We start from the raw sequence: 72,089 nt of genomic DNA on the forward strand, positions 1-72,089 counted from the left end.
CGACCGACTGTGCTCATATCACCAAGGCCTGTGAACAGTGACTGCATTCATCGTGAGGGAAAGGTGGAAAGAGGACTGTTCAAACATACTCTTTACTCTCTGTGCTCCTGAGAGGAGAAGGGAAGTAGCAGACTTTCTTTTGCTTTGTACTAAAGAGAGACCAAGAAGGAGGAAGGTGATAAATGAGGAAGATGTCAGCTTTGGGCAAGGCAGTGCCCTAGAAGCTGTGAGGGTTAAAAAGATAAATGAGATACTTAGAGCCTACGGGAGTAAGACACAGACACAAATAGTCAGCGATGATAAAGAAAAACATACAGTGGGGCCTTGACTTACGAGTTTAATTAGTTCCGAGACCGAGCTCGTTAAGGAGCTCGTTAACTAGCTCGTTAACTCAAATTACTTTATCAACTCAATGCAAAAAAATCGGCTGAGAGACAGCTGGCATCTCAAAAAACTCTGTTAGTCGGGACACTCGTAAGTCAAGGCCCCACTGTACATGGAGGGATGTGGGAGTTCAGGGGAGGATGAGATTTTTAGCCCTGGTGGTCAGGTGAGGCTGCGTGGAGAAGGTGGCATCACACTGTGAGCTTCCAAGTACAAGAAGCCAAGCAAAGGTTAGTCCTTCCTTCAGTCTGACTTCCCCTTCCTGTTCCTGGCCTACCTTTCCTTCTCTTCATCGCCCAACTTCTCAGATAATCAAGATGTTTTGTCTTCATTTCTTTATTATTTACTAAATCTTAAACCGATGATCCTGGCTTAGGCCCTTTAATTAAGACGACTAATTGTCCTCCAATATCTGTTCTCTCTGTGTGTTTTTAGGAAGAGTCCTCACTTTTGAGCCAGGCACGTGGCCACATGGAATAAAGCCTCCATTTGCCAGCTTCCCTTGCAGCAGGGAACAGACGTAAGCTCGGGCCAATGGAATATGACCAGAAGTGATATATGCAACCTCTAGGTTATGCCCTTAGAGTCAAAGGGTATCACACTCCTGTTCTCCACTTCCTGCCAATAGGAATGTGGTTGTGGTATTGGTGAGCCATCTTGGTCCCTAGGGATGGAAAGGGAATAAATAAGATGGAAGAGGCTGGTCCCCTGGCACTGGGAGCTGCCATAGTGGTTCTAGAATACGTAATGCTCATCATTATATGAGAGTGTCAGGAGAAACTGAAAGAATTTGAAATGAGCAATTAAAAGATGTATGGGTGTCCTGAGGATCTCATGCAGTCAGATTATCTCTACCATTCATTGCTTTTGAACTATTTTACACTCTATATAGTGTAGGTAACTGACAGGTGAAAATGATTATTTCTTTTCCACACACAAACAAATTCTGTCCAGTGGAATTATGTACATTCATTTGTAAGTTCATTCTAGCATTCCTGATTGACCTACACAAGTGTGACACTTTGAATTCTCCATTGAACTGGAAGCAACATCTTACTGATTCATTCATTAGTTAATGAGTTAAAATCGTTATATTGGTATGAGAGTTGAGATTATTAAAAAATTATTCTTTTACAAGGGGGATAATCTTTTATCTTATTTTTAAACATCTTTAAAAAAACAGTTTATTGATTTTTAGAGAGAGAGAAAGGGAGAAGGAGAGAGAGAGAGAGAGAGAAACATCAATGTGAGAGCACAACATCGATTGGCCACCCCCCTACCAGCGATCGAGCCTGCAACCCGGGTATGTGCCCTGACTCAATCGAACTGGTAACCTTTCAGTGCACAGGATGATGCCCAGCCAACTGAGCCACTGGCCAGGGCTCTTTTATCTGGTTTAAACCTCTGCTGCTTTGGGTCTTTGTTAGAATGATCAAACCTCTGTCCTAACTCATAGCTCCTACTACTGTATTTCCTTAACAGTCAATATTGACTTTGTTTTCTCTTTTCTTTTGTGTTTATTTAATGAGGATCCAGCACTGACTCTGAGTCACCAAATCCAAATATCTCTGCTGAGTCAACATTCATCCTCAATGAGAGACAAAGTAGAACTATTTTTTCCAACTGTGGTGACAACCGATCAACGAGTCATGAAATCAGTTGAGTGGGTCACAGCGAGTATTGATGGGAAATATCAAAGTACATCACCCGTAGGAAAGCTACCTTGTGAAGCGCTGGATTAAAATACATTGTAAGTTCATGTATGAGTTTCCTAGGGCTGCTGTAACAAGTTACCACCAACCAGGTGGCTTGAAAACAACAGAAATGTATTCTCTCACGGTTCTGGTCCTGGAAGTCTGAAAGGAGGTGTTTGGGGCTGTGCCCTCTCAGAAAGCTCTGAGAGGGAGGCCTTCTCAGACTCGTCCAGCTCCTGGAGGCGTGTGATGGTCCTTAGCTTCTACTAGTATAACTTCATCTCTGCTTCCACCTCACATAGCCTTTTCGGGATGTCCTTTTTATCTCTTAGAAGGATACACTGATTGGATTTAGGGCCCACCATAACTCAGTATGATCTCATCTCAATCCTTACCTAAATTACACCTGCAAAGGCCCTATATCCAAATAAACTCATATTCTAAGGTTCATGGTGAACATAAATTTTAGGGCCTCTCTATGAATAAATATATATTCTTTTTTTTATTATTGACAGTATTACAGGGGTTCCCCAATCCCCCTCCCGCCCCCCAGCTTCTTCCCCTCCTCAGGCCTTCACCACACTATTGTCTGTGTCCACTGGTTATGCATATATACATATAAGTTCTTTGGTTAATCTCTTCCCATCTCCCCCTCCCCCACCTCCCTCCCTCCTGATATATGTCAATTTGTTCCTTGCCTTCATGCCTTTGGACCTATTTTGTTTGTCAGTTTATTGTGTTCATTAGATTCCACTTATAAGTGATTCATGTGATATTTATCTTTCTCTGACTGGCTTATTTCACTTAGCATAATGGTCTCCACGTCCATCCATGCTGTTGCAAAGGGTAAGAGATCCTTCTTTTTACAGCTGTAAAGTATTCCATTGTGTAAATGTACCACAGCTTTTTTATCCATTCATCTACTGATGGGCACTTGGGCTGTTTTCAGATCATAGCTATTGTAAATTGTGCTGCTATGAACATAGGGGTGCATACATTCTTTCTGATCGGTGTTTCTTGATCAGTATGTAGACTCTTTTTCTTATCATGGGAAGAAGTCTCAAAGTTCAAAGCACAGGACTAGAAGACCCCACTAAGTCTTCCACTCTGATTCCAGAAAAATACTTAACATTGTTGGCCAACCCCTCCCTTTTTGGAGTGATAATAGTCATAATTAATTTAATAATAGTAATAATAATAATTGATAATAGCAATCATAGCAGTAATTAATAGTAACAGTAGTAAATCATTTCAATCTCATAATACCTTAGAAGGTGGGCTTTAATAACATCCCTGTTTTCATGGCTACCATCAGCTAGAAAGCTCAGGAGCTAGGATTCAATTCCAAGCCCATGTTTTCTCACCACATCATGTTTCTTTGGGACTTTCATCCCCCTCGGCTTCATAGTATTGCATTGACCTGAGTGTCTCTAACCTGGATTCATTTTCTGGCTCATATCTTTCTCTGTCTATCTCCTAATATTGTCACTCCATCAATGTCTGGCTATGGCCTGCTCCCCCCAATCTCATTTGCTTCCTTGCCATCTACTGACAGGCATTGCAAAGCTCTAACCCCATCTGCAGGCAGCACGGAAGGAGCCAGCAGACAGCAAAGCCTGAAGGGAGATGAAAGAGGGAACGACTGATCAAATGAGGTTCCAGAGAGATGACCAAGTGCCAGGCGGAGGAGCTCCCGTGGCAGATGAGACAGACACTGCTTCCTCTGAGACATGGGGCCATTTAAAATATATGTATTTTTCTCAATTTCAGAGAGGAAGGGAGAGGGGAGAGAGACAGAAACATCAGTGATGAGAGAGAATCATCAATCAGCTGCCTCCTGCATGCCCCTACTGGGGATCAAGCCCATAACCCGGGCATGTGCCCTCACCAGGAATGGAACCATGACCTCCTGGTTCATAGGTCGATGCGCAACCACTGAGCCACACTGGCTGGGCCATGTGTTCATTTTACCAGAGCAGCAGAAAACAGGGAGCTCCTGTCATTGGAAAAGGTCCTCCAGTTTCTGGCCTGAGCCTTGATGTGAACGGCAAGGCTTTGCCACGTGCGGAAGGTGCCCCATTTTACGGATAAGGCCAATCCAGCCCGGAAAAATAGGAAGTAGTGCAGAGCGTTCAGTTGCATTGTTTACGAAAGAAACATGGGAAAGCAGAAAGAAAAATCCAGCGCCCAGAAGCCTTCCTCTGCCACCTCATTGGCTGGGGTGATGACTCCCAGGGGGACATGTCAGGAATCCAAGACAGCCGTGTTCCCAGCCCGAGGGGCAGCCATAGCCACAGCCACAGCCACAGGAGCCCTGGGGGATGACAAACCGCTCTCTCCTCCGGATGACGGATGGGCTACCCTCTGGCAAATGAGGAAGATGGGAGCTTCCACTGCTTGCTTCTGCCAACCGGGCCCTTTTCTATAAGCATGCACTGCTGAGGGGGCAATAAAACCATCAGAATGTGGCTCTGGCTTCTTTCCATCTTATTAGGCTCCAGGTAATTATCCAGGTAATTCAGGAAAAATAAACGGCTTTGCCTGAATTACTCAGATAATTACCTCCATGTTCCAATTCAGTCCGGCGGTGGAGGGCCAGCTGTAAAGGTCTCACGGGCCTCAAATAGCCTGATAACTGAAAACAGGCGGGTCATTTAGGAGACGGGGTGAAACAGTGGAAGGGGTTGAGCTCAAATAATTAGGAAACCTGGGAGTTTCCGACCAAGCATTGCAAGCGACCTGCTTACTGGTCAGCTGCTTCCTGCACTGAGCCAAAGGCCGTTTTGAGGATGGTAAACTAGAAATTGCTAGCCAGCATGCTTTAATCAATTATTATTAATAATGCATTTTTTGGTGGTTTCATCAACAACTGATGTGAACTTGTTCTGGCCTAAAACTGGATGGAATAGAATGCTTTATGCAAAGGCCTGAGAGTCCAGGGCAATGCTTCTCATTTCGCCACCCATTAGACTCATCTCGGGAGCTTTAAAAAAACAGGATTTCCCAGGCCCCACCCCAGACCAATTAAATTGGAATCTCGGGGGATGGGGCCCTCGACATGGGTATTTTTTTTTAAAGTTTTCCAGAGATTCTAACGGGCAGCACCACTGCATGTCAGATAAAGACTCAAAGGGGAAGGGAGATTTCTGTCACCGGAGGGTCCTGTCTGATGGATAAGCTTTGGACTGACAGGTGATGCTGTCTGTCTGTCCAGCCTGTTCCCCGGAGTTCTAGGCGGAAGGGGCCCAATCGCTGGATCCCAGGGCCCTGGTCTGAAGGGCCAGGGAGGAGCGTGGAGGGCCTGCCTGCTGACCCCCACCACTCCTGTCTAAAAGGCTGAGGGTCCGTGCCCATCTCCACACCAATGTTGTTCGTGTAACTGAAAGACGTGTCCAAGGCCACTCACCCACAGCTAGTTATTGACAGAGATGGGCTAAAAGTATCATTTCTATTTCCTGCTAATTCCTAAAAACGTCCCTTCCCAAAGCTGAGCACCAGCTGCCTCCCCCCGCCCCCATGAGCCACCAGGTCTCTCTAAGGCGCATCCGTGCATCACATCAACATTCAATAAACGTAATGAGACCGTAACTGCTGGAAGACGTGACTTCACCTGGCAGCAAATGTCTCCCAAGGGCAAACCTGCCACATGTTAGGCAGCGCTGGGAACGGGCAAGCTCACTCTTCTGAAGCACATCCTTGGATCCCCTGCCTCACAGCATCTGGATGGTAACTGCTGTCAGCATGCAGCTACCTTCCTGGTTTTGCTTCCAATGGCCCACTGTCAGAGCCTGAGGACAGAATTCCTGTGGTCTAGACGCCAACGCTGCTGCCAGGGCTTACAGATGGGGCTCTCCTTTAAGTCTTGGGGGGACGTGGCTCAGAAATGATGGAGCAATCTCTCAGGAATGGTCAACAATCTCTCCGGATACGGCAGAACATCTGTTTCCTCCGTGCGGCCCCGCGGAACCTCGGCTGCCTTCCCCGGGCACGTGAGGCTCCTGCCGGGGTTTTAGGACATGCACATTCAAAGGACCATTCCTTTTGCCCCGTGACAAGCTCTTCAAAGGGCGAAGGGCTTGGATTTGCAGTGATTTCCCGCAGTTGTTGAAATATGGAAAACACGATCTGCTACAAGACAATGCAGTGCTTATTCCTGGTGGAGGGCTCTCCACGCCCTGGAGAAAAGCAAATAATAGCATGCATCCTCCCTTTCACTTAGAAAATAGTCTAGTCTTTTAAAATTCTCCCTGACTGCAGACAGCCCTGGTACCCTTCAAGGCCCCGTTCCAATGGCATCATCTCCTCTTATAAAGCCATCCAGGGTCCTCCAGCGCCTCCTCCCTGGGGGCAGAATTAACCACACCTTCCATGGCAGCTCAGTCTTTCTACTAACTCAACTCAGCTACATCCTGTAATAGTTTCTTGCTATGTGTTGTGTGCCTGCATCCTTGCCACTCGCCCTGCATTGGACGATGAGCTCCTTGAAGAAAGGGATCATGTAGGTAACATTATTACATTATCCTGTATAATAAAAGGCTAAAAAATAAAAAATAAATAAAAGGCTAATATGCAAATCGACCAAATGGCAGAATGACCGGTGGCTATGACGTGCACTGACCGCCAGGGGGCAGATACTCAATGCAGGAGCTGCCCCTGGTGGTCATTGTGCTCCCACAGGGGGAGTGCTGCTCAGCCAGAAGCCCTGAGCCAGGCTCACAGCTGGCAAGCACAGCGGTGGTGGCAGGAGCCTCTCCCGCCTCTGCGGCAGCACTAGTTTAGGCCCGCTCGTAAGCTGTCAGTTGGACATCCCCCGGGGGCTTCCAGACTGTGAGAGGGCTCAGGCTGGGCTGAGGGACCCCCCTGAGTGCACAAATTTTGTACACAGGGCCTCTAGTAACAAATAACTATCATGTGGGGGATTGAATTTGATCCCTAATTCATCTTTTTGGTTTATTTTGTTAATCCTCACATGAGGGTATTTTTTCCATTGATTTTTTACAGAAAGTGGAAGGGAAGGAGGGAAGTGGGGAGAGAAATATTGATGTGAGAGAGACACATCGATCGCTTGCCTCTCACAGGGATCAGGGGTAGAAGCTGCAATCTAGGTACGTACCTTTACCCAAAATTGAACCTATGACTCTTTCACCAAAGGCTGATGCTTTAACCACGGCACAACACCAGCCTGGGACTACTTCAAAAAATTTTTTTAAACAGTGGGTGTCAGGGATATTTAACACTTTTAGGTACTCCAAGTCCTTGCAGGGAATATTTCCTGAACCTCCTCACCCCTCCCTCCCATTCGTCTTGGCACTATGAAACCTTTCTCCTGAGACAGTCCTAGTTTTCTCCCAGGACCTTCATGTTTTTGGTTATTCCTGACTCTTTTCGTGTCCCTTTTCTGGTTGTTTCCCATTTACTGTTTCACATCTTGGGCATAGCTGGCGCGTCACTGTAGGTAGCTCTCTGATGCTCTTTTCTGCTTCTCTCTGCCCGTGAGTTCATTATTCTCTCTACAGACTGGCTTCCTTCATCTGGTAAGGAAACATGGTCATCAAAACTCCCAAGTTTCACCTCTTGCAACTTTCACCAACAGATGGATGTTTACTGTCTTCATTTTAGTTTGAAAAAAAAATGAGAGAAAGGCTCTGATTGGCTTTGCTTGGATTAGGTGCCAACCTCTGGATCAGTCAACTGTGGCCTGGGATAGGGTCTGTAAGAATATAGAATTTCCTGGGAAAATCACATGCTGGCAACTGGGGGAAGAACTATTTCCAAAAGGGCAAAGAGGGTTGGGTAGTCAGTATCATAGCGGAGTTCCTATGGTAGCCCTGATCTACAGAGTAATGTCAGCCAAATTTTTCTAGTCCTCATTAAAGTAATGATTTTTAAAAGGTGCCTTCCAGTTCAAATTTCTAAAATTAAAGCTATAACCACAGCTTTCTGTCTTTGCTACCAGCTAGTTCACTGGTTAGGCTTCAGGCTTCACTGGAAAAGAAACCTGATTCATGCAAACATCTTCTTCCATTATTCATCTGCCAAGGAGCAGCTGCATCACTGACAGCCCTATGAGAACAGGACAGAGGTGGATACAGGTGGGATAATTTGGACAAGGCTTTTCGTTCCAATGCTTTTTCTTCTTTTGTAAAAAATCCATCACCTCTGCAGATCCAAGGCTCAGATGTTTGTCCAAGCCCGCCCTCTGCTGGTGAGATGGAGCATAGCATGTTCTGTGAAAACAGTTGGTAGAGAGGACGTGCTTTTCATATTTCTTAATCTCTTGGGGCTCCTCCACTCTTTCTCAGGGCTGCATTATATGTACGTGTACGTGTATGTGTACGTGTTCATGTTCATGTTCATGTTCATGTTCATGTTCATGTTCATGTTTATGTTTGTGTTTGTGTATATAGAGAGAATAGGGAGAGAGGGAGGGAAGACAAGAGAGAGGGAGACAAATAGAGGATAAAGGGGGAGAGACATTGATGAATAGTTCTGAGAGTAATCTCGGGGAGGCTTTAAGGAGAAGGAGGTTTTGTGCCAGGACTTCAGTATAAAGGTGATTTTACCACAGAGAAGTTGTGGTGAACAAAGGCCTGGGAACCCACCAGTGCATGTGAAAACATCTCTGCTCTGGGAAGGCAGAAGATTAGACCCTGGATCTTCAGGTGCCACCGCACTGGTGTACCGAGTCTCCAAGGTGCCAATGACTGTGGGTGTCTTGCTCACCCCTGAATGACCAGAACCCAATGCCATGTCTGGCCTATAGAAGGTGCTTGGTAAATGTTGGAGAGCTTATTAATAAATGAATAGATGAATGAATTTGACACAAATGAGCCTAGTAGTGGGGCCATATTGCTTAAATGTGCAGGGAATTCACCAGCAATTATAAGAGCCCAATCTCTTCTTATCTCCTTATCTTCCGTCCTTGCATGCACTGACCCCCAACTTCTGGACCTTACAATTATTCCCACTGACCACAGCTCCCAAATCTGTGGTCACTGCTCCCCAGAGTGATTGTGGTCACTTCATTTACATGTCCTTGGTAATGCGCTTCTCTGGGGTTGGGGTGGGGTGGCAGTAATGTTGGGGTCACTCTATGGGGTTGCACTGCATGGTCAAGCTGGGACTGTAAAACACTTTGCCATTTTTGAGGGAGTGGATCTCACCCCTTTGGGGCCCTGTTTTTAAATATAAGAGAAACATATAGAAAAACATCAGGCTGGTTCTCAAGCATTCTGGCTCATTTTAGATCGAGGAGACAATGAAAGGGGTGAGGAGAGAGGCTTCCCCTCTGTCCCAGCAACGAGGAGCATGACTCCTGAGATCCTCACCCGAAAAATGGAAGAAGCGATGACTGACAACCGATTTCCCAGCCATGACTATGATTATTCAATGCCATGTGGACTTCCTGAGAAGCATGTATGGCTTCAATTCAAAGGACTATTTGTAAACCCTTGGCTTTTCCCATTAGTTCCATGCATGGAAAATAAATGTGCAGTCAGCCATCTTTTTGGCCTGCCCCCCTGTTTCTGCTCAATGCGAGAACACCTTGGATCAAGCAATGGGGAGGAGGAGGTGCCTGAGCTGTCAGCACTGTCCACTCCATGAAGCCCTCAGTGAGACCAAACCCAGAGATCACCCTCTGAGCAGAAACTGCCAACGGGATGAGTGTAGACATGCCCACTGATGACCAGAGAGTGTCTGACTATATCTTGAGATTTGTAGAAGAACTCACCACCTCTCTCCTGCGGTTCCACTTGCCTGTCTTCTGGTGAAGAAGGGCTCCTGTAGCATTCCACAAGGCCCAGGTAGGGAGCCATCCTGCCTCAAATCTTTTGGAGTAAGCATTTCCATCATGACACTCATAGAAGTTGCTTAAACAACATCAGAAGGACAAGGATGATGACCCCTTATTTGTTAACTTACTAGAGGCCTGGTGCATGAAATTCGTGCACTGGGGGTGGGTGGGTCCCCCAGCCCGGCCTGTGCCCTCTCGTAGTCTGGGACCCCTTGCTCCTTACCGCCCACCTGCTAGCTCCTTACTGCTCAGCTCGCTGCTCCTTAGCACTGCTGCGGAGGCGGGAGAGGCTCCCTCCACTGCTGCTGCACTCGCCAGCTGTGAGTTCGGCTTCTGGCTGAGTGGTGCTCCCCCTGTGGGAGTGCACTGACCACCAGGGGGGCAGCTCCTGAATTGAGCGTCTGCCCTCTGGTGGTCAGTGTGCATCATAGCGACCGGTTGTTCTGATCGTCCTGCTGTAATGGTTGCTTAGGCTTTATATAGATGGAGTCTGCATGCACTATTTCTAAGCCACACCATAACCCTAGGAGTTAAGTACTATAGTCATTCCTACAAGAGGGCTCTGAAGCTCAGAGAAGTAGTTAAGTAACTTGCCCAGGACCACATAAATGATGACGTTGGAAATCAAATCTCACATCTGCCTGGCTCCAACACCCGTGGCCTTACCACTGTACCATGATAAGCAGGAGGGCCAGCTTCAAAATAAAAATATCCACTGAGCTCCGGCTACTTCCGTGGTGTAGTAGACATAATCATGCCTCTGCCCCTCCCCCTCCACCAAAGCTGGTGGTGTCCTGATCCCTGGAAGCTGGACTCTTCCCTAGCATGAGAAAAGGGAATTTGCAGATGTAATTACATTAAGGATCTTGAGATGGGATGAGTATCCCAGATTAATGGGTGGGCCCGATGTAATCCCAAGAAGTCACACAATAAAAGAAGGCAATTCGATAATGGGAGGAGAGTCAGAGAGACTGGAAGATGCTATGCTGCTGGCTTTGAAGATGAAAACCAGGGCCATGAGCCAGGGAATGAGGCCACTTCTGGAAGCTGGAAAAGGTAAGGGGTTTTCTCCTGGAGCCTCCACGCATAACACGGCGGCACTCACACCTTGATTAGTCCCTATGACCCATTTTTGGGCTTCTGGCCTCCAAAGCTGTAAGGTAATACATTTGTGTTGTATAAGCCTCTAAGTCTGCGGTCATTTGTTATAGCAACAATCGGAAACTAACACGCCCTGGAAAATATTACTAATTGTCAGATGACAGGAGGTGACTTGAAGGTCACTGCTGGGCAGGAGTCACCATGAGAACCAGCGATTGTGAAAAGCAGAGGCCGATGCTATTGGCCCGAATGGGGCACCACCTGCCATACTTCTCAGACACAGCTGCCTGGCACCTCCCCTGGGCTCTGGCTTCAGCTTTTAGGAAGCGCCCGGTGATGGACTTGGCTCCTTCCTGACCCTGCCTCTCCAGCCAGGAGCAATTCCAGCACTGGCCTTTCCACTCCTCCCTTCCCACCTTTGCCAGGGCCCAGTCAGGCCAGGAACACCAGGCTTTGGAGAAAAATTCCAGTTAAAACAGTCACTTTCACAGGCTGTGCAGTATGCATGATGGCTGCAATCACAGACTGAAGGCCAGATTTTTAATGTTTCGGCCTTGGTGACCTCATCTGTAAAACGAGGCGAGGAACACATGCCTCATGGAGCTGTTGTGGGGAAATTTAGGTGATTTATGCAAACTGCACTGCCCAGTGTGGGGCACCCGGTCAACGCTCCCCAACGACGGCTGCTGCTATTATGATTACACACTTCAAGCGTGACTCATGGACACGAGCTCCAACGTGGTCTCAGGTTTAATATCCACGCGGGTATCTGGAAAGCTCTCGATTCCTCTGCGTCAGGCATTGCACCACAATACAGAATTACCAGGCTAGCGTGCTTTGCAATGCAGAATTAAGTTTGGATTTTAATGTTTCCACCCATAGCTGGTGGCTTTGGCTTTCTTCTTTTCATGTTAATCATTAGAAAGCAAAAATTTTTAAATATTTACGGGTGGTTGTTATTTGGAGTCTATGGAGGGATTTTGTGGACAAGAACAGGGGTCTAAGAAAATCTGGTACATGGAGAATAAAGAGATAAGGACTTTGGGTTGTAGACATATGAGCTGTGTGGACTCGATCGTCACATTCCTCCTCCTTCTGCTTTTCTGCCTCCCTCCGTCTTTATAAGGACTCTTGTCCTTACACCAGGCCCATCAGACAGTCCAGGGTAGTATCCCCACCTAAAAACCTTTAACTTAAGCACATCTACAAAGTCCCTTTCTCCAGGTAAGCCCACAGTCACAGCTTGCAGGAATGAGGAGGAGAAGCCGTTGGGGGCCATTATTCAGCTACCACAGGAGTAAGGGACATGAAGGACAGAGGATGGGCGGGGCTGGACAGAACAGGTGTTGTAGATGGAATCCTTAGGAACAGAGCCTGAGACAGGGATCTGGGCGCACATGATGACTTCTGTCGAGGAGGGTGTGAAGCAGGACGGGAAGTGGACGGCTGAGCAACGCTGTGGTCACACGCTCTCGACTTGGCTTGACCCTCAGACAGAGGCCTCCGAACTTACACTGCTCCACAGACCACAGGTTTGTTCCCCTTGAGGCAAGAGGCCTGCCTCTATTATTTTTAACTTTTTATTCTGAAATTATTTTAAATTAACAGAGAAGTTGCGAAAGTAGTACAGACAACTCCTATAATATCCTTTAATTAGATTCATCAATTTAAAATTTTTCTCTACATTTTAGTATTCTTTGTCTCTTTATCTTCCTCTTCTCTCTCTTTGCACCGCCCCCCTCCCCTCCCCCCAATTTTTTCTGATTTTCGGAAGCATCTGAAAGCAGTTGCTACAGCACGCCCCCCTCAAATTGTATTTCTTACCAAAAGCACAATGCAGTTATCATAATGAGGAAACAACATTTATGTAATACTTTCTACAGTTTATATTCCATTTATATAATATAATCTATACTTTAGACTCCGACTATGTCATTCATCCCAATAATATCATTCATAGCATTTCTCTCCCTCCAGCCCAGGATCTAGTATTGCATTTAATTGTCATGTCTCTTTAGTTCTTTTTAATAAACTAGAGGCCCAATGCATGAAATTCGTGCAAGAGTAGGCCTTCCTTCCCCTGGCTTCCGGCACCAGCTTCCCTCTGACACCCAGGACCCAGGCTTCCCTAGCAGCCCCGGCTTTGTCCAGAAGGTCGTCTGGAAGGACGTCCAGTCTAGTTAGCATATTATACTTTTATTATTATAGACTAGATAAGAAAATTTATCAGCCCCTTTTTGTCTTGATATTGGCATTTTTAAAGGATATAGTCCAATTAATTTACAGAAATGTTTTCTCAAGTCTGGATTCATAATATTCGTCCTTTTATGGCTTATTGCTTAGGTCAAGTGTTCTTCCTGGGTGTCCTACCTGGGGGCACACATCCCTGGCTGTTCCTGGCTGGTGAGGGTAATGTTGAGAACCTGGTCACAGTGTTGTCTGGTTTCCTCACTATAACATTGACATTTTCCCCCTTGCGACCAGTTAGCAACCTTTGGGAGACACTTTGTAATCATGCAATTATCTTGTGTCTCATAAAACTTACTCCTAGATTTAGAATCTATTGGTGATTGATTCTTGCTTGAACTATATTTATTATTATGTTTGTAAAATGGTGACTTTTTCCCCAACTCCACCTCCCTCCTTCTCTGTGGGTCATTGGCACTTAGCTTATATAATAAGAAAGAGCTCTCCTTCCTTCCCTGTTTATTAACTGGTTGGTTTGTTTATTATCTATTTATTATCAGCATGAACTCATGGATTCTTATTGAGTCAATAAATTATAAGCCTTTACTATCCTTAGTTCTTATGATCTTCAGAGTGCACCAGGTTTGGCAGTTTGAGGATGATAATAAATAAAGAGTGTGCAGTCATATAACTCCTGTGTCTTTTTGGTCTGTCCCATCATTATTACTCTGAACACATTCTTACTTTCTGGCACAACGAGATGCTCCAGGCTATCTTGTCCCTTCCCTACTGTTGCCTTTTCTTCCTACATATGCATGGCTTAGTGTTTAGCAACAGCTTCAAGAGGCTCTTATGCAAATTTCTGGTGTCTTTTCCTGTGATTTTTCTTTTCTTTTCTTGTAAACAAACAAACCAACACAATACATGTTTGCTTAATTTTTCTTATTTCTTAAACAAAACATAGCATATTATCTATACTCTTTTGCCCTTTGCTTTAAAATTTTTTTTATTATTGATTTTAGAGAGAGGAAGAGAGAGACATCAATTTGTTGTCCCACTTATTGATGCATTCATTGGTTGATTCTTGTATGTACCCTGACTGGGGATTGAACCTGTAACCTTGGTGTATTGGATGATGCTCTAACCAACTGAGCTACGCAGCAAAAGCCCCTTTGCTTTTTCTCACTTAGCAATGAACTGTGGAAATGGTGCCTTCTCAGCTTAGAGAAGTCATTGATGACTCTACACACCATCCAATGGGTACTTTGTCCCACAATCAGCCACCTCAGCTCCCATGATCTATCTCCTCAACGTGGCCAGATGGCCCTGCTCTGTTGGGTCCCCATCAGGTGCAGGGCCTGGAGAGTCCCTCCAAGCAGGCTCCCCTCAGCTGTCTCCCTTTCTCAGAGGTCAGATTCCTGTGCTGCTCAGTACCCAGCGTCCCCAAGCAGTTGTTTCACACATCAAGTCCAGGTTTCTAGTTGCTCCTGGTGAGAGGGCGAGTCCATCCCAGTTACTCTATCATGGGAGCACGCCCAGGAATAAATCTGCATATAGAACAGAATGGCTTCATTTTGCTCAAACAAGTGGGGTTCCTTCTTCCAAATGAGCTCTTTTTAGCATGGCCAGAATTCTGGGAAATTTTTTTCTAAATTTTCATTGATTTTTAAAGAGCGTGGAAGAGAGAGGGAAAGACAGAAATATTGATGTGAGAGAAACACATCAATTGGTTGCCTCCTGCACATGCCCTGACCAGGGCCCGGGAGGAGCCTACAACTAAGGTACGTGCCCTTGACCAGAATCGAACCTGGGACCCTTCGGTCTGCAGGCAGACACTCTATCCACTGAGTCGAACTGGCTAGGGCAGCCCTGCTTAGCTTTTGAGGTCTTCTGTTCTGAGATGGTTTCTTTATACAACGCATAGCACATTTAAAGCATCCTGCCTTTTAAAACTTGTTTCAACCTTATAACAAGCTCATGGGGCAGATACTGCTGTTGCACTCATTTTACAGGTGCGGGAACGGAGGCACGGGGAGGTTGGTGATTTGCCTAAGATCATCCAGCCTGAAAGTTGATAATTTGCCTGAGATCTTACAACCTGAAAGTGGCACACCCAGGTAGCTTCCCCCCAGAATTCGTGCTCTCCACCCCTCTCTGCACCATCTCTCAACCTTATATGCATAGTGGTAGGCCTGGGCTCTGGAAGGAAGTGGGCCTGCTTTTCAATCTTAATTTTGTTGCTTAGCAGTGATGCGACCTTGGGCAAATAACTTAGGCTCACTCAGCAAGTTTTAAGGCCTGCATTTATAAATTAAGGATCATAATAGCATCTAACTTAGAGTGCTGTAGAGCAATTTAAATTATATATTAAATTACATATAAAATCATACCATTGTACAATGATCTATGCCTGTATGTGTCATTAATTAGCAAATGCTTGGCAACGATGTGCTCATAATAAAGTGCAGCTCTTGTTATCACAACATCACAGATCAAATCTGACTCTCAGTGTAGTTACAACCCCACACCCCGAGGCAGACACAAAGGCCCCAGTTGAGGTATTGCTTCTCTTCATGCCAGCATCTGCCTCATTGTCTGGCATATGATATGGACACTCTGTAACAATACTTGGGGGAAATAGTGATGAACAGATGGACGAGTGAGTGAGATGCTGACCACACAGTAAGGGGACTGAGAGCTTTCTCATGGCTGACATCCTTGGCCCTCTGTCTGGGGACCTGCGGGAGGGGGAACCTCACGCTCTCAGAAGACGGGCAGGCGGGACCGTGAGACCTCGAGCTTTGACAATGCACTCATTGTCTTTCACAGCGGAAGGACTGGCCCGAGCTCTCATTTACTCTGTTTGTTTGGAAGTCCTCCAAGCAGTGACCACGCAGGAGCCTCAGCCAGCGTCTGGGTTTGCTTTCTCCTAATGGGACACAATCGCTGCCCCGGACTTCGTTTGCTAGCTTTAGTCCTCGACAGCTTCAAAGGCGCGAGGGAAGTTCTAGCTCTGTTTTCCTTCCGAGGGCTTCCCGGGTCCCTGCCATGGTACTTGAAGGCCGCTTCTCATCTATAGGGTTGACCACTTCTTGCTTTTCACTGCACACGAACTTGCTAGAGGTCTGGCACGGCTGGGTCAGAAGCCTCTATTTGCCTGCCCGGGCTGTGTGAACTTGAGGGAGTTACCTCAATACGCTGAGCCTTTGCCCTGTCATCTGTCAAATGGGGGTGTTAAGATTAAGTGCTATGCATGTGACCTGCTTAAAACAATGCCTGGCTGTTTAGGCAAGGTTCTCCAGACATATAGAGCCAATAGGACATAGAGAGAGAAAAAGATTTATTATGAGGGATTGACTCTCATCATAGTGATATGGAATTTTTGGACTGGAACCCGGATTCTTTGTCCGCCAGAATCAAAGAATGAATCCATGGACAGAAAGTGGTATAGCAAAGGTGGAGATTTACTGAAGAACAAGTACAGACTCCCACATGGGGAGAGGGAAAGAGTCCCATAGAATAGACTCCAAAGTAGGGAGGAGGAAAGGGTCCCACTGAGTTCCTTTTCCCTGTGGCTTATAAAGGCTGCAGATCCTGGTGCATTGATATCCCCTTTGATTGGTCACTATTTTCTTGGAGTGGTTACTATAGTAACTCCTGGGCTCAAAGGTTGAACCTGACATGGGACATGGAAGGTTCGCCCCCCTCCTTCCTTATTGTTTTCCTATTCCCTTTGGGCTTTCTTCCTCTCCATCTGGATGAAGGGCTTCCTTCCCTTTATTCTGTAAATACAGACCTTTTGCTGTTCCCACCTTCCTCATTCTATGAAAATGTACCTGTTGCAGCTTTCCAGCTCCCCCATTCCATGGAAATATACCTTCTGCTGCTCTGCGGCCCTGTGCTTCCTCCATGGTCCCCCTAATTTCCAAGATTTCTAGTATTTCCTAAACCTGTCCTATTTCACCCCTAAAATTACTGTTTCAATAGTGTGTCTGAGAAGTCCCATGATCTGCTGTCTGCAAGCTGGAGGCCCCAAGATCCAGGAGCGCTGACGTCTGAGGGCAGGAGAAGGCAAGGTCCCAGCTGAAGCAGAGAACTGTCACCCTCTGCTGCCCTTCTGTGCTATGAAGAACTTCGATGAATTGGCTGATGCCCACACCTTTGGTGAGGGACATCTTGCTGGGTCTACCAATCTAAACGCTGATCTCTTTGCTCTTTCCACGACAGCCCGGCAGCCCTGCACTCAGTCGGGGAGATGAAACAGCCTCCCAGACACACCCAGAAGCAATGTTTTGCAAGCTCTCTGGGCATCCCTTAACCCTGTCGCGTTGACACTTAAAATGAACCATATATTGGCCACAGGTGATGTTAAAGGTGAGTTGCCCTATGTCGCACTCCTTTAAGCAGGCTGAGTCAACAAGGATTTTTCAGTCTAAATGATAACTCTGAGATGATTGTCTCCTTACAGAGCATGTTGCCTAAAATGGCCTGTCCTGTCTCTCCCAGAAAAGCCCCTGCCGCAGGCAAATCCTGCCTTGTTAGGGCCGAGTGACCTGCCTGCTTTTACTGCCCTGACTGGGAATTTCTGGCCATCACTCCTCAAACTCTGGACATCCCCACCCACTGTCCTCATCAACAAGTCATATCAGGACTTGCTGAGTCTGCTCTCCGGCAGTTGTGGAGATGGAAGGCTCTGGGAGACACTCCCTGGACACAAAGAGGTATTCACCATGTCCTCAGCCAGCAAGAGGGTGTCCACGTTCTTACATTATCATAATTATTGTTATTAGCACTATAGTAACAAACAGGTCCACCCCTAAACCCAAATAGTTCAGAGCACTTTTACAAGAAACAAGGGAATTCTCTAACAAAATGAGGAAACTAACGTTGCTATAATGCTATCAATTACAGGCCTTATTCACATTTTACCGATGGCCCTGACAATGTCCGTTATGACTCCCCTGCTTCCCCCACGGGGAGGCGCCAGTCCAGGGTTATGCACCACATTAGTTGTTACTTCTTTCATCTCCTTTAATCTGGAGTTTGCACAGAGCTGATGCTCAGTTCCTTTGTTCTTTCCACTAGAGCCTGGCTGCCTTGTGCTCAGTCAGGGAGAAGGAACTCAGGACATCAATCTTCCTGGGCAGCACCCTCCCCGGTACTGCTCTGGGCCGCTAGTCAGGTGCTGGACTCACGCCAGTGCCTGGGAGGTGTCTGCATGGCCAGGGCATCCTGTACCAGAGCTAAGAAAAGTAAATGATGTCTTTGCCTTACCTAGTTGAGAACAAAGCCCTACCTTAGCAGCTCATTTCTTTAGTTTTGGCCAAAAATATGCTGCCTCTGAGGGCTGCACAGTGCCAAAGTCAAACTTTTCAAAATGGTTCTCTCCCTCCCTCCCTGTTTTCCTCCCTCCTCCCTCCCTCCCTCTCTCATGGTCTCTCTCTCTCTCTCTCTCTCTCTCTCTCTCTCTCTCTCTCTCTCTCTCCTGTCCCTCCTTCTCCCTCCCTCCCTTATTCCCTTCCTCTCTCCTTTCTTTCAATTCTCTGAGCTCAAAGGTCATCTTATAGAGATCTTTCCTGAAGGGTAAACCCGTGGTTCTCCAACCTGAGAAGCCACAGCCAGGCTGGCTCACCAGGCAGGGTTCCCTCTCAATGCAGAACCCAGGCTCTCACTTTGGGTCGCTGCTACAAACACATTAAATGCACATAGCAAGCGTGTACGTTTTTAGATGTCTTTTTATAATTCTGCTTTTGCAATTATTTGTTTATATTACTTATTTCCTCTAGGTTCTGGGAAATCTTTGTGCATTCTCTGGAAATCCTGTGACATGAGGCAATCTACCCTTAAATCGTCTTCAAACATAATGAAAATGTCAGCAAATAATAAAGGAAAAGGTTAATGAATCTGATTTAGAAAACTCAGTCTATTACGTTTTAGAGATATTTAGATTTGTAGTCTTCTTGGTTTTGTAAATTCTCTACCGTATTTTAGAACATTGCGTTTTGTGTCTGTTGTTGTTTCCCGGGGTTCAAAGGTTTGCACAGTTCCCGAAAAAAGTGGGGCCTGGCACTGTACCCGTGGGGCCTAGCACGACCCAGGCCACATTGAGTGCCACCTGTGTGAGCACTAGCTGTGTCCCCCCGGATGAGTCACTCAGCACCTCTCGGCTTCAATGTTCTCATCTCAAACTGGGATAAAAATACCACAAAGAAATGATTTCCATGAGATAACACACGTGCCTGGGAAGTATTAGGCCAGTAGTATATAGCAGCTATTATGAGTCATTACTGAAAGTCTAGGCAACACGGAGTTATATTGTGCCTTATATGAGGTCAAGTACGTGAAAACGTTCAACAAACTACAATGTTCCCAGGGAAAATATTGTGGGTTTTCAATATCCTCACACAGATGTGACTATGCCACTTCCCTGATCAGACAGCTGCAGGGAGTCCCTGCTTTCCTCAATCAGCCCAAGCAGGCCTAAGGGGCTGATTGATGGTCTTTTGCAGGCTGGCCACACCCCCATAGGGTGAGGGTCCCCGCTGTGGGGCATGGCCGGCCTGGGCGAGGGGCTGAGGGCCTTTTGGGGGTGGTTTGCAGGCCAGCCAAGGCCCCGGCTTTGTCCGGAAGGCCATCCGGAAGGTCCCCGGAAGGTCTCCCGGTCTAATTAGCATATTACTCTTTTATTAGTATAGATGACCTACGATTTGATCTAGTGCTTTCCAGCCTCCAGTCTTGTCTCTCTCTGATCAGTGCTCTACAGTGACATTTCCAAAAAAAAAAAAAACAGGATCACGTCTGTCGCCTGCTTAAGGCTCGTTCGTGTAGAGTCCTGGCTCTCACCCTGCTCCATGAGGCCCAGATGTTCTGGCCATGCCTGCCCGAGGCCCCACCTAACATCACCGCCCACCCACCTGCTGCTCTGTACTTCCATTAAAATTCTCCACGTTCCTTAAATACATGACACTCTCCTCACCTCTGGAGTTTCACATTGGCTGTTTATGCTGTTTGCTCTGCTCGGAGCACTCCCTGTGGGCCCGGCCACCCCCTTCATCTGGACCTCAGCCTTGAGGTCCCACCCTCACCCCTACATTAGAGTAAAGCTAAAATTTAACATTACTGCACTCATCAGACATACTGAGACTGTGTGTGAGAGGTTGGTCTCTGATGGTGAATGATGTGGAGCAGGACACTTGCCCTTTTGTGTCCCATGTTGTATCTTTGGGACCCGGAATGGGGCAGCCTATATTCATCCATCCATCCACCCAGCGATCCAGGTAACAAAATATTTATTGAGCTCCTGCTACATAGTGCTAAATAGTGACTAATGGTGCCAATCCACCTTGGAGATTGGAGATGGGGGAGCGGGGGAGGTATTCTGCACCGTAAAATGTTTACTTAGCATCGAAATATGTGACTTTCTTTTAATATAGTTTGCCTTATAAATCGCATGATTTGTCTAAACTTTGTAAAAGTTTTATGAAGGAAGAACCCACGCCCTGAATAAGGTTTGTCCCAACCCCGCTGTGGGACCGGGTGTAGGGTAGAGGCTAAAGCACAGTGTCGCCGTGGGAGGGCTGGGTTCAGCTCCATGTCCAACCAGCGGGCTGAGCAGCCTGGAGCAAGCAATTTAACCTCTTTAGCCCCCAGTTCTTTCACCAGTAAAATGTGTCTAATGGCGACTGCGTTATTGGCCTCACGGGGTTTTTGAGGGATTCATGAGATCATGAATATGTGTTTTATGAACTGTGAAGAGCAATATGTGGTTGTAAGAAAATACGATTATGAAGGTGATGACCAGGGCCATTCTGGGAGGGGAGCAAAGAGGTGTCAAATTGTAAAGCACTCTATAAATCCAGATTCCAGATTAAGAAAAATGACAAACAGACAGGCTGGAAGAAGCATTTTAGGGAATAAAGCCGTGTTCGGCAAACCGCGGCTCTTGAGCCACATGCAGCTCTTTGGCCCCTTCAGTGTGGCCACGAAGTTTTAATCGCACTGTACGTGCGCGCCCACACGTGGTATTTTGTGGAAGAGCCACACTCAAGGGGCCGCAGTTTGCCGACCACTGGAATAAAGAGTGATAGGCACATAGCACCCTCCTCCGTTTCAGTAAACACCCAGATGACCTGGACGTGAGAAGACAAGTCCAGGACATCATTTATGATTTAACAGCCTTCCTGTCATCTCCTAAAGCAAATATTTATACTTCAGAGTCAGTGACGCCACCGAGTTACTCCCTGGAGGAATTTGGGTCACCCTTCATGGAGACCGAAGAGAGACCTGCGCTTTTTCCTGTTTTGGAAATTCGCTGATCCTGCCGGTCTCTTTGCGGAGTTGTTCTGTTCGTGCAGATATGGAGCCATAACTCGGTCCCATTTGCCCGTGCCCACGGAGGGAAGCAATGGCTCCCACTATCCCACACGGTCAAGGCTCAGAAAGATGGGCTCACGAGGTTGGCAGTACTTTGTAATACAGAGCAGCTCAAGGAGCCACAGCAATCGAATCAACACCCTGGCAAGACTGGTAAGCGTCTGTCTAGTTCACTGCTCATCCTGGGCACCCACTCAGATTCGATGTGGGAGGTGAGAGGAGAGATAGGTAGAAGAAGGTGTTCATTAAATCACAACAGAGTGAATAATCTAGGCACCTCTAAACCAGGGTCAGGTAGCCACACGTGGTCCTTTGCCATTGTTCACTGGGTATTGTGGGCTGAGGAACTCCAGAGAAAAGAGCGAGTTCCATCACCGTTTCAGAGCTCAAAGGCCCTGCCCCACTTTCCCAATCCCCCCCTCCCTTCTCCTGAGCAGGGGGCCCTCTGTTACCTTCCACCTGTCTTCCCAAAGCCCCCTGCTTTGAATTCTCCATCTAATCTTCCTGAGCGAGCTTTGCTCCACTACAATGAGTCACAGAGGGTGGAAGCATGAACAGATGCGATCATCACTAAGCACACTCTTTTGCAATGATTTAGTTATGAACTGACCTCCTTTGCCCTCCTGTGAGCTCCGTGAGGACACCGCATCATCTTCTCTATCCGGGACCTTTGCTTCTAGCTAGGTTCTGGAACCGAGTAAGTACTCAGGAGGTGGTTGCTGAGTTGAATCAGAAATCATTGAGCCCGTCCCTCTCGCGGAAGTGCAGAAAGTGAGGTGCAGGGTGGGAGTGGAGCCCAGGTCTCCTGTCTCAGTCCCGGGCTCAGATCACTCACTCGGGAGGTATTGTGCAGGAAAGGAAGAACAGAGTTCAAGTCCTGGCTTCCCTACTAACTAGCAATGTTGCCTTGGGTTAGTTAATTAGTTAACTTCTCAGACCTTCAGTTCTGTAAAATAGGATTAACTATACCTATTTTTCAGGGTGTTTTCACAGATTTGAAATACTATATTAAAAGAGATAGGCACTGAGTTAATTGTAGGTGTAACCATTATTACTATTACCCTTTCCCTCCACATTTGTGTGCAGTTTCTAGGGATGCCCTCCTGGCTCTTCTAGAGCAGCAATTTGTCCCATCTGCTGAAAGGGTCTCCCGCACCATCAGCCTGGTCAGATCCAGACCCAAGATGATCCAGCCCAAGGTGCTCGACTCCTGGAGGCAGAAGATGAGAGGATCCTGTGGCCAGCACAGACCCTAAATTTACACTCCCTGACTCACCTTTGTGGTCTCAGCCTCGTTCTGGCCAATGACCTAAGTTTTCATCCCAGTCCCAACATCTTGGAACTACGAGGTAGAAGGAAATGGATTTCATGTATTCCCACCTGCCCCACACTGCAGAGATCCTTGACACTAAGTCCTAAATTTCCTACAAAATACTTCTACTGACAGAGCACCCCAGCCCACCCACTCTCTGCTTCCGGAGGCAGCCCATTCCCTTCCTGTTCAGCACCAATTAAAACTAGGGTCTTCCTTTCATTGAGTGAAAACATCGCCCTTATAAGTCCATCCATTGGTCCTGGTTCTGCTTTCTATAACCACATAGAACATGGTAGTCCCCCTTCAACAGGACACATAAGTCCCTAAAAGATGGTAGTCATTTCTCCCCTAAGTTATCTGTTTGGGATGAGAAATTGCCATGCAAGCTTTACAAGAGCACACTTCTTTCGGTTTCATTTAAATAAGTGCCTTGCATATCATAGTTGCTCAATAAATATTTTCTGAATGAATGGACCCCTATAATGTGCTGGACAATTCACTGGTCACTATATCTATTATTACTAACTAGAGGCCCGGTGCACGAATTTGTGCACATTGAAAGGAAATTAATTAGAAGAAATATTTTAATATCACTATTTGCCCTTTCTCTATAATAGAAGTGTCAACCAAATTCACGATCGACAATGACAGATGGAAACATATGCGTGTGATTGGCTCCAGTGAAAGCTTTATATATATAGATAAACTTGCTTAATTAGACCTGCTTTCTGATGTAGCTAAACTTTTTCCAGCCCAATGAAGCACCCCAACTTCTCTTTTGGGTAATTGTTGGCAACACAGCAGTAAATATCAACACAAAGCAGATTATGATTGTAGATCATGCAGGGAGAACAAAGGGTAAAATATTTAACTGCAGCAGTGTTTGACTATACTCTGCGCAGTGAGAAAACCTGAAGTCATTTTCAAGGTCCACCATTCCTTACTTCTTTTCAGTCGGGTCAAGTTTCTAAACTTTCTAAATCTCCATTTTCTGGCTAATGAAAAGAAAATCAGACTCTACTGAGTCTCCTATCTACCTACTCCAGGACTTCTGTGAGGATCAAGTGAGATGAGGTACATGAAAATGTTTCACAGACATTTGGTTAAACTGTGAAATGTTTGCACCTGGCTATAAAGCAAGTCGTGTTCCTGGGCTGAAGAAACTCCAAGGATGCTAGTCACTAGGGAGAGGAAGCCAGGTGTTGCTACATGATGTCATTACCCAGCGCCTACAGCCACTGGTCTGGTCTATGGACCGCATTTTGTGCCATGGGGTCTTGGCAGTGTCAGCTGCAATTTGGTGGGCTGTCACTCTGGAGTGGTGGCAAGGCCTGTGTCCCACTTGGAGGAAGCTGAGTGTTGCTTTGTGGGTGCCAGGTCCCCAGTGCTGTTTCTCTGTAAATGTCCACTGCAGGTCACGGCAGCTCTTGCGTTGAGTGTCTGCCCCCTGGTGGTCAATGCACATCATAGCGACCAGTCAGACAGTCGGACACTTAGTATATTAGCCTTTTATATATATAGATTCTCACAACAACATGCTGGAAAGAAATCACTAGTCCCATTGTATAGACATTATTTTGCATTTAAATAAGGATCCTTTCTTTATTCATCTTCATTTCACCGGTGATATCAATTGTTTGTTTATTTATTTATTTATTTATTTATTTATTATTAATCCTCATCCAAAGATATTTTTCCATTGATTTTTAGAGGGGGAGGGGAGACATAGAGAGAGAAACATCGATATGAGAGAGACACATCAATTGGTTGCCTCCCGCATACATCCTGACCAGGGCCAGGGATCAAGTCTGCAACAAGGCATGTGCCCTTGGCCAGAATCGAACCAGGGACCCTTCACTCTGCAGGCTGACGCTCTATCCACTGAAACAAACCAGCTAGAGCTCAGTCCTCCTTTTAAAATTCAGATAAAAGCAAGTGTTTGTTTGTTAATCTTTTAATAAAACTATTTTACTTAAAACAATTTTATTGGTACTTTTACTTTTCGAATTGAGCCAAATATTGGCTTTTTGTTTATTAAGAAAGGTTGTTTGGAGTAATGATGTGTGTTGCACTGAGTTCCTTGGTTCTGGTCTAAGGGGCAGGGAGCCCAGCATTCTGCAAGGGCCAGGTCCATGCGCTGGCTGGGCCTTTCCCGGGCTTTCTGCCGAACCTCAGAGGTTTCCCCCCTATTTGAATAATGCTCAAGTGGCTGGGCCAGCAAGTCACAGCCCCAGCTGCCCACAAGGAGCCAAGAAGCCTGGGCTGACTGAGGCCTCTGAGCAGTGGCTTGTTTATGTGGGTGAGAGTATGGGCTCCCACACAGCAGCATCCAACAGGCCTCACTGGCATTTTCATGGCACAGAGTCGCCTGTAAGTCATCGCTGTGTCCCTAGATTACCTGGCACCATTCCAGTGGGATATTGACAAAGGAAAGTGAGAGGTGAACAAGCAACAACATGGTTCCAGACAGAGGACAAAGGGGAAAAGCAAGCACACAAACTTAAAGGAAAGACTTCATGGCCATCGTCCAGAACGTGTCTTGATCACCACTGAATGTCTGGGTCGATTTGCACATGGTTCACTTTTCACTTGAAGATGCTGTGTTTGAAAAACAAATAACCAAACCAACCACGAGTTACCTTTGAGAACTCGAGAAATAGTCATAACTTAAATATACCAGGAGGGGGCGATGCAAGCATGTGCAAAGGTCAGCACAGTTAGCAAAGGCAAGTTCACTTGGGGAGAGATTTTTTTTTACAGTATACTTTTCAAAACTTGAAGAAATCTGAGATCATTTAGTCTGAATCTGCAGGCCAAGGTATTTGAAACCGTCGTTTAATTTGGGGAGTTATTTTTTGACTGAGAGAGAAAAAGGCTCCCTAAATGGTCAAAGACACTTATCAAAATAAGCTTTGTTCAGAATTATGTTATCATGACAAACAACAAAATTAGAACGACAGTGTATCTTATACACTTAGGTCCCTTCCGCAAGGCATTTGAGAAACATCCGAACGTTGGCCACTTTTAAATAGATTTTAATTAAGGGCATACATTTCATATGAAAAGAGTGTGAAGAAAATTGAGCGCTCATTCGCATAGAAAGGAACAGAGTCCTGCATGATCTGTGTTATACTTGTACCGAGGTTACAAGTTCTCAGGTATGTCATGCATCTTTGCAGTTACGCGCACATATTTGCCCTAGTGCATCTTCTTTCCATATGCTAACCAGTTGCTCACAGGGATTAAATCGAAGCTTCATCAAGGATCAAACAGCTCTTGCTCTGTCCTGCATACCCTGCTGTCCCCTCCCCCAACCAGGACATGTGGTTAGTAACTCTGTGGTCCCCTGATCCCTTGCTATAAGTAGAACCGGAGCAAGTAGAACTCTGGAGGCAGACTGCTAGGATAGGAATCCCAATTTAGCGGTGTTTTCTTGTGTGTTTTTTTTCCAAGTTGCTTAACTTCTATGTGCCTCAATTTCCCCATCTCTAAAATGGGGATAAAAATCAATGCCTACTTCATAGGTTTGTAGTGAGAAGTAAGTGAATAACATATGTAAAGTACTTAGATAAGTGTCTCGCATGTAGCAGGCACTCAATAAATCCTTCTTTATTTTATGAATGCCTCAACCAATGTAAAGTCTTTATAAGAACAAATTCACAAGGAAATCGCAGACTCCTTGGATGGGTTTTCACTGGCTATAAAAAGTCAGTGGGCCAGTGGCAAACAGGGGAGTTGACTAGCGACACCCTCTACAAAAGAAACTAATTGGTGTCAGGTCCATCAGACAAGCCTCTCTGTCCCTCTTCTAGAATGTGGTGACAATCAGTGAGCCAGAAATATGGAGCACTTCAATAAAAGTGTAGAGCTTGGTCTCAAAAATGCCAGCCAGCCACTAGAAGAGTGCTACCTGTAGTCACAGAATCTCTTGCTTTGTTTTTCATCTTTTCACTTGTAACATAAAGAACTTAAAAAATGGCCAAATCACTAACTTGACTCTCTAGACAGATCAATAATGTTTCAAAGAAAATATTTTTTTAAATGGCATCTAAAAAATACTATATAAAGGAGTTACGGGGCTCCAGAGTTAAGAAAAGAATGACTCAATACACACTATAAATGAAAAGAAAATGTGCAGGGAGACAGAAATTCACAGTAGGAAGATAATTTTTAAAATCAAACCAGACTTTCTTACTCCAAAAAATGATATTTCCAAGCAAAAATGGGCCATTTGAAAAAATATGGGCTGAAAAGAAATCTGAAAAAAAAAAAAAAGAAATCTGATCACAAATCTTAATATCCAGATTTAGAGACTGAAATGTGATCATTAGATGTTTTATCCTTTCACACAGTGGATATTATAATTTTATTTTTATTGATTGATTTTAGAGAGACACAGTGAGAGAGAAACATGGATTTGTTGTTTCACTTATTTATGCATTCATTGATTGATTCTTGTGTGTGCTCTGACTGGAGATCGAACCCGCAATCTTGACATATAGGGATGATACTCTATCCCACTGAGCTACCCTTCCAGGGCTCACACAATGGGTATTATAAATAACTAGAGGCCCATTGCATGAATTCGTGCACCGGTGGGGTCCCTTGGCGTGGCCTGCGGGGATCAGGCTGAAACTGGCAGTCCAATGCTGCCAGCTGTTCCTGCCTGCCGCTCTTGCTCATTCCAGCCCTGCTGCGCCTGCCACCACCACTGCTCAGTAGGTTTACTGCTGCTCTGCTGCAGTCTCTGGACTGCGGTGGCCCTGCGTCTGGCACCTGTTGGTCAGCTGAGCAACACTCCCACTGTGGGAGCGCACTGACCACCAGGGGACAGCTCCTGCGTTAAGCATCTGCCCCCTGGTGGTCAGTGCATGTCACAGCGACCATTCGACCGGTTGACCGGTCATTCGGTCATTTGGTCGACCAGTCACTTAGGCTTTTGTATATATAGATTGGAGTTTTAAGTAAAAAAATTTTTTCCAGATAAATGTCCATAGCATTTTCCCATTTTTGAAATCTCAGATGAATGGAAATGAAGATAATGTGGGATATTAAATAGCTTGAAGAACTTAAAGAGGCATAAAGGAGCTGTTCAGTAAAAATATAATGAAGGAATCGAATGCATTCTTCCTGATATATTATAGTTGATTAACAAACACATTTTTTCCCATGAGAATAAAAAACTGGTGGCATTTCTGTGGGATCATCCAGGTCTGTGTTTGGCTGGTCTGGCAGATATCCTGCAGTAGTTAAACGCGTCACTTTTAAAGGACAAAGTCCTTATGTCTAAGAATGGCTTATCCACGGAGGATATTAGTCATGCTTCAGTTATATTTACCAAACATGGCATTTTCCATCAGGGAACTGGATGTAGAGCAAGGATGACTAAATCCCAGAAAACAAATGCACTGACCAGGCAGGACAATCTAACTCAAAGATTTATTAAAATGTGAGGGGAACATTGAATTAGTTCAATTTACAAAGTGGCAATTCCACTTCACTGACGCCCAGACAGACGTGGAGAGAGGGTGATTACAGAGCCTTACCACCTGGGAGACAGAGCAAGAGTCACGACCACAGTGACCTCACAAGGAGAAGACACAGGGACATCTCAAGCACTGGGCTGTGTCCCATTTGTTCCTGCAGCTCGGGTATGAGCACATCATTGGCACCGTGGACTTGTTGCTGAATGAATGATTGAATAATTGCAGAGATGGGGAAGGGCACCCCAGGCTGAGCAGGAGAGCTTAGTAGTAGGAGAGGCTTGAAAACACAGATACAATCAGTACAACTTCCTGGAAGCCTGGTTGTATGACTGGGTGGCAATCGGGGATGAACCTGACCACCATATTGGGGGGTGGTGGATCCCAGGCTAAAAAACTAAGCTTTATCCTCTAGTGGTCAGAGTCTAGTCAACAGGACACATAGGGGAGTGGCCTTGGACAGCTGTGGGTGAGCTGGGACACTCAGGATGCAGTTTGGAGTCTGCTATGATAGTCTATAGGACAGAGGCTAAGGGCCAGAATCAGGCCCATGGAGAGAAGGGCATGGACAGCGCAGCCATCTAAGGAACACATTGCTCGATTACATGTGAGATGTGGGAGAGGAAAGCCTCTCTGGGCCACAGGCTAACTCATAACAGACATCCATTTGTTTTCCCAGCAAATATTTTCTGTGCTAGACCGAGGGCCCGACAATGGAAGATGATTTTACAAGGCTCAGGGTCTAGTGAGAGACAGACACACATAAAACAACAGCAGTGCAATGCATGCTGGAATGGAATGGAATGGAACAGAACGGAATGGGTACAAGACATCACAAGAGTTTTATTCTAGAATATATTTGAACACAAGAAATATCTAAGACCAAGAAATGCTATGATACAGGCTGTGTAAAGCTACTAGGGTTATTTGTTCAATCATTCAGTTAGAAACATTATGTATTGAGAACCTATGTGCCAGGTACTGCTCTAAGTGTGGGGATACAACAGACAAAAATCCCTGCCCACACAAAATCACATTTTAGTGGTGGAGAAGGACGACAAGAGAAATAAATATAATATGGGATATGTGAGAGTGATTAGTGCTGACCCGAGACAATAAATTGGGGAAGGGAAGGAAGAACCCCCACTCCGAGGGCTGGATTTTTAGAGAAGACGTCCAGGGAAGGCCTCTGAAGAAGACAGAGCTGTGGACGGCAAGGCCGAGCCACTGTTCCCATGGCTGCTTCTCCAGCTCCAGCCACTTGCTCTGTTTATTTCATTTTCTGAGATTCTCCTCATTCTCTCCAATGCAAACACTTCAGTCTTGATTCATTGGACTGGAACTCGCTAGTTCTCAGAACTGTCCTGGCTCTTTATGGAAGAGAGAGCTCTGGTCCTGTTAGTCTGAAGACAAGGGGGCAGTGATAAATCAAGACTAAGAGAGCACTCGGTATTTTTACACACTCGATACACACGCACACACACACACACACACACACACACACACACACACACACACCACACTGAAGAGTCATGGTGCACTTTCTGCCCTCAGAAAGCATCAGCTGGACAGGAGGGGATGGCCATGTGCCTCCCTGCATCCACGTTTTCATGGCCCTTAGAAGCCAGGACTTCCCCAGGGAGAGTGAGGCCCTGGATCCTTGCACTTCCTGTTGGCAGAGCTGTCCCAAGGCTCACAGGAGGATTCAGTTGATCAAGCAACCAGTCCTGCAGGCAGGGATGGAGCAGAGCCTGTGCTGAGCAGTGGGAACAGAGAGGCACAGGTGAGCTTCTGCTTGGAGGACTAGGTGATGCCTCCTGGTCTCCTGCCCCCCACCCACCTTGCCCACTGTACCGAGAGGGCCATTTCTCAACACAGCCTATCACACCACCTGATCTTGTCTTGCCCTTTGCCCTCCCTTTCCCACACTTGGCTTCAAACTTTTTCCTATTGGTTTATGTGAGGCCACACTTTCCTGGTTTTCCTCTGACCTCATGGGCAACTGTTCCCAGCCTCTTCTTCTGCTATGAACCCCACCTCTAACGTTGGTGGACCGGGATGCTGTCCTCAGCCCTCTTCTCAACCTTATTATCCTCATTCCCTCCCAAGTGATACTATCTTACTCTGGGACTTTAAATGCTATCTACATGCTGATCCAAGATCTTTCCATTGAACTTTACAACCGGAGATCCTCACTGCACAAGTGGGCTATTTACCTCACATGTCCACCTGGGTGTCTATTAGACATTTCAAACCTAATGTGACAAACACAAAAATTCTTGATTTTCCTTATTTTTTATTTATTAATTTGAGAGAGAAACATAGATTTGTTGTTCCACTTATTTATGCATGCATTGGTTGATTCTTTTTAAAATATATATGTGTGTGTGTGTGTGTGTATATATATATATATATATATATATATATATATATATATATATATATATTTTTAATTGATTTCAGAGAGTAAAGGAGAGGGAGAGAGAGATAGAAACATCAATGATGACAGAGTATAATTGATCAGCTGCCCCCTGCACCTCCCGTACTGGGCACCAAGCCCACAATCCGGGCATGTGCACTGACCAGAAATCGAATTGTGACTTTCTGGTTCATAGGTTGATGCTCAACTGCTGAGCCACACCAGCCAGGCCATTAGTTAATTCTTGTATGTGCCTTGACCAGGGATTGAACCTTGAAGTACCTGGATGATGCTCTAACCAACTGAGCTATCTGGCCAGGGCTTCTTGATTTTTCATTCTCCCCAATCCTCTTTTCCATCTCAGCAATTGGCACCTGGACTCTACCTGCATGCTCAGGCCCCAAACTTAAGTGTCACTCTTTTTCTCTTTTTAAAAACTGAGATACAATTGACATATTAGTTTCAGGTGCATAACATAATGATTGGATATTTGTATATATTGCAAAATGATCACCACAAGTCTCGTTAACACCTGTCACCATTCAGTTACAACTTTTTTTTTCTTGTGATGAGAACTTTTAAGATTTTTAGCAACTTCTAAATATACAATACAGTATTATTAACTATCATCACCATACTCTGCATTACATCCCAGGGACTTATTTTATATATTTATAACTTTTTAACCCCTTTGCCTATTTCACCTTTTGAACAGACAAAATTTGATCTTGCCAGGGCTCTTGTACTCCAGATCCCTCAGTCTGGGGCATTTCCCCCCAAATCCTCAATGGGCAACTCACAGTCAGGTGTAGCAAGCCTGTGAGCTCCCAGTGGGTAAGGCCAGCATGGAAGAGAATGGCTAGGCTTGGGTTATTTTACTGTTTCACCACCAGAGAGGACTGTCTACCAGACAAAGGTGCCCAACAACAGGAGGCAGAGGGTTATATCACCAGAGGTGAGAGCTAAGGGGGATGGAAGAGCTGGTATTATCTGAGACGTAGTAACCACTGAGAAACGACACAGACGTTTGCCCTTTCTCTCTTCCTTTGCTCTACCCCAGCCCACTGGAGGAGCTGGAACCCAGAAAAGAGAGGATCTTTGAATCAAATAGGAGGGTTGTTTTAAAGTAACCCACACTGAGATGTATTCCCCAAAAAGAACCAGGTAACTATGGAATCAGTCTGCCCAACTCCAAGACCACCATCTCCTCACACCAGTCTGCTGCCCTAGCTCCCAGCCTTGTTTACTCCCTTCTCTGGTTTATTTCCTTCTCTGGGAAACAGTGGACTAAACACAGATGTGTGTTCATCTGCTAGAAATGGTTGTGTTTACCACTCATGTACTCTAGACTTCACCCCATGAAAAGGAATTTTGATGTTTCCTTCCCTTATTAGAGGCCCTCAGAATGCTGATCCAGGTGGAGAAGGCATGCAGTAGGAACGATAAAAACCGGAGATGAGGCACACTGTTAGCTGCAGCCCTGTGGTTGCTCCTGGATTAACAAGGAGGACTGTCGGTCTGCATTCCATAAAGTGCTCTGAAGGGTTTACCAATTAAGGCGACCAGACATGCTTCATTTCCCGGGACATACCTGGTGCACACCTGCTGTCCTAGCCTTTTTAGGAATAGAATTCCCCTTCAGTCAGTCTCAAAAGAATTCCACTCTAGATGATAAATTAAATGGCCACAATACCAAGTATCCATGGAAATCAATTAATGGAGGCAATTTCCAGGCATCCTGGATCTGGTTCATGACAAGGACTAAGGAAAGGGCAGACATGAACAGTGAGACTCAGGCCAAGCAAGAAGGAAGGTGCAGGAGCTGTCCACTAGGCTCTCTGGCCCGGAGCTGACCGCCCTCAGAGAGGAAGTGCTGGGCACAGCTGTCAGAACCGCTCTGGACACCCTGGGTGGCTGTCATTTACATGTTAGCACATGGCGGTTAGAGCATCATTACTCCAGTGCAGGCTTGTCATCCTCAAAAGTTCTGAACCGAAGACTCCTCTAGGTGTCAGAGAGAGGCCACTACCTTAAATATTGACCCAGGTGTCCCTGGGGGCTTGCCCTCTATGGGGCAGGTAGATGAGTTACACATAGTGAAGGGCATGATCCCCATGTCCCCACTTACTCTCCAGGGTGTTTTTTGTTTTTAAATATATTTCCGGTCCAAAAAAAGTATTGAAAGAATATACATACAACTCTGCCATAGACTGGCTTATATTTCTTTACCTTTTTAGTCTCCCCCCCCCCCACACACACACAAATATATACAATACAGTATTATTAACTGGGGGGCGGGACTACTTCCTTTATAAAGTTCAAAATTCCAAATAAAGCCTATGGAAAATATGTGCCCCAAATTCTGCCACCACCTTCTGATACTCAGCAACAAATGATTTTCAAGTTTCTTCTCTGCCGTTTCATCTAAACACTTTCAAATCTGGATACGAGGTTCTGGTTAAACCCAAAAGGCACTGACACCTGACAGCACTTTGAGCTCATCAGACTTTGTGCACCTTGACCCAAAGGCTGTCACAGCAATCCCCAGAATGTATTTATTAGAACACTAAATTGCTCATAAGTAGAAAACAAGGCTGTGGTGATCAAAGATGTTTATTGAAATGCAGATATTAAATCATTAACATGTCTCCAGTACAGGACTTCTTAGAGCTTTTCGTGTGCAAACAAGCATGTGAATCCCTGATAAAGGGGGGCTACTGAGGGGCATCTCCCTCCTCCTTGGTGACGGTGCCCTCTTTATTTTTGGTAGAAAATGTGGGGGAATGAGTGGTTAAGGCACACACTTTAGGAAACATTCTACTCATCTTACTGGGAATATATGCTTAGGGTGTATAATTAATACACGAATTATCTTCATATCATGAGTCCTTTTTTTATTTCAACTTCCATGATAGTTTAATACAATGCTTCCTTCTATTACCACTGAAAAGATGGACACGTTGAATGATTTTACAGTCTTGAGGTACGCTGCCTGGAGCACGTGGTACAATTCTTTAGTGAAGTTACATCTACTTGAGCACTAAACATTGATGCTATTTTGGCTTTGTGCCACTGCCTCTCCTTGCTGAGGAAAGTTTAACCTTTGCACAGGAACGACATGAAGAAATCAAGGTGTATTTATTGATTTTTTTTTAATCAGTTCCGATCTAGGTATTCAGTGAACACCTCTTTACACCAAGCAAAAGCAAAACCAAACAAACCCCCCAAATACCAGACATAGAGATGGAGACCGCTCTTCCTCCTCAGGCTAGATTCTTGCTAGATTCCAAAGCAAATTGTACTCAGAAGATTCCTGGTGGCCCTGCACCTCTTTGCTATGCATAGGTTTTTTTTTTTTTAATCCTTATCCAAGGATATTTTTCCATTGATATTTTAGAAAGAGTGGAAAAGAGAGGGAAAGACAGAGAGAAATATCGATGTGAGAGAAACACATTGGTTGGTTGCCTCCTGCATGAGCCCTGACCAGGAACCAGGCCGGGGAGGAGCCTGCAACGAAGATAAGTGCCCTTGACTGGAATTGAACCTGGGACCCTTTGGTCTGCTGGCCGACTCTCTATCCACTGAGCCAAACTGGCTAGGATGCTATGCATAGTATTTCTTATGAGATTTAAATAAAGCACTATGGTTGTACATTTCTTGAGTGCCTTAGCAGGATTATCCTTCTGAAAAGTTCAAGAGACACACAAGCCAAACCACCTGGGGGAGGTTTAAGCACCAGTATTGTATTTGGATGTCCCCACAAACAGTCAGAAGGCGGACTGAAGTTACCCGCGGAGCGAGAACAGCAAACATCTGCCTTGTGACCCATTTGTAATCCATTTAAAAAGAAGTGTTCAGGCTGAGAGGCAAAGAATGAAAACATAGAATAAGTCAAACTCTTTCCTGTACCTACTGTGATTTTCCTATTGATAAAACATTCATAAAGGCACTTATTGGAGTGATGATTCTGATCCATTTTGCCTTCTCCCACTTGCCATTGTTCTACTGTACTTGATTATATGTGCCTGCAGCTTAGAGTATTCCAGTAAAACAGGCCCTTTGAAAGCAAGGGAGAAAAAAGTCATGTTTTTTCTTATAGCACCTTCCAAATATTTTTACTATAAAATAAGTAAAGTACAAGAGAAAAGTGTCCAAATGACCCAAGCACACAGCTCCCCAAAAGCACCCTGAAAAGTATGCGAAATAATTCTGATTAGGCCGTGTGACTGTGCCAGGCTCCAAACAAGTCCTCATTCTGCCGTGACATCTGCCGAGCAATGCATCCATTGTTCTCTGGAATTTAATTCATTTTCAATTACTCCATCCAAATGATAAAACATGAGATGTGCTACACTCCAGGGGGAAAATGCAATGATTGTAGTGTGACCACAACTGTTCGCTGGGAAGCAACACAGCCTGCTCAAATGAGGCCCCGATTCTTGTCTTCCGAAAAACAGCTAGTTCAAGAAATGTGAGTGAAATCCTGTTAAATCCTGGAAGTACTGGCATCAACCATCTAGCCTACTCTGGGGTGGGCCATATGCAAAGTCTTCCCCAAACGTAGAGCAACAATCTTTGGAAGAGGAACTATTTCAAAACTGAAAACACCTTGGGTACTGACTGACTGTAAGGTATAATTTAATGTGTACTAACATCATCAACAAATTATTTTACTGATCAAGGACTACTGCGCAGATGCTCCCAATCCAAAATATGGGAACTGCCTGTCTCAGACGTGCTGTGAAAGGTACCATGTGTTGTATGCAGCCGGGAACACTGCCATCTGGAAACACTAGTGATTAGGAATTTAAAAAACAAACAAAACAAAAATAAGATGACTCTCAGGAGAAAGTACACACTATACACACATTAGAAATTATATCTCCTGTATGCCACATATTTAATATAAACCTTTGCAACAAGTTCAGATGAAACAAAAATCAAAATTCTCAAAAAGTGAAAGATTAACTTAATCGCTAGAGTCCCCACTGCCCCAAACATCAGTATGCTTTTTATTTCTATGCAAAAGTAGGCTTGCCAACTGCTCAAATGATATGACATGATACACAAACCGATTTTCAAATCATGATGCCAGTCATCTTGCAATTTTAAAAAGTGGTGTAAAAGATATTATGACACATTACATACACACACACACACACACGCACACACACACACACACCATTGAGAACATGTGGCCTCTCCTAAAATAAGGATACGAAGACCTTTAAGTGCCACAGGAAGGATGAACGTGTCACCCCTCCCTGCAATCCAGGTAGTTTCCTTTAATCCAATAGCAAATCTGGGCGTACTTGAGAGGCGTGATCCTAACAGCGACGTTGAAATCCTGTGGAGAACCATTCATGTCTACCCATTGGTGCCCTGAAAAGATGCCAATAATTTTTCGCTCCCACTTCTGCTGCTGTTTCTTCCACATCCTCACGTAGACCCCTGACCCACTGGCCCCGGGCTGGGCATCACACTGCTGGTAGAGCAGGTCATAGGTCTCATCTTTGACGTCGCAGAAGCGGTACACTAAGTTGCCCAGTCGGTCATTGTCATAACCAGAGAAGTGGATTCGGCCCCCCGGCAGCTGCTTGGCGGGAGGGCTCACCCCGATCTTCATGAACTTTCTCTGGTGGAGTTTTTTCAGTTCCAGGAGAGCATAGTCATAATCCATGCCAATGTCGTTGGCATTGCCCTTGATCCAACCTTTGGGCACATGGGTGCGTTTCACTCGGATCCATTGAAATTTCATCTTCTCGGGCACGGCTGCGCTGGAGTTCTTGGCCCCTCGACCATCTTTAACCTTGGGCTTCAGGAAGCCCACGCGGAGTTTCTGGGTTCCTTTCACGTAGGTTTTGCCATCGTGTATGCAATGGGCAGCCGTGAGGACGTGCTTCTCCGACACCAGGGTGCCTGTGCAGCCTGTGGATAGCTTCACCGATGTCGAGAAGGGGTAGTTGAGCAGGAAGTCCTTCCCAAAAATGCTGAACCTGCTGTCGTAGCCGTAAATCTGCCGCTTCCTCCGGGACTTGCCCGAAGACTCGCCGCCACCACTGCTGAGGACATAAATGCCCACCTGGGTCTCTGTGCGGCTGCCGTTGGCATAGAGCGTTTCATAAGACAGGTACTGCTTGACCTCTTCGTAAGTGGGCAGTGGGGTTCCCTTATGACACTGGGGTCCACATGAGGAGGACACTTCCAATTTGGCTTCGGCCCCGAAGTCTGGCTTGGCTAAGTGGAGAGTGGACTGGGGCAAGATGACGGGGAGGCGGTAAGCAGGCCAGGTGGGTTTCCAGTGGGCTCCAGAGGGGCTCACCTGCCCGACAGCACAGAGAAGGAGGAGGAGCACGAGGAGGAGGAGGAGCCCTGGAATCCCCGCCATGCTGAGCACCACTCTCTGTGGGAACAAAGACAAGCGGGTCAGGAGGGCAAGGGGCCAAGTGCTGGTTTACTGCAGACGCAGTCAACGGCATGCCTGTCATTGTTTCATATATATATGTGTAGACTTCAGAGAGAAAGGGAGAGGGAGCGACAGAGAGAGAATCATTGATTAGCTGCCTCCTGCACGCTGCCTCAGTGGGGATCGAGCCCACAACCAGGGCGTGTGCCCTAAACGGGAATCAAACCGAGATCTCCTGGTTCATCGGTCGACACTCAACCACTGAGCCATGCCAGCTGGACTGTCATTGTTTCTAAGTCTGCAAACCCTCCACAGGAATCAGGGTGTGGAGAGGAATCCCGAGATGATGGTTTCACTACAATGCAAGGGCTTGGCCTTGGAACATTCCCATGGCCTGGTGTCCAAAACCAAGTCGGGTGCTCATTCCCTTCTATGTGGAAGATGCCCCTGAGGACAGCCCACTGCAGGGCAGTGTGCGTAGGGTCATCAATCCCCAGATGAACTGATGGACCAGACTCAATTTCCGGGTAATTTTGAGCCTCTTTGTGCTTCAGACTAAACCTTCGTGCCTTTCTTTCCTCTCATTCTCATTAAAGCATGAACTTGGAGCATCTACAGAGCAACTTGCTCACGCAGAGAGTAAATTTAAATTCCTCAGCTTGCTGAGTGACACGCAGAAGGAGGGATAGCTCCATGGTGTCACTCGTATGGGGACCCCCATCGCCTCTAAATACTGGGTGCATTTAGAAGAATATAAGACTTTTGCGTTTTTTTGTGTGTTTCTTTGTTTTTTTGCTTTGAATTTAGAACAATCTTAACTATTATAAATTTAGTGCCAGAGTAGTCAGGCCTCTAACATATAAAATATTTCTTCTTCCTATAGGTTTTGTCTTATACCAGCAGGACCTTAGTCAAAGGTCGATCGCATCATGACTGTCCCTGTTGGTTACTTTTTCAGGCCTTTGTATCTATGGTCCCAGCTAGTCTAAATGCCTTGAATTTGGGCCTACGCTAGCACTCGACACCGATTTATTTATTTACTGTGTGCATGAAAGGCTGAGCGAATGATTGACGTGGCTCAAAAAAATCCTGTTTTTGAATGATACCTGCTGAGCGCTAATGACAGAGATGGATGAGGGTGATGTGGTAGCTCAGAGAAAGGCCATGAAGTCAGCTATGGGAGTAAGAAGAACAGGGGAGGGGTTCCAGAGGAGGTGAGGCTGGGGATGGGTGCTGAAGCTGAACAGAAGTTAGGTCACAGAAGACAGAGTGAAGGGGCCTCTTAGAGGAAGCAACCATCTGTGAGGACAAGGAGCCCTGCGACAGGGCATGTCCTTTCAGGAATCATGCTTAGCTCCGCAAGGGTGGAACAGAAGAAGTGACGGGGGCAACAGGCAAGAGCTGGATTGTGAAGGGCTGAGTCTAGGAGATGAAGGAGTTTGGATTTCATCCTGAAAGGTATGTTTAAAGCCTGAGATCAATCACCCCACAAGAAAAACAACAAAAAAAAAGAAGACGGGAAGTAGAACTTCCCCAGATGTCGAAGCATCAGTCGGTTTTGAATGGCTCTGAACCTTCTATTCAAGGGAAGCTGACTAACAGGTGAGGTAATTCATTCATGCTCAGACATCCCAAAACTAGGCCAAGGCGGGGTTAGGTCTCAAGAGGCTAGTGGAATGTAGCAGGAGTCAGAAGGAAACTGTTCCATTATTCTCACCCTCTCCCTCTTCGGAAGTACAGACCCATTTGCAATTTTGGGGGGCCATTGAGCTAGCTGATGTAGTCCAGCTGAGCATGCCAGTCCATATCCCCATTATCCACACATGGTATTTCTACAAATGTGGGCGCCCCACCAACCTCTGGGATCCTTGTGCTTGTCTCTCTCTCCCCCCTGCTGCACTGGATGGTTGGGCATTGTCCAGTGTACCAGAAGGTTGCCAGTCTAATTCCTGGTCAGGGCATGTGCCCCCGGGTTGTGGGCTCCATCCCTGGTGGGGGTGTGCTTGTCTGATTCCACTTCTGTCAGGGAGGACAGGGATGGGAAAGGCAGGCAGGGGGTCTTGGAAAGCCAGTTCCTTGGGGCTTCCTGATTCCTTGAAACTGCTTCTCTCCATTTTTTCAAATAGGAAGGATCCATGGGTCCTTTTGTGGGCAGGAACTACATCTGATTATTTCTCTAAATCCTTTAAATCATGGGGTGCATGCACAAACGACTGAAAGTTCTTTAACCAAAGAACTAGGTGCATATATGCGTAGCCCATGGACACAGACAATAGTGAGGTGAGGGCCTGGGGTGGGGTGGGGGTTGGGCGGAGGGGGGAGTAGGGGAGAAATGGGGGACATCTGTACCACTGACAATAAAAAATAAACTAAAAAAAAAGATGAAAGTTCCAGGTAGACAAGGCAGGGGGTGCTAAGGCTAGTACAGGCCAACTTTATAGGTGGGGTAGGTGTGGTGAGGACGACCATGTAGACTTCGGGGGATGGCTCTGTACCTAATTGCTCCCATCTCCTGGGCGAGGACCCAGCTCTTGGGCATATCTAGGGCTTGGACAGCCTTTTCTCTATGTAAGTTGCTGTCTAGGTGACTAAGTACCCCCACACCAGAATCCCTGCCAAGTGTGATATGTACTAGGAGGAATCATGTACCTCCCACGAGGCTGCATCTTGGGCCCCGAGACACCACCCCCTCCTTCCTTCGACTAATGTGGAGAACGTTAATGCCGGCTAACATTGAGCAGCAGATGTGGTAGGTCAAGTGTTACTTCAGCTAGTCTTAAGAAAGAAAACACAGACTCCAGACAGAGGTGCAAGCTGCCAAGTATTCCTGTTTTCAAAATATAATTTTTAGGGGAGAGAGAGAAAGGAGGAGATGAGATCTTATTATGCTATGTATTATCCTAAGTTGTCAATAATATTTTTGGTGTGCATGATGAACATAACAGTGCTCATAAAATATGCTCATCTTATTATCTAGAGCAGGGGTGGGCAAACTTTTTGACTCGAGGGCCACAATGGGTTCTTAAACTGGACCGGAGGGCCGGAACAAAAGCATGGATGGAGTGTTTGTGTGAACTAATATAAATTCAAAGTAAACATCATTCATAAAAGGGTACAATCTTTTTTTTTTTAGCTTTATTCATTTCAAACGGGCCGGATCTGGCCTGCGGGCCGTAGTTTGCCCACGGCTGATCTAGATCATGCATCTTCAAACCCCAAACCTGAAATTTGCATGTTAACTGGATGCTGGGAATAGAGAGTTTGAATTATCTACTGTAGCAGAATCGCTCCAGTGGGGCTTGTCTTTAGCTTCACCCATTTGTCCAAACACTGAAATAGTCCTTTGACAAGGGTATCAGGGAAGAGAACAGTAGGAAAGAGTCTGGAACTAGGACCCATCTAGGAGCCTTGCATTCATGAATTAACGCCCTCTCAGGCAAAATTAACTCTAATTTCATTTTTCCAAGTGCTTTGCCTATAGGTAACCCCTGTTTAAAAAATACTTTTGCCCTGGCTGGAGTGGCTCAGTTGATTGGGTGTCATCCAGTGCACAGAAGGTTGCTGCTTTGATTCCTGGTCAGGGCACGTGTCCCTGGGTTATGGGCTCCATTCTCAGTGCAGGTGTGTGCAGGAGGCAGCCTATCAATTTATTGCTCTCACATCAATGTTTCTCTCTCTCTCCCTCTCCCTTCCTCTCTCTCTAAAAACCAATACAAATTTTAAAGGAAAAAGACTTTCAAAGACCTTGAAGCATGAGCATACCTCTCCTTGTTGTTGATTTTTCAAAGTCTGTCTTTCAAAAAAGAAACAATGTTTTTACAAGTCAGTTCATGAGAGTTAGTGGGTATGGAGAAATTAGAACAAGTCTTTTCCTGAGTGTGTGCACTGGGCAGTTAGCTAGGCCCTCTCACTAGCCACAGCTTCACTCCAGCCTCTTGATATAGGATCAAATTTATTTTTCAGCAAAATGATGGATGACCAAGCCAAGAACGTCTAGGATAACTTACAAATCACTTACAAATCAGTGCTGCTAGAGAGGGCTAAAGAGTGTACCAAAGAATATTACTATTCTAGACAGAGTATTATCTAATGAGAATTAGATAATATTACCAATTCAGAGTCCTTACAAGTTAAATTCTGGGCATCTAGCCAGTTAAGGAGTCTGCCATCTATAAGAACTGCAAAACCACAAGGCAAGGTGAAGTTCTAATCCCTTAGAACTAAGCTTTTTCAATACCTCAAAAACCAGGGATTCTATAAGTTTGAAACATTGTTTACAAGTTCCCTATATTATTACTTAAATCTATTAACTTGTGGGGTACAACCTTGTTCTGACATTTCCTACCTTTTAAAAATACATACATTGATTTCAGCGAGGAAGGGAGAAGGACAGATAGAAATATCAATGATGAGAGACAATCATTGATCGTCTGTCTCCTGCAGTCCCCACACTGGGGACCAAGCCCACAACCCGGGCATGTGCCCTGACTGGGAATCAAACCATGACCTCCTGGTTCATGCTCAACCACTGAGCCATGCCGGTTAGACTGACATTTTCTATCTTGATTAAAGTTTCTATGTAACTCTAAAAGCTATAAAACTGCATTTTAAAAATTTTAACTTAGATTTAGAAATTAATGCAGCTCAGATTATTCTGCATTGATTCATTAAAAACAAAACAAACAAAAAAGAAAAACCTGATCAGAAATTGGGAAATAAAGTTGTGTGCGCTCAGGTCCCCAGATGGGTTTAAAAGTGACATCATATTGAAGTTCTAACTTCATAAATTGTCCTCTCCTTTACCTAATGTGTGTTTAGGGTGGCTTAAAAATTGTTATGAATACCAGGTGATATCTCTCTCTCTCCCTCTCTCTCTCTTAAAGAATAGTTACTGATTTTTAGAGAGGAAGGGAAAAGAGAGAAACATTGAACAGCTGTCTCCTGCACACACGCGCCCTCCCCCCACTGGGGATTGAGCCCACAACCTGGGCATGTGCCCTGACCAGGAATCCAACCAGCAACCTCTCTGTGCACGGGAGGTCACCCAGCCACACTGGCCAGGGCACCAGGTGATCTCTTTAGTCTTCTCAGCGCTGGTCTTTTTAGGCCTAGGAGTCTCTAATTTTATAATTTTCTAGAGTCACAAAAAGTCCAGGGCAGGCGCTATGCTGTTCACAGATAGCATGTGTGCAGCCAGCCACAGCTCAGGCAGGGGCTTACCTTTAGGAAACTCTGGAGCAGGGGTCCTCAAACTTTTTAAACAGGGGGCCAGTTCACCGTCCCTCAGACTGTTGGAGGGCCTGACTATAGTTTTAAAAAAAACTAGTCGGCTGCTAAGCAACAGGCAGCGGTGGCAAAAACACCCGGCGGGCCAGATAAATGTTTTCCGCGGGCCTCATGTGGCCCGCTGGCCATAGTTTGAGAACCCCTGCTCTGGAGGGTGGGGGCATTGGGGAAAAGAAAAAGGAAACTTTACCATGTTAATCCCTTGCTTATCTGGGTGACAAGATTTCCCTGATCAGTCATCAAAGAAAGCAAAGGCCTCCAGAAGAGGGCGGCTTTCAAGAATGGAAGGAAGGATGTCTGGGTGTGAATGCTCTCAGGAGAGTGGGAACTGACCTGCTGCAGGTCAGTTAAGGCGTCTGCTCCCCGAGGCCCTCACACCTTCCTTAGCCCCTTCCCCATTAATCACACACCAAGGAGAACGGTGATGCTTTAAAATCAGGTGGGTGGCTTTGCATTAATTTCTCGACTCACCTGATTATAGAATAATTCCCCAGGAGACAAATAATCATTGTTTCCATTTTTATCAGCTCTAGGTAAGCCTGTGCCATGCCCAGTTATTTAAATAGAAACACTCTAGCATGTAAACAGATGTAATAAAAACATTCATAAGCTCACAGCTGGAAAGGTAACTAAATGGGTTACATAACTTTAAGTTCTCTCTTTACATATGAATCACCTTACCCTTACAGAATTGTCTGGAAAATGCACACCTTGAACAAGGAATGAAGATGTCCAAGTCTTACCTGATTGTATCTAAATCTGGATGAAGAAAATTCAGGTCTACAACATTTCGTTTTAAGAATAAGCCTTTGTACAGGATAAGAATCCCTCATACACATATTTATCTTTTAAAGTTCTCGGCTAAGTATGTTCGTGCATCGCTTCACCCAAATGGCAAAGCAGAATGGAAAATTGAGGGAGGCAAATATTTTCTCACCACGCTTGGTAATAGAGAAACTGTTTTCCTTTCCCAACTCTGTATACTGACTCACAAGCGGATTACACAGCCCCCGCTCCATCACTCACTGTGAGCCACTGTCCCGCTGCCCACTGTCGAAACATGCGCATACCTCATGAGGACGCGGCCACTTCAGGAGCTCACCACTGACCTTACGGTGAGGGAACAACTCGCGTTATCAGATGTGCAAACAACACTCATCCCCTTGGAGACTGGGCCCACAACTGCTCTCTTCTAGTTCTGCACCTTAGACTTCAGAACTGCAGCAACACAGGCCTCCTCCAGAGGGCACGTGTTTGGGAGAAAGCTACAACTCCTACAGCCAGTAAGGGCTGGGAGGGAACATCTACTCCGGGGGACAACGTGTAAACTATTGCACAACGGATGAACTCCTGTGACTACTATACACAGTCATGACAGAGAGAAACAGTGGGAAAGTTGGTGAAGACAGAGGTTTTGGACACCAGTTGGAAGCATGAACAAAGGGTTTCCCATGGAATCTGTGGCCAGGGACACTGAACAGTGAAACCAGACTAATTCCTAAAGCAAATACCTAAAAATGAACAAAGCTCTGTAGCCAGGCTTGCTCTCATTTTCCAAAGTCCCTGAATCTGTTAAAGGAAAACAGACCTGATCGCATAATGGCTTAAGAATTACAGTCCCGTACAGGAAAGAAATGCAGGGCATTTACAAGTGCAGCCACCCTAAACATAATCTTGTGGGCAATAGAAGCTTAACTTCTCTATCAGATTTTAGGCAAAATGAACTGCCCCAGTGACTGGGGACAAACCTGGCAGCAGTACAAGAACAGAGGGTATAAAACTGTCAATGGTGCATCCATGAGAAACAAATCCCCCTCCCCACCCCAAGTCAGTGGGAGTTACGCCTGAATAATGCCTGGTGAACTGAATCCTAAGGGATCTATGAGAAGAAACATGGAGGGGAACCTGAGACTCTGAAACAAGGCAGAGCGGGCCCAGCAATGCTCCCAGACCCACTAATGGCCTCCTTGGCATTTATGCTGCGGACGGAAAAATGCGCCCACCATTCACCATCTACCTGAATAAGCTGTCGGTGTTACAGAATGAGATCCATATTAGTTACCTTGGAAGAATGCTTCCTTTGCAGCTCAGGCACAGGAAGGGATGAAAACGTACCTCTTGACTTTATATGAGACAGCACAAGAGAAACAATGTATTGAAATGCAGATGGTGTGCATATGATCACCAACACTTCCACAAGTAGAGAGAAGGGCTTTCTGTGGCATTTCCCAAGTGCCTCCTCCCCACTCCCCCTCTATGCACTCCTGCCTAACAGAGACGTCTTGCGAGACAGCGGTAAGTCTATTTTGAATGCCCTTATGCACAAATAGGACCCTGGAGCAAGTGCAATAAATATCCTGATATTAAGTTGGCATTCAGCTTTTGGCCACAGCTGCCTTCAGACTACGAATTTAACTCCTTCTCGCACCACCACTCGTAAAAACGATTCTCACTTTGGCCTATCTGATCCTAAAAAGTGCTTGGGGGGGGGGACCCCTCAAGTTCAATTTCAGGAGCTGAGAGAAGTCAGCCCCATGCCAACACTAAGCGGGAGCTTTCCACCCCCTACGGGCTGTTTCTGAAATCTCCTGGGTGTCGCCCAAAGGGCAATAAAACAAACAGGATTTTTATCAGCTCTTTTCTGGTGAAAGCAAACCAAATTTGTACTCTGATGGGGAGTGGCGGTTTTCCTGCACCTACACAGTTCTCCCTCCTCTTGTAAGACACTTTTTAAACTTTTTCTCAAACTTTTATTCCTAAGTTACCTCGTGATGGAGGACCACAGGCTGAAGAAGTGTTGGCTTTTAACAACTAGTTCACAGACACTAGTTTCTTAGGGAAGCACACGTCCTTCACTAAGGCTCTGGAGGAAAGATCCTAGTCCCCAGCCCGTGTCCACCGCCCTGTCCTTGCTCGCTAAGGTGCGTTCACAGCCACGTGCCAGGGTTAAACTTTAATGTTCAGATCTTGGTGGAACGTATACACGCAAAACTCAAGGCGAACAAGTAGTGGCGGTTGTGGTGTGTGTAGGAGGTGGGGTGTTGCCACCCGGGGGAGAGCTTGCCCAGAGCCGGCTCTCTCCACTCCCAGTCCCACCAGGCATCCCAGACAGCAGTGTCTTCCGAACCTTCTTTCCCCGCCCGCTTCCCGGGTGACAGTGGGTGAATCCAAGTGCCCAGCAGCCCTCGAGCCTCCGCGGACTTCTTCCTGCGGCGGGCCCCAGCCCTCCAGCCCCCCAGCCCCCCAGCCCGGGGGCGGCCCGGGCCACGTCCTCCGTGCGCCCCGCAGCCACCCCACCCCGTGCGCACCGGCCCATTGTCCCGCTCCTCCCGCGCCACGCCGCGCCGCGTCCGGGAGGGCGCCCGGGCCGCGCCCGCACTCACCCGCGCCGAGCTGCCCGCCGCGGCCGGGGTTCCTGCGCCGCTCAGACAGGTGTGGGCGCCGGGAGGGCGCGCTCCGCTCCCATGCCTGCCCCGCGGCGCGACCGAGTGCGAGCGGGCAGGCGGGCGAGCGAGCAGCGCGGGCAGCGGGCGGGTCCGCCCCCCACGCCTCCCGGGGCCCGCCCGCCCCGCCTCCGCCTTCGGGGAAGCCGCGCGCCCGCCACCCGCCCCACCCCCCGCGCCGACCGCGCCCCCTCCCCTCGCCGCCCGACAAGGGCCGGAGCCGGGCGCGCGGCCCCGGGCAGGGCAGGTGGGTCCCGGCGGCGCGGCGGCCAGCGCCCGTCCCGGCCTCTCGGCGCAGGTTCTCGCCGAGGGCGCGCCCTGCCCAGGACCCTTGCGCCTTCACCCTTCCAACACCGCTCACCCCCGGGGCGGGGGGCTGGAGTGCGCTGCCTACTCGCAAATCTCGTTACCCTCCCTCTCCCCAAATCCACCGAGCTGGGGACCTGGATCACACCTGGCGCACAAGGAAGCCCCTCTGCCGATGTGAAGAACTGGCGAAAAGCCGTGCGCTCCCCACCCCACAAGCACCTTTGAGAGATTTTAGGTGACGACCCAGTTCCTCCCAGCTTCGCCCCGTTTCTCAGGTGCCTCCAAGGAACCCCGCATTCTGGTGACGCGCCCACCAATGCTTTGCCTCCCCTACAGCACCCAGTGTGGTGCGTGGGGACCTGAGCGCGCACAGCAGGGGCAACTTAAGATGCTAGCTGGCTGGTGAGCCCGCGGCCTCAGCTCTTTGTCGCTGCACCGGCTGGTGGAGCCACCTCCTCGCCCAGTGGGCCGGCTTCCCAAAGTCACTCCAAGCGGCCCGCAATTCAGTCTTCCTCTAACCAGGTGGGTGACTGACTGTGCCCTTTAAGAACCTAGTGGTAGAGCCTTCCTGTTCTCTCCCAAATACATCAGAATTTTATTTAAATGGCCATTTACTGAGCGCCTCTCTGAACCAGCTTCACATATAAGGCCACTGTGGTGAAGGAGATGCAGGTTACCAGTGTTTCACAGCTAAGGAACCCGGGGTTTACAGAGGGTGAATGACTTGCCCCAAAGCACAGAGGCCACTTTTTTTTCTATCAAGTCTGGTAGCCTTTCTATCCCCCATCAAAGCCTGCTCTCAAAAAGAGAGGGCCTAACACACCATTTCACACCAAAGTGTTAATGACATAGCTAAGGCGTTTGCGTTTGTAATCTATTTTAAATAGGAAAGCCCCCAAATACATGTTATTGTGTGGTGTTTCTCAAATGTGAGAGAAACCCATATTCTCCGCTATTCTAAGGGCAAAATTTTCTTAGACCTCCTCAGTATTGGCTTAAATTATTTTCTTTAAAAATGTTGCATATATAGATATGTACACATATAACCAGATATAAGCTTAAATTACAGCTTTTGAACAACTCTGGAATAAATCCAAAACAAATTTATAAATAACATAAAATCCTCCTCCCAGAACTATAAAATTTGAGTTAGTAATGTTTACACAACTACTAGCCTTACGTGGTACTGACTGCCTAGGTTGGGTCCATTTGAGTTCTGTGTGGCTCTCCACTGTCATAGTGTATGAAGTGCCCTGCATTGACTCAATTTTCTCACCTTTTTCCTGTTCCAGCGATCACACCTTTCCTCACTCCCTGTGTCATTATAATACAGCATTGGACTCTAACACATCACTTAGAGATGAACTTTGTTCTGTTCCTTTGTTATTAGCATCAGAACTGAAGTGGGAGCTCTTGGTGTCGAGGCCTGGCACACATAAGCACTGAAATCAGGAACAAGTACTTGGTATCATTCACTTGTTATCATAAATAGGAAAAAATTACATTATGAATCTTCAAGAGTCTGGAGCACCCAACTGGAGGAACACCATTAAAAGCCAAATACTTACTAGAGGAGCTGAGGATGGAATTGGAAGGAGCGAGAGAAGGGACAGACTTCCCAGCTGTGCTCCAGTTGTATTAGTTTTACTCCAATTCAGCAAATATTTACTTAAGCACACATTACACGTAAAGCATTGTGCTGGGCTCCAAATGAAAGAGATGGCCACAGGAAGACAGAACAGGACATAAATAAAAGGCATTTATTTATGGCATTCAACTGTGGGAGCACCACTCCAGGCTCTTCCACTTCTTGGCTGTGTAGCTTTTGGCAGAACCTTTCTGTGCCTCAGTTTCCTCCTCTGTAAAATGAAGACTACCTCATTAGGGTCGTTGGAAGAACTGAGTGAATTAATACACACAAAATGGTTAACACACTGCCTGGCACAGAGCAAGCCCTCAGTAAATACTGGCTATGTTACGTCTGTTAAGCCACAAGAACGTCCCTTAGCTCCGTCTTGCAGCACACCCCGGCCCACTTTGACATTCATTAAAGCTCCTTTGTCCTGGCAGCTTTAAAAATAACATTGCAACAAAGTTAGGGAGGAAGAATCACGGAGAACAAGGTAATTATTGCCATCATTCAGAGTCAGAAACTGAGACACCTAAGGGCCCAAAAGCACATCTCTCCCCTGTCGCCATTCCCACAGCTGGTCTCAGGCCTATTGGCCCTACCCAGGCAGAAGCTCTCCCTACAGATGACCCAGGGGAGCTCAGGGCTTGAACAAGCACCACAAGCTTCTGTTGTTTCCTGGAGCTGTCAATAGTAAAATGAGAGGATACTGTGGCTCCAAGGTTGTCGCTGTGATTGCCTAAGGACCACGTTGAGGACAGATGTATAGGGTACTTTGACCTCCAACAGAAACACCCTGTGTAAACAGCAGGTATCCTTTGCTTTCCTTTTTGTATTTGCTCACTCCTCTCCCTAAATAACAAAATAAGAAAACCAAAATCCTCACTGCTTCTTAAGAATTAAATTCAACTCCATAATTGTAATTCTCAAATACTTTCCATATGTATAGCAATTGAATGCAGCCAATCAATGTTTCTCTCTCTCTCTCTCTCTCTCTCTCTCTCTCTCTCTCTCTCTCTCTCTCTCTCTCTCAAAAAAAAAAAAAAAAAAAAAAAAAAAAAAAAAAGCAATATACCCTAACTTGTTTGGCTCAGTGGATAGGACGCCGGCCTGTGGACTGCAGGGTCCCAAGTTTGATTCCGGTCAGGGGCACATGCCCAGGTTGTGGGCTCGACCCCCAGTGGGGAGGCGTGCAGGAGGCAGCCAATCAATGATTCTCTCTCATCATTGATGTTTCTATCTCTCCCTCCCTCTCCCTTCCTCTCTGAAATCAATAAAAATATATTTTTAAAAAAGCAATAAAAAGTATTTTTTAAGAAATTCATTCAGGTCAAGGCTCAGACATTTACTTAGTGCCAGCTCTGTATAAGGTGACTGTATAGGGGCAAATAATCATCACCTTTAGGAAATTATGCTACAAATATAAACAAAGCAAACTCAACGATAGGAGAAAGTGAGATAAGGGCTGGGTCAGGCTACAGCTAACGAGCATGGAAGAGGGGATCATTCATTCTCACTCAGGCGGGGGTGAAGGCTCCTATAAGGTGGTAGAATTTGAGCTGAAACTCAAAGGAGGAAGTTTGAGCAAGGTTTGAACAAACATCTCATTGGTTCCTCCACTGTAGAAATGAGAAAATCAGTGGGTGAGTGAAAGGGGTAGAACAAGGATTGGATTTTAATTATGGCTATGTTTCCTGAATGCATAGTATGTGCCGTGTAGTATGCAGGTAATCTTCAAGGCAAACAGAAAACTGGAGACTATGATTATCTCCATTCTGCAGATGAGGAGACTGAGGTTCAAAGTAGTTTAACGGGATAGTCAGTGTTTTGCAATGATGACTTCTGCTCAGTCCCTTCCACTCTTTTATCAGGCTCCATTTCGTTTTATATTGCTACCCAGGCCTGCCTTTTCTCAGGTTTACAGTAAGAAGGCTGCTGATGTCTTTGAAGCTCTAAACATCCTTTTGATTCTATCTTGCTTTTGTTGCTGTTGTGCAATCCCTTAGTAATGGCCTATTAAATGGTCTCAGGGCAGGAGATGGGACTGAAAGATAACTGGAAACAGGGTGGCAGGGCAGGGAGAGATTCAGTGCCAACTCTAAACTGCTAAACTCAATTTCAGTGCTTACTTTTCTTTCTTTTTTTAAATTGATTTCAGAGAGGGAGGGAGAGGGAGAGAGAGATAGTAACATCAATGATGAGAGAGAATCATTGATCGGCTGCCTCCTGCAGGCCTCCTACTGGGGATTGAGCCTGCAGCCCGGGCATGTGCCCTTGACTGGAATCAAACCGGGACCCTTCAGTCCACAGGCCGACAATCTATCCACTGAGCCAAACCAGCTAGGGCATCAGTGCTTATGTTTCATGAGGCCAAGATCTATATGCAGCTTCACAACTTGTCAGTTTGAAAGTTATCAATCAATGAGGATTATTGCAAAGGAGATAAAATTACATATTTAAAAATCATTCCCATGTGGTTTCATTTCCATGATACTATAGATCTAGTGGGTTACTTAGGAAGTAAAGGGGTTTTCAGCACCATGTAGTGAGTGTAAAGAGGAATGGACCAAGTGAGCATCCCTACCATGGGGGCCTTGGGTAGCAAAGAATGGGAATCCAATTTAGAATTCCGACTGACTTGGATTCAATTTAGAGTTTATATAGTTGCTGGGTGACCGTGGGCAAGTTTCACACCTCAGTTTCCTCATCTGTACAATGGAGCTAATTGAGGGCTGTTGTAAGGACTCCTTGAGTTACTCAGTACAAAAAGCACACAGCACCGGGCTCAGCACAAAACAAATTCCAAATTGGCATTACCTATTATTAATATTATTACTACTACTACTTTCAGTGCTCAACAAATGTTTTAAAATTTGTTGAATGAATGAATCAAATTATTATAGTATCAATGCCAAAAAGTTTAATCCAGGCTTTCTAAGAAAAAAATTATCTCTTGTTCAAACGCAGATCTTCTTGTCATAGGTCTGGTCTATAGGCAACAAAGTGTTTCTCAGTATCAAATTTAGGAAATATTACAAATTCAGGAAATATTACAAATTCAAATGGGAGCCAGGATTGTATTTTTTTTAAATATATTTTATTGATTTTTTACAGAGAGGAAGGGAGAGAGATAGAGAGTTAGAAACATCGATGAGAGAGAAACATCGATCAGCTGCCTCCTGCACATCTCCTACTGGGGATGTGCCTGCAACCCAGGTACATGCCCTTGACCGGAATCGAACCTGGGACCTTTCAGTCCGCAAGCCGATGCTCTATCCACTGAGCCAAACCGGTTTCGGCAGGATTGTATTTTTTTGTCTTCTAATCTCCACTTATGGTACTATCAGTTCTTTTGCTCAATAAACATCTATTGAACCACTAATATTGTCAAGTCTATATATTTGTCAATGTTTTAAGGGCAAAGCCAGATTTTATTTTTTGATGGTAGCTTTAAAATATTACACAGTAAAAAAATAAAACTACAACAAGCTTCCATAATTAAAAAAAAAAAAAAAACTAACACAAAGAACCACCAAAAAAACACAAACAAACCAAAACCACAAAACTTTACAGCACTTAATTTTTTAAAAAGTATTTGTATTGCACTTAAAAACCTTTTAAAATTTTCTGTTTTCGTTAAGTATAGACCTTTTATTTTAAGTGTTTGGAAATAAAAGTAGTACACTCTGAATATAAAAATGTAAAGGTATAATATATAAAAGCTTAATATATAATGTAGTTGTGTAGTTAAATTGTCATACATGGTACCTTAAAAAAAGACTGCCCATCAAAGAAAGCTTTATTCTAATCCTACTTAAAAGACTATAGCATCTAAAATTATTAGGAAGAAAAGCAGGTTTTGGCACCAGCCATTTCCTGTATACTGTGAGCATTATTTTAAACTGAAAAATTAGAAACATTTTGAAATAACTGTGTGTTTCTAATTTTCTCTGGTTAAAATGAGAGTCTCTGGAGGCCAGAGCTGGATTTCTCTGATGTAGTCTAATTTGTATACTGGATCTCATGATCAAGAACAAAAGAGAAAATAAAGACTTTTTTTCTTCCTTTAACTTAAGGAGAAGCAGCAGAGCCACTGGCCTTGAAATAGACTTTAAAAACCTTTGGACATTCTGTTTGCATTTACACTATAAAAATTTCTACCAAATCTCTGTATCTTTAAAAGGAATTTTTGGAGTGTCTTTTTGTTTTTAATTTATGTTTATATTTATCCATAAGTATTGGATTCTCTTTTCTGTGTTATAAGGAGTGAGCTTTTATGCGGTTAAATATGGGATCTGGATATTCAAATTTAGCATCTTTTATGAGGTTTCTTCTCCTTTTTCCACGGGCAAATTCTACTCATATTCAAGCTCTCAGAAACCCTTTAGTGCTAGAGATATAAGTCTATTCTCTGTGTTTCAGAGAATTGTATTGAAATTATATCTTACATTGTAGTTATATATTTAACCATTCAACCTCTAGTGGTCCAGAGTTCTTTATGAGCAGGAACTCTGTTTTGTTCCTTTTTCAAATCTTTATGGTTGTCTAGTCTGTATAGGTTTTTAAATATGTATAATTATTGTCTGGTCTTATAATCACACAGAGAGCCTGGTTCATTTTAATGAGCTTAAAATATCAGAGCTGAAATAACTTGGCTGGCCAGCCACTAGGAACAGGGCACATAGTATATGAAATTTTACCGCTGGGGCTCCAATATTTTCCCAGATATGAACCCCAATTTCTGTTTGATGCCCATTGACCATTCTTTCCTTATGGACCATGTCAAAATTTTCACTTGGCCTGTAATTGCATTTCACTGTTCATGCCACGGCTGCCTGATGGCACTCTAGACATCATTTGTCCATGACTGTGACATTCCCACCGACTCTCTGCAGAACCCTTGGAACATACTCCGGCTGCCACAGGGTGTTCTGAATCACTCTGCCGGGATTCCCAAGGAGTGTAGATCCTATTGGACAATATGTGTTTCCCAAACTCTGTTTCCGCCCACACTCTGAAAGATGTTAATAGACCATCCATGGGGGGGAAAAAGGTAGTCAAATATGCACACTGTCCGCCAAAACCGGTTTGGCTCAGTGGATAGAGCGTTGGCCTGCGGACTGAAGGGTCCCAGGTTCGATTCCGGTCAAGGGCATATACCTTGGTTGCGGGCACATCCCTAGTAGGAGGTGTGCAGGAGGCAGCTGGTTGATGTTTCTCTCTCATCGATGTTTCTAACTCTCTATCCCTCTCCCTTCCTCTCTGTAAAAAAAAAATCAATAAAAACATATTTAAAAAAAAATATGCACACTGGCCTTTCAAATGCTCTAAGAAGTCCTGAGTAGAGAAACCTGCTTAAGTTCATTGATTTCAATGATATCCAATCAATTTTATTTGACTGTGGACTCTCCCCCCCGCCCTCCCCAATGTGGTAGCAACATTTCATAGGACATCGGAGTTCTGTAGGGTGCAGTTTGAGAAACACCATCCCTAAGCTTACTCCACTTCCGGGGCTGACCCCCTTCAGTTCCCGACATGTGGTGTGTGCTTTTATTGCCTCAGTACTTTTGCTCATATTTGAAACTCTTTCCTTCATATCCACTTGTCTCAATTCTACTCATTTTTAAAAAGCCGAACAATGTCACATCCTCAACAAAGTATTTTTGTTGGCCTTTGATTTCCCATAACACTTTCTACAACTTCCTCATGGCTCTTGTAATTTCATTTATTTTCTTATCAGTTTACTTTTTCCCTCTCCTACTACTGAATACTGTGGTTTGAATCTCTGATCTGCACCTCTTTTGCTAGCTGTACTGGTTTGGGTCTTGACAGGAACACAATTTTTCCTTGATTGGTTCAAACGAAAGACTTTCATGAAGTCACTACTTACAGAGGTGAGGACAGGGCTGAGGGAACAAACAAGAACGGAGAGGCCTGGGGCCTAGCAACATGGGGAAGCCATCACTACCGCTAGGGCAGAAGTGGAAGGGGAGATGCTACAGGAGGGCCGGTGATGAGTGTAAGCGCAGTGGCGGGGTTCTGCAGCCAGGAGCTGTGCAGTCTAGGGAGGGATGCAGCTACTGCGAGGGATCCGGTGCCCCGGAGGGAGGGAGTGGGAAAGAAGCATCCCGACCTTTCCTTCCACCCTCTGATCTCTGGGGCCTGCCAAGTCAGCTCAAAAGGGAGCCAGGTTGGCTGTCTGCAAGGCTCAGTCTCCCAGGCAGAGAGCAGGGCAGTGAAGGGTGGAGAATTGCTGGGCTGGAGGCAGATAGAGAACAGCCAGCACACAGGGAAAGCCTCTGGGGCCTCGTTTGCAAAATAGGATGGTGACAATACCCTCCTGCTAGGGTTATAGTGAGGATGAAATTAGGAAATGCATCAAAATATCAATATGCCATACGGTGCCTGCTTCTCCAATTATGTTAGCTCCCATTTTTACTATTATTTTATCACTATTATTATTATTATTGCTATAGCAACTCTATGGATAGCTATAAGTATAAAAGCTCATTGAGGAAAGTATCATGTGCTGGTTATTTTGTAGCCCTTACACATCCAGTACAAAACCCCACTCATCAGAGCAAGGCCCCAAATGGACCGCATTTTGTAGACGATAGGAAGCCCTTCGGACAGAGATAACAGGGCCTCCCTTGGCTGTTTTGACTGACATCTGCAGCCAACCTGACCTTGAAAACACCCAACAATGAGCTGAATTTGAGACTTACGTTTAGTTTCCAGCAAATTGCTCGGACACCTCTGAGACATGGCTGGAAGCCTCTGGTTTCCCCCACCTCGGTGGCAGGGAGGGGTCCTGAAAAACAAGCCAGCTCCCCAGGACTCCCACCTGCAGCTGTCCCTGCGAAGGGCAGTGATTTCTCATCATTTGAAAGCAAAGCAAGGACAACTAGCCCAAGGGTGAAGCAGGAAGGCTTGTCTCTACAGAAGCAATTTGCTTCCTGCTCTCTCAGCCCAGCCACCTGTTTTCTTTTAAACACAGGATCACCTGGCTCCTACAGCCCTGGGTACACAGATTGGGGAAACCACAAGAATAACCATCCGTGTCCCTTTCTACCTCAAAGTCTGCAGAAGGACTGGAGCCAGCTCTCCGCCTGACACAGAGGAGGCTGAGTGAGAGCGCCCTGCCCCAGGAGCGGTGGGGGGAGGTGGACTTACCCACATGAAGGCAAGTGGCTGTCACTGCTGGTGGCCGCAGGTGCTGTCCACAGCCGCCTGTGCTCTTAGAGGAAGGACAGGTTTGGAGGGTGACAGCTCTAGGGAGCCTGTCACCCTTACAGGGCAATAAAGGTCACGCTGGGAGGAGATTCCAGTACTGACACCAGCAGCTGCAGGTGGGACCTTCCTTCAGGGAGGAGTGACATTTTATCCGGGTTTTCGGCAGACTAAAATTAGTGGGAAGACACGAGATCCTGTGGTGTCTGCAAGTAGTTGTTCCATTATTGTCTTGTCTTGAAAAATCAAGGCAGAAGCCAAGACTGTTAATAAACGGCTCTGAAGTCACCGTGTCCACGAGCCTCCCACTCTCTGAGGGCCCTGCCGGCTTTGGCTGGAGCACACAGATGTCGTCTGTCTTTCCCCAAGGCTGGCTGGGTCCCTGTTTGGACAGCCAGAGTGAGGGCATCTTCTCCAGATGAGCAGTGGGTCCACTCCATCAAACAGAGGGATAAGAGGTGACCGAGTAGTCTGGGAATTATGCTGCTGATAAAAATTAGCTCCCCCTACCCACTGTGACACCATCCAAAAGGACATTATATATATTTGCTTTACAATGTTGAAATGAAAAAGGCATTTGGCTCTAATCCAAGAAGATCCAGGAAGGCCCAACCCAGTCCTAAACCACTATGACCTCACAGTTGTATAAATAGCATATTGGTAGAGTGAGGTTATCCAAGTTATCTACTCTTTCAGGACAAGAGATGGCAATCTCTCTCTCTCCTTCTGTCTTTTTTTAACAACGCAATTAAATTGAACTATTAAACCCTTAAGACCCTTTCTGCAGAAAAACTAAAAACAAATAAATGACAAGCCTTTGATTTGTTAGACTACCCTTTGAAGGGTTGGTTGCTGACTTCAAGGCAAATTCCAGTCTTGGTAGCAGCCCCCCAACCTCAGCTTCAATTGAAAAATTTTATTATCAACTCTTTCATCCGCTGCCCAAGGAGCTCAAAGCTTCAGGGAAATGCGGTTCACTCAGAGGTGGGGTATTCTTGATCTAAGCTTGATAGGACTCAACCTTTGCATGTGAACTCATACCTGCCTGACTAGAGGAGGAAGGCTGAGTGAGCCATTAAATTGTTTTGTGTTCAATTGTACTTTTAAAAGTATGTTTTGTTGTTTTTTTGGTAAAAGTACTTATACCATTGGCATAGTTAACATGTATCTTAGCAACAGCTACGTATTATTTATAACCCTGAACAGTAGAAGTGAGTATCTCTCTCTTCACTGAGGTTCCCAGTAGTTAAATAACATTCCTGGTTTGAAATGTTGAAGAGGGGATTCAAATCCAGGACTCTCTACCCCAAGCCCATATATCATACAGTTTCCCATATTGTTTCTGTGAGGATGATGTCAGATACAAGAGTGGAAAACTCTGACCCAGGCTGGCTTAAACAATAATAAGGAAATGGATTATCTCACATATTAAGAAGTTCAAGGGTGGGGTGGCTCCAGGTGAGGGGCACTCAAGGCTCCAGCTCTGCTTCTCTTGGCTCTGCCCTTTTCTGCATTGGTGCTGCCCTCAAGCTTGTGGCAACATGGAGGGAGAAATAATAAGTAAATACCATATACAGTTACATCCAGGAGAAAAATATGGGGAGTTTCTCATCGTATGTCTCTCTCTTAGGAGCAAGAAAATGATACCACTCCCCAGACCTCTGTTCATATCGCAATGGCCAGAATTCAATGGTCATAAGTCCTTTGCTAAGTCACTCACTGGCAAGGGAAGGAAATTATCTGTTGACCTAAGGCAGGTAGCATGGAATAATTGGAAGGGCTCTGGATTGGGGGGTCAGAAATCTTGGGTTTTCATCCTAGTTCTGTCATCTACTTAGTTATAAAAACTTGCCGGTTGTTTAGCTCCCTTAGACCTTACTTTTCCTTATTGGTAATACAGGGCTAATGGTCCCTGTCCTACTGATCACAGGGTTGTGAAGCAGGAAGGAAGTACTGTGCATACAAGTATTTTTTAAAATGTATCACACGACTTATTAGTACGTGCATGTTATTGCTTTGGTCAACATGGCTCAAAGTGGACTGTTGGTCGTGAGACACTTTTTCAATTGCATTTATACGTAGTGCTTGATCATCGTTTAGAATTTTTAAGGCTTTGTCGAAGATTTACTTGATTTTTACTTTTCTGTTAGAAAATTAATAGTGCAAAAATAGGGGGAAAGTGTGAAATTTAGTACTGAAGAAAGGCAATTTTAAAGCATCCTCATGAACTCTGATAGTATCTGTTTATATACAGATAGCTTGTTTATAAGTTATTTTTTATATTCATCAAAAGGCAAGTTTTCTAAAATTCTGTGAAACAATCTTTCTCACTCCTTTTTTTAAAAATATATTTTTATTGATTTCAGAGAGGAAGAGAGAAAGCTAGAAACATCAATGATGAGAGAGAATCATTGATCGGCTGTTTCCTGCACGCCCCACAATGGGGATCACGCCTGCAACCTGGGCATGTGCCCTTGACCGGAATTGAACCTGGGACCCTCAGTCCGCAGGCTGATGCTCTATCCACTGAGCCAAACTAGCTAGAGCTCACTCCTTCTTTTATACCAATTTAATAAGCTTATGTGGAACATTATTGGGAGGCAGGGGTGGATGCACTCAAAACTGAATCCGAAACAGACCCTGTCTGAAAGAGAGTAGCTATGTAGTAGGGAAGACTTCTAGAGAGCAGATTAGATAGCACAAATCTATAAGTAGCTACAATAAAATGTAGAAAGATAAGAGGAAGTGACAGGTCAAGTCCCAAGGAGTGAAGAGATAAAGGGGTGTAAGGCTTCAGAAGGTTCCCAGCTTTGGAGTTCAGGACAAGGCTGGGATTGAAGGATTTGGACAGGGAATAGCTCTCACCTTGGCTCTCCATCAGACCTGCTCTGAAGACTTCAATACCCAGCTAGAAGGCATAATCCTTGAATATAAATTGCATGAGAGAAATAGCAGAAAGTAAAAGTTGGAAAGGTAGAGATTGCAGCTAGATTATAGAGGGATTGAAATATCAGACAAAGGAATTTAAACTTTTATTCAGTAGGTGTGAGATAATAGAATATATATGGTTCCTGGCACAGAGCTTCTAAAACCCTTGTAATTTCCTAAGTGATAAGAACACCAGGACACCAGGAGCATCTTTTGTTTTAATATTTGATCTTTGACCCCGGTTTCTGACACAAGGCTTCTGAAACTTTTGTAATTTCACAAGCCATAGGAGTGTCTTTTGTTCTAATGGCGACTCTGAGCAGGCTCCTGGGTAACTCCTAAATGGGGGCTGTTCACTGGAAAAAGCAAGCCATGATTTGAAGGTTGGAATTTTCAGCCCCTTCCCAATCCTCACAATTCTGTTGACAAGGAGAAGGGTTGGAAATGAAGTCAATAATTGGCAGTGCCTGTGCTAAAGCCTCCATATAATTCCAAAAGTATGGTGTCAGGGAGCTCTCAGGTTGATAACACACCCACCTATCAGGAGGGTGATGTATCCCAACTCCACAGGAACGGAAGCTTCTACATTTCAGGACCCTCCCAGCCTTGCCCTATGCATCTGTTCATCTGGCTGCTCATCCTTAGCCTTTATCCTATCCTTTAATGAACTGGTAAATGGAAGTAAGTGTTTCCCCAAGTTTTGTGAGTTGCTTTAGCAAATTAATCAAACCCAAGGAGGAGGCGGCGGGAACCTCTGATTTGTAGTTAAATGGAATAGAAGTTATGGGTAATCTGGGGACCTACCAGTGAACTTGGGGGGCAGTATTTTAGGACTGAGACCTTAACCTGTAGGACTTAACTTGTGGAGTCTGACACCATTTCTACATAGAGAGTGTCATAATTGAATTAAATTGTAGGATACCAGGTTAGCATCATGGAAAATTGCTTGGTGTGGGGAAACCCACATTTGTGACCAGAAGTGTCAGAAATAAAGTGTTCTGTGTGAGCAGCACAGGAGACACAGGGGAGTGCCAGACTAGGTTTTTAAATATACTAGTCTATGGGGAGTCATTGAAAATTTGGGAGCATTGGAGTACCTTCATTATTAGTATATGTGTGCTTATTGAGGAATATGCACAGGGGAACTTCTGGGAAGACAGGAGAGGAGAAACTGGAGGCTAAGAGACAAATTCAGAGTTTGCATGTTCAAGCAAGAGATTGCGAGAACCCTGAACTAAATGATGGTCATTGAGATGGAGATGAGCCAATGTATATGAGATAATTTGGATGGAGTAACCATAGGTTTTGGTAATTAATATAAAAACCAGTTGGAGCCCTAGCCGGTTTGGCTCAGTGGATAGAGCATTGACCTCTGGGCTAAAAGGCACATGCCCAGGTTTCGGGCTCGATCCCCAGTGGGGAACGTGCAGGAGGCAGCCAATCAATGGTTCTCTCTCATCATTGATGTTTCTATCTCTCTCTCCCTCTTCCTTCTTCTCTGAAATTAATAAAAATATATATTAAAAAAAAAAACAGTTGGGGGGGGGGGTAGTCAGGAGCCCTTCATTTGCAAACAACAAAAAGTCAACCTAAACTTACCTAATTCAATAGATGAATTAACCTATGCATTTAACTGAACAATCCTGAAAAAAGATGTAGCCTCAGAAACTGTTGGATCCCAGGGCTCAAGTGATGCCATCAGGACTTGAGCTTCTCTACCACTCAGTTTTTCTTCTGTGTTGATTTCACTCTAGGGCAACTGCTAGAATGTGCTATCTTATATTTTCTGAGGCTTAAATCCAGTGGAAGAGAGCTTATCTAAATCCAGCTCATCTCCGCATCAGTTCCAGCACACATCCCGGATCTGCTCCCCGTTGCACGTTCCTGAAGCAGTCCCTCTGGCTGCAAGGTTTATTGTTGATGGGCTTAGACCTGTATGTAGTCTTTTATTTTCTAATATTACTTTAACAACTGGTCCATGAAGACAGCCAGACTATGGCTGAGAAACATTGCCCAGTGACCAAAATCAGATCTCATTCTGATGAATTCTTGCTAAGCAAAAGACACTGACTCAATAGTGATAGCCCCTTCTCATTCTACTTCATCAACTGCAATTATTATTATTTTTTTAAGGCAAGTTTCTTGAAGATCTGGAACATAGCTGTACTCATAAAGTGAATAAAACCAAGACCATTTCTAGGGCACTATTCAAATTGGGCAGTACAAAATGCTACATAAGTGCCAGAAAGACTTCAATTTTTGGGAAGGGGTGAGAGTTGTCTGAGAGGGCTGGACGAAGAAAAGGGGTAGCTATTGGCCTAAGCCTTGAAGCAAGTATGTGCTTTGCTTCAGAACCATGTAGTCAGGGCACTGAGTGCCAGCCAGATGTTGACAAGTCATTTAAATTCCATTTGAAAAAGGGTAATGACTAAAAATAACATGGGGCCATCTGTCTGACCTGCGCGGTCTTCTTTTTACACAGCACATATGATGCCCAAACAGAGTTTTTACATTAAAACTTGGCGGTGGTCAAGTACACAAGGAACGCTCACCCAGAATCCAGTGGACAGGCATTCCTCTGGTAAAGAAAGGAATCGTTTTGTGAAGTGAATCCATCAGTCTGTAAGTGAGTCTCTTGCCCCAATTGGATGGATAGGTGCACATCCATTCTCACACATTAGATTTGCTTTAAAGCCAGGCACACACACACCTGAACTGCATTAAGGAAAAATGCTGAATCCCTTTATGAGACATTTACATTTGGGGTCTGTTTTTATGAAGGAGAAAATGTCAATTTGGAGAGTGTTAAAGGCACACATGCAGCCTGAATCAAGTCCTTACCAAAACCTCACACTGGCGTGCGCACATTGTCAAACATATGGCCGAGCTGCTATTCCAGCCTTCCAGAATGATCATCATCAACCTGCTGATGCAAATTGCTGTAACATGTAATTTGGACGGAGATCAAAAGTTTGAAAATTAGAAAAGACAATCTGGGTGGAGCACTTGATTTTTGATTCTGCAAAGCGGGCCGGTGCACCAGTCTAGCCAGAGCTGGTCCTGCTGCCAGCAATCAGCAGGTCCTGCGAGACCGGGCCTGCCGCAGTGTGTCAGCTGGATCTGCAGAGCCCAGGGAGCCCCTTGGCCCTCAGTAGGCTCTTAAAAGTCACCCTGAAACAAGCACAGTATTAACAACGACACTGAGAGAAGACTCAGGTTAGGAGGGACCACTTTTCCTTAATTATGTAGCTGTCTAACTGAGGACTGAGGAGACGGGAGGCAGCGGAAAGGAAAAGATGATTTTTAGAGACCTTTGTTTTCTTCTTTTATTTGCCCCCACCAAGAGATAAAAAGGAAGGATCAGAGAAGGGAGATTGCATTTGGTGGTCTGTACCTAGCAAAGCACCTGACACGTAGTCCACACTCAGTAACAAGCTGTTGAATAAATGAGTGAATGAATGAGTGATGTGGGTGAATGAACAGTAGAACGTGAAAGGCTCCCTCTGTGAGGCTTTTCTGGGAGTGGGTGGGCTATGCTTGAACTTTTCATAGGACCACAGGATGGGGACTGTCATTTTGGTTACAGATTGGCTGGGAGACAGACTTACGCAGAAAACTTACTCATCTCACTCAGCTTAAATCTTTACAGGGCCCAGGCAGCTCCTTTCCAAACATATTTTGAAATGCTTCAGGCTCCTTACCCACAGAAAACAAGTTCTGGGAAAAGAATTCAGAAGCCAAACCCAGTCAACAAAAAAATGTCTAATCCTCTGTTGAATATACAACACAAAAAATTTAAAAGTTGGAGAAATTAGTAGTGATTTAACAATAAAAACTAGAGAAACTGTTTGAGGTCCAATGCCAAAATGACTTTCCTCTCTTCACCCCCAACTACATCTGTACTCGTTAAAGGCTAGGCTCTGGAGGACATTAAACGCAGGAGGGAAAACTTAGATGCAGCTGGGGTATCCTGGCTGATTTCAGACCTCTGTGCTTCTATAGATGGATGATCCACAAATAATCAGGCCCAGACAGTGTCGCTCAGTAGTTGAGCATCGACCTATGAACCAGGAGGTCACAGCCAAGGCACATGCCTGGGGTTGCTGGCTCAATCTCCAGTAGGGGGTGTGCAGGAGGCAGCTGATCAATGATTCTCATCATTGATGTTTCTATCTCTCTCTCCTTCTCCCTTCCTCTCTGAAATCAATAAAAAAATATATTTTTTAAAAACAGGTAACCAGAATAATGCTTCTCTTTTCTTCCCACCACCCACTATTTTTATTTTAGTGGAGGATCAGGTTCACAACTTCTAGTTTTGTCATTGGTTGTGAACATGAAGAAACAAAAAATTTTGAAGAAAGGAAAAATAGGTGGGGAAAAACAGAGGTATTTCAAGAATCAAAATGAGTCTGACTCATAGTGGAAGACCTTGTTGTAGAATGGGAAAGAACATTCCAAAGCAAGTCTTGATGGGGGGGGGGGGGGGGGGCGGGGAATGAATTGCTGAAAGCCTTGTAGGAGGGACATGATTAAGGTCCACAAGGCCCCTCTGATTTTTCTCTGAAAGCTTGTTTGCTTTAATGGTTTAAAAGCCAGAAGGCCTGCACCTACATCCATGGACTTTTCTCCCACTGATTCTTCAGGGCCCCACTTCAGGTACTGGGAGTTTATGAACTCTGCTTCTCTTATATCCAGAAGGCCAGTTGGTGACTCAGTTGACCTTCTCCATTCCCCACCCCCAGACCAATGCCACCCACGGTGTCCCTGAAGGATCTGGTGACCAAGGAACTATATCCTTCCCACTTCTCATGTCCTGGTTATTCTCAAAGATGCACACACATGTTGTTTCCATTTTAAGAGTTTTACTGCTAATCACTCCTGCAGTTGTTTCTTGGTGCTCAGAGACTTGCACTAGAGAGATCAGGATTGTTTGTTTAAAACTCCCCAAACCGTCCTAATAATATTTTGTTTCTTGATCCAGGACTGGATATATATATATTCAATATTTGAAAACTCAGCAAGCTGTGTCCTTAAGTCTACTGTTCTAGTTGTATATGATAGTCCAGTAAAATGCTTTAAAAAACCACTTGAACCAAATGAATCTCAGAGGTTTGAGGACTGAGAATATGCATTCTTACCAAACTCTTTGGTGAGTCAAGTTTCAAGGCCTTTGCACTACGTGGACATAAACAAAAGATGAAGAAATTACAAATATTCAAAACTATGATACTAGTGCTCATTGTGGTGTTTGCTGGCCTATTGCATCTATTCATTCATGAACACCTATTCCATGAGTGCTTGTTTTAGACCCAGGGTGACAATCATTCAGTGATGGACCAGGTTCCCGCCCTCCTGCTGCCCAGGGACCCCTGAGCTGACCTAGACACCTTCCCTGGAGGAAGTCACTGTCTCCTGGAGGAGCTAATGAGCTACAAACAGTCACCATGCAAGTTGCTGCTTAGTGCTGAGAGGGGGAACACACAGGCTGTCTGGGAGCTCTGGGAGAGCCACTCTGACTCCTCTAGTTGGTATCTGCACCCACAGACTTCTGGCTTCTGCTTCTAATCGTAGAAGGGTGCTCTCTGACTTTCTCCCCTTCCATGGGGCCTTATGCTTCCTTTCCCTGTCCTCAGGGATGGCTCCATCTCCCAGCACTTGGGACTGCAGGACAGGCAGAGAGGAACAACAGATATCAGGGGAGGCCTAGTGTTATGCTTCAGAGCACAGGCTCTAGAACAGCTTAGCCACTAACTGTGGCTGTGGGCATGGTTATTATAGTACCTACCTAGTAGTATCATCTACTTCTAGGTATGGTTACTGTGGACAGTAATCGGATTCATGTAGTACTTGGAACAGTTAGTGCTGTAGAAATGTTAGCTATTATGGTTGTTATTGTTGTTGTTATTTAGTTTACCATCAAATGTTCCTTGATCTCCAGTAGAAAAATTACACTCTTGAGGAGTTCCAGACAGGGTGACACCCATCTCAATGGGATCAGGCTGCCTACTGGAATGATTTCCTTGGGGCAATCCCTCCCAGCCTGGATTGCAAATGAGCCAAATAGAAAAATGCCTGATTCAAACAAAACAAAAGCATGATGATTCAACATGAGGAGGAGGAAGAAAATATTGGTCACAGCCATGTGAGGGCCCTCCCCAGCAGGCTGTATCACTAAGCGGGGGTAGAGACAGCTTTCTCCCACCCCTGACCATGCAGCTGTGAATGTTACTCAGGGAAATATTTTTAACAACAGGACCTGGGAATCATGCAGTGCTTCTACTCCTAAACATTCAGCAGATTTGAATAAGGACTGCTTTCTTCTTTCACTCTTCACCCGAAGGAAGTGCCTAGAAGCATCTTCCGTTACTACCCATATTTCATTGATGGGGAAACTGAAGCCCATCCAGGGCTGTTAGGCCATTGGCTCCAGGTCATAAAGGTAGTGAAGAGGGAAGCCAGGCTTTGCATCCTTGGCTCCTCTCTCCAAGGAAGTTGTGCATCATGAAAGACCCAGACAAGCAAGCCCTAGCAATGGAAAGGCTGAGCACAGGGGCAGGGCTAGGGACCCAGAGGCAATATGATTCAGCAATTAAGAGTATGAACTTTGGAATTAGACAAGCCTGGGTTTTAATCCTGGTTCTGTCAGTATTATGGACTAAATGTTTTGTGTCTCCTTCCCCATTCCCCCCCAGCACTGCCCCCCCCTCCCCCAGCAACCCAAATTCATATGTTGAAGCCCTAACCACCAGTGTATTTGGGGATGGGACCTCTAAGGAAGTAACTAAGGTTAAATGAGGTCATAAGGGTGAGACCCCAATCTAATAGGATTAGTGTCCTTAGAAGAAGAGACATCAGAGAGCTTACACTCTGTCTCCATGCACATGCACGTAGGAAAGGCCATGTGAGGACATAACAAGAGGACAGCTATCTTCAAGCCAGGAAGAGAGACCTCTCTGAAATTGAATCAGTTGGAAACTTGACATTGAACTTCTGGCCTTCAGAACTGTGGGAAAACAAATTTCTGTTGTCTAAGCCCCCCAGTCTATGGTATTTTGTTATGGCAGCTGAGCTAAGACAGTTGTTTGTAGCTGTGTGACTGAGTAAACACTTTTCTGAACCTCTGTCCTCATCTGTCAAATGAAGAGGATAATAATCATACCTCATAAGATTGCTGTGGTTATTAAATGAGAAAATGCACTTGAAGAACATAGCCAAGGGATCAGCACATAAATGTTTAAAAACTCATTCATTCACCCACCCTCTTTATTTAACAAAGGTTGTTTTGAGGACCTGCTTTCTGCCACACATTGTGCTGGGTGCTGGAAATCCAGGGATGGCCAAGAGAAGTAGGTCCTGCCTTCATGGAGCTTGCACTCTAGTTTGGGAGGCAGATGATAAATTAGGAAACAAATTGTGACTTGAAATAAATGTCATGAAGGAAATAATCAGGGAACTAGGTAAAAAGTAATCAAGGAGGCTACTTAAGATATGGTTGTCAGGGAAGGTGTCTCTGAATAAAACTTTTGAATTGAGATAGAAAGAATGAGAATGTGCCAATCATCTGAGGAGCCGGTGGACAAGCATTCCAGGAAGAGAAAACAACTGCAAATTCCAAGAAGCGGACTGAGCAGAGAGCTCCAAAGAAGGGAAGGAGAATTGTCTGTGCTCCGTGAAAAAATACTGGGAGACTGGAGTGGTAGGCAGGAGCCAGAGTTTACAATATCTTGTGTGTTTTTTCTATGAGCAATGGACAACTATCCATTGATTCATTTTGGGGAATGAATACAGAGTTTAGGGGGATCACTCTGGCTGTTGTGTGAATGGATTATGGGGGAAATGAACAGAAACAGTGATCTCGTTAGGTGACTATTACACCAGTTCAAGGGAGGGACGCTAGTAACTTAGACTAGAGATGAAGAGGAGAGCTCAGACACCTGTTTATGAAGGAAGAAGAATTGACAAGAGTGAGCAATAGATTTGAAATGAGGATGAGGGGAGGGAGGAATCAAAGATGACTCCTAGGTTTCAGCTTGGAGCCGTTAACTGACTCCTGATGGGAAGGTGGGGAAGACTGGGGAGAACAGGATTGAGAGTCTCAGGGACCACCAGAGGTGTGCAGACCTCACTCTGAGAACTGCTGATGTAGGGAATAACAACAGTGTAGTCCTTAAGAAGGCCAGAGGGAGTGAGGTGAAGAACAGAAGAGGGGGAGCATGGGTAGAAACGTGACAGTTTTTCTGTTTCAATTGGAGAGGAGGCAAGAAGACTGGAATAGCCCTGGCTGGTTTGGCTCAGTGGATAGAGCGTCGGCCTGCTGACTGGGTTCAATTCCAGCCAAGGACACATGCCTGGGTTGTGGGCTCGATCCCCAGTAGGGGGCATGCAGGAGGCAGCCGATCAATTATTCTCTCTCATCATGGATGTTTCTATCTCTCTCTCTCCCTCTCCCTTTCTCTCTGAAACCAATAAAAATATTTTTTTTTTTAAAAGAAGACTGGTATATACTTTGTTGGGAGTAATTTCAGGCAGTACCTCTCTGATAGTATGTACTTTCTCAGTGAAGTATAAGTCAAGGTCTTTGATCAAGAAAGAAAAGTGGTCCCTGGCTGGTGTTGCTCAGCAGTTGAGCATCTGCCTATGAACCAGGAGGTCATGGTTCAATTCTGGGTCAGGGAACATGCTTGGGTTGCAGCTTGATCCCCAGAAGGGGATGTGCAGAGGCAGTCCATCGATATTTCTCTCTCATTCATGTTTCTCTCTCTCTCTCTCTCTCTCTCTCTCTCTCTCTCTCTCTCTCTCTCTCCCTCCCTCTCCCTTCCTCTCTTTAAAAATCAATTAAAAAAATTTTTTTAAATGATGTAAAAGTGGTAAGATATGGGAAGTTTTCAGAGAAAGAAAAAAGTGTGAGCTAATTGGCTTGAAGAGTGGGAAATGAATTTGCTGGAGAAGCACAGTTAAGTTTCTCAGGTAGTTCTCATTTGGGGTTTGTGGGCATGAATTTAAAGAGAAACCAACTGGCTTAGTTTTCATGCTTTTATCCCAGGAATACGCAGCTGCTGTGAGCTGACACAGAAAAGGCAGGTAACTTAGTTCAATGACGCTGGAGTTGTTCTAGGTTCGTGTGATGGGGAGAGAGAAGGCGGGAGGGGAAAATAGAGACAGAGAGGTGAGTAAGGAAGTTGAGGGTGATTGCAAGGGAGTGGTTGTTTAAACTGAGTAAGAAGAATGTGAGGTCAGGGAGGGGGTGAAGGATAGTAGTAGAGTGAGGGGGGCCAGTAGATTGGAAGCTTTGATAAGATGGTTGTCAAGGAGTGGGATGTTTGAAATCAGGGCAGAGCTGCCACCAATGGCAAAGTCTAGGGTGTGGCCATGGGAGTGGATGCTTGTGGATGAGGAAGGTGAGAAAAGCAGGAGTCCAGGGACTTGGGTAATCCATTCATGTGTATGTTGAAGACATCCAGAAGATGACAGAGGTGGGGTAGGAGAATAAGGCCTAGTGCCCACAACCAAAGCCTTCAGTGACAGAAGGACGAGTGACTGGTGATCGGAGGGGCAGATATTTGACAACTATAAGGTATTTGAATAACCTGAACGCAGGAGCTGCAGTGTTTGAGAGAGGAAGAGGGAGAAATTGTTTAAAGTGCAGTAGAGGCCTGGCCAGCGTGGCTCAGTGGTTGAGCATCAACCTATGAACCAGAAGGTAACAGTTTGAATCCTGGTCAGGGCACTTGATCCCCAGTGTGGGGCCTGCAGAAGACAGTCCATCAATGATTCTCTCTCATCGTTGATGTTTCTATCTCTCTTTCCTTCTCCTTTCCTCTCTGAAATCAATAAAACTATATTAAAATAAAAAGAAAGTATTACATTTTAAACAAAAAGTGCAATAGGTGTTAAAAGGATACTCACCCACTCCTAGCCCTGAGATATATGTGGTGTGAGAGAGAATGGGGCCTTGAGATGCCGTGGTGAAGTGGATCTCAGGGAATTCCAGGTTTCATCAAAGCCAGGGGAAGAGGGAACGGCAGAGCAACGAGGACATAGGGGAGTTGGTTGATCACACAGGGCTCTAGAATAGGGCTAGGGAGGAAGTGAAGGGTGAGGGGTCTGGTTAGATAATGGAAATATGCAGCACTAGCCTTGAACTTCTGGGAGCTCCTGAGATGACCCAATGACTCCTCTCCCTGCGGACTTCCCTGGGACAGCAAGTAGAGGGCTGTGAAGTGTCCCTCTTTCACGCCCGCCTGCTGTTATCACCACCCAGCTCATCTCCCTGCCTCTGGGCATAACTACATATAGATTGATTGTCCTACTTTTTTAAAGTTATCCTCCAAGAGAAAGTAATTTTATAATTTCTCTCTATAATGCATTCCATGGTTTAACAATCAGGAACACTTCCTGATACATAGTAAGTGCCCAGTAAATATTGTCTGAATGAATTGCATGAATTCATAGTATCAAGATTTTAAAAATCTTTACTCCATGCTGTAGTAAATGATAGCATGTCCATCATACTATGTTGGGAAAAAAACCCGATTCCCACAATTATTTTTTTTCATTTTATAATTTCCTGTATCACAGATAAGATGTTCTATATATCATCATTTACTAAAATGTTGTTTCTGCTGTTACTTAGTTGTGTCACATCTGTATGCTGGGTCTCCTCAGGTAGGTTTAAATCCCTTCAACAGTAGATAGTGGTTTCCTAATTCTTTTCTCTATATTGTCGATCACAGTGGAGGCACAGAGTCAGTATTCAATAAGTGCTTTTTAAAAATAAATAAAATGCTTCTTAAAATAATAAATACTATTTTGAAAATTTATGTACATTCCTAGGCAGCCACTGACATATCCCAAAACAGATTGCCTGGGTACAAACTGTGCCTGTGTCCTTTATTACCTGTGTGACCTTGGGCAAGATTCTTAATATTTCTTCACCTCAGTGTCCTTGTTTGTAAAGACAGTTATCACAAATTGGTTGTGATTAATAAATGTACATATGCAAAGTGCTCAGAACAATGCCTGGCACAGAGCAAACACTCAGAAAATGTTGTTATGATGCACATAGTACATATTTATGGAATAATTTAATAAATGATAAATAACTCAAGCTGGATCATCAATAAATATCAATTGGCCTACTCAATAGACTCTGCTGTGACTGAACAGTTAGGCACGCACTCTACAAATACACTTTGATTATATATTTCACTTCTCAGGTAATTAAAGCGAGACCAGATCTGTGAAATGGAAAAAGCAATGCCCTACTTTATAAAAAGGAGAAAACCAAGTAACCTCGGTTGAGGCATCCTGAAATAGGGTCAGGGATTGCCGAAAAAAGAGGCAGTCCATAGCAGGAGGCTGGGAGCTCTGAGAAACTGTTTATTGTATGCAATTACAAAAACAGAAAATGCTGCAGTAAGTCAAACTCTATAGATGAAGAAACAATCAAAATAAAGAAAAACATCATGGCTCTGACTAAGATTTGCTTCTGCTCACGAGAAGCCCAGAGCCCAGGACTATAGGGAATTAGCAGGTAACGAAAGCACTGCTGTAACTTGTGATGGAAAGCAGGCTGGGAGCACTTAGTGAAGGGAACTTTGCAGAATCCTCAGAGCTAGATGTGAGTTCTCAAGGCCATTAGAAATGGGTACTTGCATTAATGTGTGTAGAGTAAGAAAAACAGGCAGTTCTAGAGGTTAGAATCAGGAAGTGGTTTACATTCAAGGAAGAATATAGATCCTGTTTCCTATAGTTAAACCAATGAAACTTCAAAAGGAAGCCTAGAGACTTTTAGTAAAAAAATACAGCAAAATTCAATAAGGGATTTTTTCTTTCTTCTTCTTTTTAAATGAAGTGCATTAGCTAGATTATTGGGCTAATGGAAGGAGACATGAACCCCTGCACTGACATGGTTTATGGCCATTGGGACTCTACACAGGGACTAGTAGATTTTAACACCCGACTGTGACATGGAAAGGAAGCTCTGGACACGGGCCTGCTCCCGGAACCCCAGCTGCACCTTTGCCAGGGCTGGCTTCTCTCAATAAACTTTGCCTCTGTTAAAAAATAATAAAAAACAATAATAATGATAATAATAAAATAAATAAAGTGGATTTAACCAAAGACATTGCTTTTACAATATTAGGGAACTAAATAGGCAAAGGAAGACATTGTTATGTATTGAATGTGTCCATTTTTATGGTATTAGACATAGAATACTTAAGCTACCTTTAAAAACATTTCAATGTAAAGGTAATGTCCTTTGCTGAGTGGCGAGATTAAATATGATATGTATTTTCTTTTTTAACTGTTGGTTAAAACAGCTGGTTAGAAATAACAGCCAAGGTGTTATTTTACTTATGAAAAGTCATGTTGATTAAAAATGTGCCAAAAGGCCCTACACAAAGGGGCGTTTGGGCTGCTCTGCCTGTGTTGGAGAAGAAGAAGGTGGGGTTCCGTGGCCTCAGATGCTGGCGTCAGAATCTATTTCCTATCTGGGTATGTAATTGGGAAGACATCGGTGTGACATAAATATGATTTGCAGCCGATCCAGTAGTGAGAGGTGTGGCACGTATAATCATGACAGAGAAACAACAGAAATCTGACTCAGAGATGCTAGAAATACTGCCTTGCAGTAAGTAATTTTAGCAAAGAGAGAAATGCACAACATTGAATTCGTAAACATTGGTTGGAATTAGCTGTGGTGTGGTGGAAGGTGTTTTTGCATTCAGAAATCCTGAGCTCTAATTTTAATTGTGTCTCTCAGGGGCTGCGTGAACCTGGGCAGATCATTTAAACTCCCTGAGCCTTCATTTTCTCATCTTTAAAATGAGGATAATAAATCCTCGCCCAAAGTGTTGCTGTGAGCATGAGCTGCTTTCTGAAGGGCCATAAGGATGTTTATCATGATGATGGCAAAGATGGTATTTATGCAAAACACTATAAGGCAGTGGAAAGAACAGATTTAGAATCAGGCAGACCCGAATTCATTGGAAGTCAACTCATAGCTTTTCTTCTAGCAGCCGTTGGGCTTTGAGCAAGTTTGTGTCACTGGGACAACTATAAAAACTGGTATATATCCATCTACCCCATAGGGTTCCGATGAGAATTAAATAAAATAGTTTATGTGCACAGGGCCCGACACAGGGAAAGCTCTCGATGTGTGTTAGTTTCCCTTTCCTCTCCCACAGATGTCAGAATGTGCAGGGCAAACTACATGAATATGGCACAGAGCCTTTCCTCTAGGATTCACCATGTTGTTGGCAAGACAACAAGTGGGTAAGTAGCTCTAAAAAAAGAAAAAAGCAGACTTTGGAGGGAGCAAAGCACACAATATTTTTCTCTGGGAGCTTAAGGGTAATTGATTCTCAAGGAAGGATCATGAAAGGCACAATGGAGGAGGTGGATTTGAAGGTGGCTTCAGGGAAGGCACTTTCCCTACTGGAGGAAGAAGAATGGAGGTAGTCCTCACATGTGGCCCATTTTGTTCTTTTTTTGTTTGTTTGTTTAATATATTTTTATTTATTTCAGAGAGAAAGGTAGAGGGAGAGAGAGATAGAAACACCAATGATGAGAGAAAATCATTGATTGGCTGCCTTCTGTATGCCCCCCACTGGAGATAGAGCCTGCAACCTGGGCATTTGTCCAGCTGGGAATTGAACCATGACCTCCTGGTTCCTAGGTCAATGCTCAATCACTGAGCCACACCGGCCGGGTACCCATTCTGTTCTTCAACTCACAATGGTGGGTCCTGCCCTGGCCAGGTAGCTCAGTTGGTTAGAGCAACATCCCAAGATACCAAGGTTGTAATGCAGGTTTGATCCCTGGTCAGGGCACATACAAGAATCAACCAATAAATGCATAAATAAGTGGAACAACAAATTATCCTCTCTCTCTCTCTCACTTTCAAATCAATCAATCAATTTTTTAAAAATTAAAAAACAAAACAATGGTGGGTCCTTCTCATATTTCAAATCTCCCTGATTTCTTCTCCTGCTGCACCACTCTGCCTCTAGCCAGAGAAAGTTCTCTGATTTTAAGTCATGTAAACAGATTTGGGCCACACAGATCATCCAGGATAACCTCTCCATTTGAAGGTCCTTAACC

The 72,089-nt window shown here is 45.1% G+C and overlaps 1 protein-coding gene across 4 annotated transcripts; it reads right to left on the reverse strand.

Annotated features, from left to right (window-relative positions):
* Nucleotides 1–34,851: 34,851 nt before the first annotated feature.
* PRSS23 (serine protease 23) lies at nt 34,852–55,020 on the reverse strand. Of its 4 annotated transcripts, XM_036324739.1 has the most exons (3): nt 45,827–45,943; nt 44,506–44,565; nt 35,621–37,154 (listed from the first exon to the last, which is right to left on the reverse strand). In XM_036324739.1, the coding sequence occupies exon 3, from the start codon at nt 37,137–37,139 to the stop codon at nt 36,006–36,008; it is 1,134 nt and encodes a 377-aa protein (XP_036180632.1). In that variant the 5' UTR covers nt 37,140–37,154; nt 44,506–44,565; nt 45,827–45,943; the 3' UTR covers nt 35,621–36,005. The 4 variants fall into 4 exon arrangements, 3 of the variants coding, with proteins under 3 accessions (XP_036180632.1, XP_036180630.1, XP_036180631.1); XR_004970360.1 differs by lacking the exons at nt 35,621–37,154; nt 44,506–44,565 and adding an exon at nt 34,852–35,534 and having other exon boundaries at nt 45,827–46,000; XM_036324737.1 differs by lacking the exons at nt 44,506–44,565; nt 45,827–45,943 and adding an exon at nt 54,999–55,020.
* Nucleotides 55,021–72,089: the final 17,069 nt, after the last annotated feature.

Source organism: Myotis myotis, unplaced genomic scaffold, assembly GCF_014108235.1.
Source record: "Myotis myotis isolate mMyoMyo1 unplaced genomic scaffold, mMyoMyo1.p scaffold_m19_p_10, whole genome shotgun sequence".
Classification (NCBI taxonomy): domain Eukaryota; kingdom Metazoa; phylum Chordata; class Mammalia; order Chiroptera; family Vespertilionidae; genus Myotis; species Myotis myotis.